General features: G+C 53.7%; 1 pseudogene; it reads right to left on the bottom strand.

Moving 5' to 3' along the window:
* Window positions 1–31,667: 31,667 nt before the first annotated feature.
* Window positions 31,668–47,258, bottom strand: LOC142831179 (up-regulator of cell proliferation-like; annotated as a pseudogene).
* Between the last annotated feature and the right edge of the window lie 23,396 nt (window positions 47,259–70,654).

Genomic DNA, 70,654 nt, shown 5'->3' with positions numbered 1-70,654 from the left:
AGGGCCGGCGGGGGCAGAGGAGGGTCTCCCACTGAGCTCCCATTGCCCAGACTCTACCTTGCGATCAAGCCCACCCCTTGGGAGAAGCGCTGGCGGGAGGCCATCATGTCCCAGCCGTGCTGCAACTGGATACTGGCAAATTCCTTCCAGTATCTGGGCATGGAGAAAAGGGTCTTCACGGCCTCCAGGGAGGTGCTAGAGGCAATAAAAAGTCCGGGTGTCAGAACTCGACTCCAGCCCCACGCAGCGCAAACCGCACAAGGCCTGGGACACCCGGCGTGGTCAGCAGCAGCCGGCCTCCCCCGGGATGGACCCAGCACCGTGTGAGGGCACGGCCCTGCCCAACGGGCCCTGGCCATGCCACAGACTCATCGAGTTTCTAGCCAAGTGGTTCCCTGGTTGTTCCTGTGGAATCAGCATCACGGGCCCCTCCTCGTCCTGCCTGCCTGTGACACGGCCCCCCCGCCGGTCTTGTGCACTCTGTGTGTGCTCTGGCCACGCTGTCCTGGGGTGGGGTCTTGTGGAACAGAGGCCCAGCGGGCTCAACAGGCACGGAGAAAAGCCCTGACCCCTCGGCCGGGAGCACATGGGGACGTGCCGACGTGGCCCCTGGCCTGTGGTCAGAGTCAGAGGAGCAAGTGTGGCTCACACGCACACGGGTGCCCAGCACCGCTCCCTCCACACAGACCTGCCCAGAACTGCCCCTGGGCTGTAGGGACACGCACAGCAGAGGGCCAGGCAGGTCCCACAGGGGCTGAGCAGAACAAATCTGTCCTTCCCCTTCCTTTCCGCCGTTACCTCAAGGGGCTGAGGCGGCTGGATCCCTCCGGGCTGGATGTCTTCTGGGCTCTCCAAGTCCCTGGCAGGCACAGGTCCAGCACGTACTGCACATGCCTGACGCAGACGAGGAGGAGCTGGGGAAACATTTCCAGGATGGCTTCTCGGTATCCCCAGAGGAAAAGGATCTCGTACAGCGTGTCCATTGCCTGGAGACAGGAGACAGAAATGTCACTGAGCTGTCCCCACCTGCCCATCCGTTCCCATGGCTTTGGCTGTCATCCTGCTTCCATTTTCCATTTCCTTGCGGCTTATGAGGAAGGAGGGTGAGATCCTCTGGGGGGAAGGGAGATGTGATGGCCCCTGAACCGTCTCCTGTTCCTAGAATGGACGCTGATGGGAACCTCCTGGAAAGGTCGGAAGAGTCCGGGTGACGTTATTTCCCGTTCTCTGTCTTCATGGCCTAGCCCCGCCCGTCAGCTTGCCAGACGTGACCGGGGGGGCATCACTGCCCCTCTGCCGCCTGAGTAACTCCAGCGCCACAAGCAGCAGGGAGCCGGGGCGATGCTGGGAGGTCGAAGCGGTGTCGGTGCAGACCCCACGTTGCTCCCGGCGACTGGCTTTCCATCACATCCCGGGTTTCAGGTCCTCGTTTTCACTCCCCCGTCGTACTGGGCTGCTTGTGCCTTCTGGGCTAATGCTCATGAGGAAGGTCCTTGCTGATCTGAAACCGGGATCCCTGGGTCCGGCTCTGGGGTTGACCATCTGTCTGGCTCGTGCCTGTCACTTGCTCCCAGGCCTTCCGAAGGTTGGATCGCTCCTTTGCTCTTCCACGAAATCCCCCCAAGATCCCAAACTACTTGACCTGGGTCAATGGGAACTTCTGTCGGGTCAGTTCCGATCCTCGTGACCCAGTTGTAGGGACCCCGGACGTGCTGCTTGTGTCACTCTCTCGGATGCTCCGGCTTCTGGTCTGGCTTCCCTGGCTCCTCTGCCACCATGTAGTCCTCAGTAGGGAGACAGTTTGGCTACGTCTAGACTACATCCCTTTCTCGTAAAAGGGATGTAAATTAGACGTATCGCAATTGCTAATGAAGTGGGGATTTAACTCTCCCCCGTTTCATTAGCATAAAAATGGCTGCCGCTTTTTTTCCACACAGAGCTTTGTCGGAAAAAAGCGCCAGTCTAGACGCTGATCTTGTGGAAAATAAAGCCTTTTCGGAAAGATCCCTTATCACTCTATGACAGAGGACTCCTTGGGGTGCTTCCCAGAGTGCTGGCAAAGCCACTGACACTTTCCTCTTGGCTCTATGGGGTTTCTCACCACCCCGTCCTCTGGGCCAGATCTCCTGGTCTCGCCCAGCCAGGGCACAGGAGCCCTCCCTCCCATCCACCCAAGAGCAATACAGACACTGAATCCCTGCGGATCTGAGGAGAGTGCAGTTTCAGGCAAAGCTTCTGAGACCCCAAACCCCAAATAAATTGTTCCCGGGAGCCCCCTTTAGCAGTGAAAGGAGGATGGACACACTGATTGCTCCCCAGGTCACAATTGTTCACACAACGCTTGCTAGTAAATACAAGTGAGTTTATTAAGTACACGCCGTGGGATTTAAGTGGTTGCAGGTGAGAAAGGGCAGAGCAAAGTGAATTGCAAAAAACGAGAAGCACATCGGTCGTTCTCACACACTCGAGCTTCTTACAAACTCACCCTCCAACTGTTCTTATTTCAGAAAAACTTGGGTATTTTTCTTTATTTTTCGTTTCGGTTTGAATTGCTCTGTGTGAATCTCTGCTTCCCCTCTGAAAACTGTTCCTAGAGATTTTCTCTGTGTTTTCATTTGTTTTCCTTACTTGCTCTGTCACAGCGCGCAACCAAGTCTGTGTTATCCAGTGTAGCTTTTCTTTGGTAAAAAAAAATCACTTTTTTTAGGTCAATATTTGCTTCTTGTGTCCTGGAAGGTCAGCAGCTCTGTCTGTGTCTCTGTCAGTTAGTAAATCTTTGACCCTGGGGAGTTCTGGAAGCAGAGCCTGTAGAGACAACTTTTTCTTTCCGGCCTCCAAATTCTGCACTCCGAGTGGGGATCAGCCCCTGACACGGAGTGTCCCATCTCTGCACTAGAGCTGCAGAGGTGCAGCCTGGCTACCTGGCTGAGACAGTCCTACCCCACAGGCCTGCTGGGCAGGCGCCAGCTGGAAGTGGCTAGAAAGGCCGGTGGCGAGCTCAGTCAGGGCTGACGGACGGGGACGGAGGTGCTGCTGGGGCTCCTGAGGAGCAGCGCAGGGGCACCCAGATGCCATCGCCAGTCAGCAGGGAACCGCAGCAGATGCCCCAGTTTGGAGGAAAGAGACGGCGCAGACAACAAGAGAGGAGCTGGCAGGAAGCAGCTCAGGCGGGGAGTTGAACCCCAGGTGCTCGGCGAGTTTCTACTTGATTCCCCCAGAGCTAGTGGTGCCCCCTCCAATGCTGACAGGGCGCTGGACTGGGACCCGGTGGAGAGGGCGCCCTGGGTCCCCTACCCCTCCGCACCAATCCCACTAGGAGTTATTGCCTCCAGCTGCTAGGCCGCACTGCCCTGTGTGAAGGGAGCTGCAGTGCTGACTTGGAGCATCGTGGTGCATGCGGGGTTGACCACGAAGTGAGGGGCCTCAGAGGCCGGACACCCCCTCCGGAGGGGAGCAGGGGGGCTCTCCCCGTGACACGGCTGTGTGCCCAGTGTGCAGTGGGGCCGTGGCCTGACACTAAGAGGGGTTGAAGCCCCCTTCCCCCCCACAGATGCAGCATCCTCCCTGTAGTGGTGAGTTCCCTGCGGGACAGCTCCAGTGTCACTTACAGCCAGAGACACGCTGCGGCTCCTCTCCTCCCGGTGGCTCTTCCGGAGCGCATCCAGCAGCTGCTGCAGCACCTGCCGGGGGAGCTGTGGTTCTTCCCCCACGGCCTTCCACAGCTCCCTGGCACCTCTGCAAGGTCAGAAACCAAAATCAGAGCCTCCCTGCTTGGCCCCCTCCTGCCTCCCCAGGGAGAGGCTGGGAAGGGGGCGGGAAAGGGGCTCTCAAAAGAGACCCTGGGGGGCAGGGAAGCTGAGGCAGGAGAGTTCCTTCCACAAGCTCTGCATTTATTCCCTTCCCTTAGCAGCCGTCCCCTCGGGAGCTGGGCCTGGGCATCTTCTCTTAGGAGGCCGGGGCAGCCCTGTGCCCAGCAGGGAGCTGGATCCATCCCTGTCTCCGGCCAGGCCCTTCCTGTGCTCTGCCCTGGCAGGAGGGGGGGAAGGGAAATCAGGGACTGAGGTGGTAACAGCCTCTCCCTACCTGTCCCATGGCAGCGCGTGGGCCACGCAGGCGGGAACCACGTCCCGGGGGTGGGCGCGAGCCAGCAGGGCGATGGTCCCCAGCGCGGCTCCTCTGGCTCTGGGATCCCCGACGTCGTGCAGCCAGCTGAAAATCTTTCCCACGACGTATCCAATCTGGAGGGAGCCACACAGCTGAGGGGGGATTGATCGAGAGCGGCCTCCTGCCAGGCCGCCCCCCCCCCCCCGGCAGACGGCGCTCGGGGAAGGGCGGGAGCGTCACCGGCGTGGGGCCAAGGGAGAAAAGGCCCCGTTGAGAGGCCTGTCGGGAACGTGACCCCTGAGTCTTTTCCCCAAGAGACCTGCCTGGCGAAGGGCCCAGGGCTCTGCCTGGCTGAGGATTCCCAGCAGAGCCAACTGCAGCAACGCGGCCGCACGCCCCACGAGGCAGGTTGGTTCTAGGGGCCCTGGACAAGGCCTTCTCCCGGGGTCATTTGCTGACCCTGCTGCTGCCCCCAGCGCAGCCTTGGGAAGTCAACAAGCCGCTCTGGGCTCCAGTTCCCGGGTGTCTCGCGGGTCAAATTCCTGCCTCCCCAGCGGGCGATGGGGCTTAATTGAGCAGGGGAGCGACTGATGCTCAGAGCCTCCTAGAAAGGGGCTGAGCCGACCTGCCCCGCACTCTGACCCTGTGCCCCAGGACCGGTTTCCTCAGAGCCAGTTCTCCCAGCCCCTGTCTCCACACGCCTTGCCCCTCGCCGGGCGTCTCTTACTCGCTCCATGCGGGCGCTGTGCTGGGACACGGTGGCTCTCGGCGCCTCCTCTGCCTCCTGAAAGCTCTCCAGGGCGGGGGCCGTCAGAGCCTTCAAGGCTGCCAGCAGCAGGGCTATGGGCTGGGCTGAGGCAGGCGGCTCCCCGAGGGTCTGCAATGAACAGGGACAGAGCCTGTTGGGACTGAGCATTTCCACTGGGCAGCTGCCCTGGGACACGCGCTCCCTGGGGGCTGGCAGGGCCTAGTGAGCACAGAGGAGCCACCTGAGACCTTTTGTGGAGCAGCCTCACCCGGTGCTGAGGATTCTCCCATCTCTCAGCCCTTCCCTGGTCCCCTCTGCCTGAGGAGAGATGGGAGCCTCTCAGCGGGGCAGGGACCCCAAGGGCCACCCCACTTCCTAGATTCCCTGCATCCCCCTCCATAGAGCCCCTTGTCCTAGGCAGGTTTCTCCCCTAAGTGACCGGGGATTTGTGGCTGGTTCTTTGGGACCGGAAAGACCCGTTCGGGGTAGGTGGGATTGGGTTCTAGATCCCCTCACCTGTGTGTTAGGCCCAGGGCTGATTGAGGCACAGAGGGAACTGTGGTGTCTGAGGGGTTTTGCGCGGTCTGACTGGTTTGTGACCTGTTTGGGAAGGTCTCTGGTCTGGGGCTGTAAAGCGTCCTTGTGTTGAGCAATTCACCCTGAGCCAACACCCTTAGCAGTGCACAGACCTGGCCCGGTCCGTCACAGTGGTATAGTCGGCAGGATCCTCAGATCTTGGTCAATTAAGCTTTGGATCAGACCCTCAAGCGGTTCTAAATTTTTATTTATTTTTATTTTTGGGTGTAGAGAGTTTGATTGGTTAAAGAGCAGCTGCAATGAGTCAGCAACTACATGAGAGTCTTGACCGAAAGGCTCTAGATGATTTGTGATTGGAGACAATCACTGAATTCAGAGAAAAAGCTTTTAAGCCGGAACTGAGGTCTTTGCTAATACGAAATGACCAGCAGGGAAGGGAGCAGTGCCCACCCGGTGCCATGGATGCTGTTGCAGATGAAATTAGAAAGCAGCAGGCACTGAAGGAATCGAGCTGGAACATGGGAAGGCCCTTGCCGACGTGCGTCGAAAGGCGAGGGAGGCAGATGCTGTGCCCAGACACGGCCCGGTCCATCACAGGCCGTACTGGGTCAGACCAAAGGTCCATCTAGCCCAGTGTCCTGTGTGCCAACAGTGGCCAGCACCAGGTGCCCCAGAGAGGGTGGACCAAAGATAATGATCAAGCGATTTGTCTCCTGCCATCCCTCTCCAGCCTCTGACAAATAGAGGCCAGGGACACCAATTCTATCCCCTGGCTAATAGCCTTTTATGGACCTAACCTCCATGAAATTATCTAGCTTCTCTTTAAACTCTGTTATAGTCCTAGCCTTCACAGCCTCCTCTGGCAAGGAGTTCCACAGGTTGACTACGTGCTGTGTGAAGAACTTTCTTTTATTAGTTTTAAACCTGCTACCCATTAATTTCATTTGCTGTCCTCTAGTTCTTCTATTATGGGAACTAATAAATAACTTTTCTTTATCGGCCCTCTCCACACCACTCATGATTTTATAGACCTCTATCATATCCTCCCTCAGGGTATGTCTACACTACCCCCCTAGTTCGAACTAGGGGAGTAATGTATGCATACCGAACTTGCTAATGAAGCCCGTGGTTTGAATTTCATTAGCATAAAGCCGGCTCCGCCATTTTTAAAAGCCGGCTTGTTCGAACCCCGTGCGCTCCTCGTGGAATGAGGTGTACAGATAGATCGGAATGGCTACATAGTTCGAACTATCTAGCCCATGCCGCGTGTAGCCGCGCGGCACGGGGTTCGAACAAGCCGGCTTTTAAAAATGGCGGAGCCGGCTTTATGCTAATGAAGCCCGGGAAATTCAAATCCCGGGCTTCATTAGCAAGTTCGGTATGCATACATTACTCCCCTAGTTCGAACTAGGGGGGTAGTGTAAACATACCCTCAGTCTCTTCTTTTCCAAACTGAAAAGTCCCAGTCGCTTTAACCTCTCCTCATATGGGACCTGTTCCAAACCCCTAATCATTTTAGTTGCCATTTTTTGAACCCTTTCCAAGGCCAAAATATCTTTTTTGAGGTAAGGAGACCACATCTGTACACAGTATTCAAGATGTGGGCGTGCCATAGTTTTAAACAGGGCCAGTAAGATATTCTGTGTCTTATTTTCTATCCCTTTCTTAATAATTCCTAGCATCCTATTTGCCTTTTTGACCGCCGCTGCACACTGTGTGGAAGTTTTCAGAGAACTGTCCACGATAACTCCAAGATCTCTTTCCTGATTTGTCATAGCCAAACTAGCCCCCATCATACTGTACCTATAGTTGGGCGTATTTTTGTAACATCCACAAACTTTACCACCTCACTGCTTACCCCTTTCTCCAGATCATTTATGAATAAGTTGAAAGGGATTGGTCCCAGGATTGACCCTTGGGGGATACCACTAGTTACCCTTCTCCATTCTGAAAATTTACCATTTATTCCTACCCTTTGTTTCCTGTCTTTTAACCAGTTCTCAATCCAAGAAAGGAGCTTCCCTCTTATCCCATGGCCTTGTAATTTATACAAGAGCCTTTGGTGAGGGACCTTGTCAAAGACTTTCTGAAAATCTAAGTAAACTATATCTACTGGATCCCCCTTGTCTGCATGTTTGTTAACCCCTTCAAAGAACTCTAATAGATTAGTAAGACAGGATTTCCCTTTACAGAAAGCCACGTTGACATTTGTCCAACAAATTATGTTCTTCTACATGCCTCACAATTTTATTCTTAACTATTGTTTCGACTAATTTGCTCTTGTTCTGAGCAATTCGCCCTCAGCCGACGCTCTCAGTGGTGACCAGACCCGGCCCGGTCCGTCACAGTGACCCACCCCCCCTCCAGCAGCAGCTCTTAGGCCAGAGGGTTTCCGTGAGCTGCTGCCCACTGGGGTCGCCCCCGCACCTCCCATTGGCCCCAGGGATGCTCAGGTGGTGGCAGCCTGAGGAGACACCCCTCCCACCCAGGCGCCTCAGGGACGTGCTGCCGCCGCACACAGAGTGAGGGTGGGTGGGAAGGTCCTTTAGCCCCCTTGCCCCTGGTGACAGGAGGGGAACCTGGGCTCTTTTAGGAGTTACTATAGAGAACTTTCTGGGTGTCTGGCTGGTGAGTCTTGCCCACATGCTCAGGGTTTAGCTGGTCGCCATATTTGGGGTCGGGAAGGAATTTTCCTCCAGGGTAGATTGGCAGAGGCCCTGGAGGTTTTTCGCCTTCCTCTGTAGCATGGGGCACAGATCACAGCTGGAGGATTCTCTGCATCTTGGGGTCTTCACAGTATTTGAAGGCTTCAATATCTGAGATATAGGTGAGAGGATTATTCTGGGAGGGGTGGGTGAGATTCTGTGGCCTGCACTGTGCAGGGGGTCAGACTAGATGATCATAATGGTCCCTTCTGACCTTAAAGTTTATGAGTCTATGAGTAAAACACCCGGAGGCAGTGGGGAAGGGGCAGGAGAGAGCCCCAGCCTCAAACTTTAGTGGAGCCGGGTCCACGAGCCAGGAATGTTGTTGGATCCTAGGTATCACAGGCCCCTAGAGCTCACGGCCGCTGCACCCAGGGGAGCTTTGGCTGAGAAACCCGCAGAGCCCTGCAGAGCCCTTTCCAGTGCTTGTGGAGTGAGCAGAGGGGCCACTGGAGAACATGCCCCATGTTCCATCCCCCACCCGGGCCTGAGCAGATGGGTCCAGCGGCTCTAGCACCCACGATGTCTGCGCGGAAAGGACTGAGAGCAGGGCCCATCCAGAAACCCCCTCTGCCTTCCCCACCCGGCAGCGTGTGGCGCCACCTCCCCACTGGCAGGAACCATGCGCAGGGCAGGAAGTAGCTGAGACTGAAGGAGTGAGTCTCTCTGCCGACGAGAACCCCAGACCGAGGGCTCCGGGCCAGTCCCCAGTGCCAGGCCCATTCTGCTTCTGCTGCTCACAGGCAGGTGTGATGTTGGTGCTGGAAGTTACCACCCGGGTGCTGCGCTTGTATTTCAAATGTGGGCTACTGGGAGAGCTCAGCTGGAGGCTTGGCCAAGCCCTTTGAAAGGGTCTGTCATAATCAGGACAGGAACATCCGGTGACTAAGACATGAACTAATGTCTCCTGTTCCTAGCCCGGTATAGGGTGGTCAGCCAATAACAACGCAGGTAGGAATTTTCTTTCAAGTTTCTTCCAAGTACCGACCAGTTTCTTCCAAGTATCAAGGGAGACAGGAAACGCTCCGCTGTCCAAAAACCGACTTCTTACAATGTGTAAGCAGGGAAGAGTTTAGCTAGTCTGTCAGGATTTCTTGTTTTCCTTGTTTGGGGATATGGAAATAATGTCTGAGCTTCTTAGTGCTTTTTCCTCCCACTTTTCTAACTAAGTCTTCAGACCAGGGACTTTCCCTGAGTACCTATGTCAAATGGTGGCTCTTTCCAGCTAGCCAAATTACTATGCTTGCAACTGTAGCTTTGTTTTCACAGTAAGAGTTTGTTCTGTTTTCTAATTAACCGGTATTGGTTGATTTTTGTGTCCTGGAAGGTCTGTCTCTGTGGACCTGCAGGCCTCTGACTGAGGGGTCAGCCGCCAGAGACTGCAGCTTGATTTTCTCTTTTCTTTTTTCAAGCTTCTTTGAAGGAAAAGAGCTTGGGGTACCCCTGGTTGGTTTCAAGTGTCCGCCCCTGTTTGTGGGTTCAAAGCACTTGATGTGAGCAGTGGATTCCCCAAAATCTGGGTATTAGGATTGGGGCGGGAAGTTTTTGTACCAGAGCTTGTAGAGGCAAGGTTTTGGAGTGCTATTGCAGGCCCCCAACTTCTGCATTCATCCTGCCGGAGTGGGGAACAGCCTTGACAGGGTTGCTAGTCAAGTGAGTAGCAGCACTTCACTGACCTCAGGTAGTGCCAATCACAGCTGATGAGCTTTGCTGTGAATGTTCAGCATGCAAGCCGTGGCTGCTGCCTAAAAAGAACTGAGTCAGGCCTGGAGCGGTGACTTGCTCATGGGACAGACTCCATCTTGGGACAGACTTTCACAGGAGAACAATGGGATTCCCACCCCATGGGCAGGGGGATAAAGGGGCTCTGAGGGTTCCTCCATTTTCATCTTCATTGCTGTCTTCACTCTGGCAAATTGTCACGTTGCTGAATTGGAGGAAAGCAGCCAGGTCGCTGCTGCACCCCTAGGTGGGGGTGTTGGCCCCAGAAATTGGTGTGGGGGGAGCCATGTGGGGTATTGAATGGGAGCTTGTTGTTTTCTGATCCTGTGTACACTGTTTATGTGAGTACATAATGTCTGTGTGTGTAGATCTGTAATCTGTGTAGAAACTGAAGATTTCCCTGCATGTGGTTAAGCATTGGGCAGGGCTGAGCCTGTGGAGCCTGTGGACATGCTAATTACCTGTGGGACAATGGTTCTCAATGGGCCAAAGACACACCCAAAGAATGGGGGCTGTCCTGAGAGCAGCCAGCAGGGAACACAGAGAGGCTGAGGACCAGGTGACCTGCTACATACTAGAAGAGGCCAGGAAGGAGTATAAAGAGGCCATGTGGTCGATGCCATTTTGTTCTCAGCTCAGCACTTCATCCCAGAGGCAGCACTGCAGGGATTGAAGAGCCCGGAAGACCTGGGAACCCATCCTGATCGTAGGATGTGCAATAAGGACTTTTAACCAGCAGCTGCAACATCTCTGCTAGAGCCTGCATCGAGGACTGGGAGATTCGGTGCATGTAATGTACTGTACTTTAATAACCTTACTCTCATGCTTTTCTTTCCTGTAATAATAAACCTTTAGATATAGATTCTAAAGGATTGGCTCAGCGTGATTTGTGGGTAAGATCCAGAGGGTAAATTGACCAGGGATCTGTGGCTGGTTTCTTGGAACCGGACAGAACTTGTTCGGGGTAGGTGGGATTGGGTGCTAGGACCCCCCACCTGTGTATAGGCCCGGGGCCATCTGGGGCACGGATATTGCTGGGGTGTCGGAGGGGTTTTGCTCGGGAGGCTTCAGGCAGGCTGCTGAAGCGCTCTGTGGGACTGGTTTGTGGCCTGTGTGGAGAGGTCGCCAGTCGGGGGCTGTAAGTAGCCCCGGATTTGAGCAATTCGCCCTGAGTGGACGCCCTTAGCTGTGCCCAGACACGGCCTGGTCCAAATCCACTATGAAGGATCTCGGCCACAAACTGAAGCCTGAAGTGGCCCCAGAGTGGTCGGCAGGGAGACTCGCTCCTTCAGTCTCAACTACTTCCTGTCCTGCCCGTGATTCCTGCCAGTTCGGTGGTAGCGCCACACGCTGCCGGGTGGGGAAGGCAGAGGGCGCTTCAGAAATACATCCAGCCTAGGAGAGGACGTATTCCTGAAACTTGCCCTAAGACAGCCGTTCATTTCATCTCCTACACGCCGGCACAAAGAGCTTTGCAGTCGGTGAATGTAATTTGAGTCCTTTAACAATATTAGGCTCAACCTTTTTTTTCTTTCTTTTATTAATAAACCTTCCTATTTTCAATTCTATGGGATGGGCACTGCAAGCTCTTTTCGGTAAGCTCTGAGGTTTCAATTGACCTGGGCGGGTGACTGGCTCTTAAGGATCAGAAGAACCTGTTTGGATTTGATGGGATTTGTTTTCATAACCTCTCACCTGTATGTAGTAACAAAAGGGCCTGACCGTGGAGGCCTAGCGTGAGGCCTAAGACCTGAACAACCGTCAATGCTTTGCTAACATAAAGCAAAGCTAAGCAGTGAGCAAAAGGCAGGTCCTGCAGACAGAAGCTTGGGAAGGACAGGGCTGCCGATATTGCAGAGGTCCGAGGCACAGGCCATGCACGCAAACATTCCGGGAGGATGGTAACAGAACATTTCCCTGCAGAAACAGCTCGGTCCCAGCACACTCCCCGTAGACAAGGGACTTACCGACCCAGGTTCAGCACAGGGTCGGGATGACAGCACTATGGATAGTGATGTTTGGATCAAACCACGAGGTACAAGGTAATTGGTTGTGTCTAGTAGGTTCGTCTGGAGGTGTCAACCTAATACCTTTAAGGGTGGCAGCCTGGTACATAAAGAAGTGACGTGAGGGCTACTAACTGTGAGGGCGTCGCATTGGACAATAAACCTGCTGGGCTGATTGCAAACCTTGCCTGCATCTGTCGTTTCTGGGGGCTCGTGGAGATCTTCTGTGTTGACCCAAGTGCACGGGGTCTAACGCTCTAGATTAGTGGTTCCCAAACTTTTCAGCATCACGCCCTCTTTTTGATATTTGAGAAACCCTCATGCGTCCCCCCAATAGCAGAAAAACTTATGGGGGCAGATGTTGAGGGGGGCTGGGTCCCCTCGTGCCCCCCCTGGAATTTCTTCACCCCCCCCAGGAGGGCATGCCCCCGCAGTTTGGGAACACACGTCTAGATGACGGGAGAACAGGCACCCACACACGCAGCCGAAAGTTTGACATCACCAACGGAGAAGGGGACCTGTCAGGAGCGCCCCGGGACAACCCTGACCAGACGACACTGAACGCTGGCAGTACGAGCCCTGGCAGATACGACGCTGTAGAAGGGGCGGTGCGGGTGGTGGCCCAGAGGGCAGGAGTGTCTAAGGGGGTTGCTTGCAGGGCTTCTTGCTAGCCAGGGTGGGGAACAGAAGTGCCGTTTGGGGCTGGTTTGGATCCTTGCAGTGGAGAACCCCCCGTTCTGGGCTCTCAGTAGCCCTGTCTCTGAGCAAAGTGCCCTGACTGGCCCCTCGATGTGGTGCCCCCAGAAATCCCCCGTGTTACAAGGCTTTATTCAGGGGAGCTGGTCTCAAGGGTGAATGTTTCCTTTCGGTCCCTGGGCTGGAGGGGGGCAGGTCATTCTCCTCTGAGAGACACCGGCTGGGGAGATAGTCACACGCCCCGCAGGGGACGCTTTCCACTGGCTCAGCCACAAGCCTCATTTGTAAGTGTTTCCTGTTACAGACTGGCTCGGCTATCCCTTTGAGACTTATCTACCCAGTGTCCTCTTCCCCCCAACCCCTCAATTTTTTTCCTCCGCTCCGTCCCTTATTTGTTCTTGGTTCTGGACTTCCCACACGCTGGTCATCTGAACAAGTGGGCTGTGCCCCGAAAGCCCATGATCCCATCTACATGGTTTGTGAGTCTATAACGTGCTACCGGACTCTGTTGTTTTTTAAGTTTTTACCATAGTCGTGTGGGAGCTGCTCCTTTCTAATGGGATGGGCTGGGGGGCTGGTTCCTCCTCTTCGCTCTGGTCTGCCTGGCTCCTCGTCGTCTCGGAGAGCTCCGTCTGCATCCCTGGAGCAGAAGGAAACACTGGTTTGAATGTGGTACCCCTGGGCGACAGGGAAGGGAACTGGGCCCAGAGCCCTGACGTGACTTGCCCAGGGTCACACACAAGGTGCTTGCAGGGCCGAGCAGAGAGCGCCGCTCTCATGACTCTGAGCTGGGTGCTCTCCCCACTGGGCTTCCTCTAACCTAGGGGCAGCGTCTCTCCCATGGCTTGTTCTGCTCTCCCCGGTCTCGCCCCCTTCCTGGCAGTGACGGGAACAGGCCTCATTTCGCCTGAGAGCCCCAGGAAGTGATGGCCCAGCCCAGCCCAGTTCCCAGCTGTGAGCTGCTGAGACTGTGGGATGGGGTGACCCTCTGGCTCCTTTGTAATGGTTTTGTTCATTATCTAAGCTCAGTTGCTGGTGTCCACACTCAATACCCAGCACCCCCAGGCTGAAGCCTCGATCCCCAGCACGGGCTGAAGTCCCAAGGCCTGGGAACCCCTCGGGGCTCAAAGCAGAGCTTGAGGAGCTGAAGCCAAACGGGAGCTGGGATTGGCAGGGCTGGATCCCGAATCCCCAGTGCTCACCGTGCAGCAGAAGCCGCCTGAGCCCCTGGGCAGACCTGGGGATGGTGCCCCCGAACGTCAGTGGAAGTGCAGGGTAGTCGCAGGGACAGACCCACCCTCCTCTCTCCCTGCCCCTGGCAGTTTGGAGCCGGGAAGCCAGAGCCGGGCAGGGCAGGGCGGCTTCTCCTCTGTCTGGTGCCCTGGTGCAGGCAGCCTGGCTGTTCCCTCCTCTCCAGCAGCTGCTGCTGGTGCAGGGGTTGGAGCTGCCCCTCAGCTCCCATGCAAGGTTCCCTGGAAGTCGCGTCCCTGCGCGGGTGCGAATCCCTTTTCTGCTCTCTGAGCCCCTCACGATCCAACCTGCAGCCCCTGACAAGTGCCGCATGGGGTGGCAAGAGAAGCACATGTCCCCCAAGCACCCTGGGCAGGGAGGCCAAGGGCCCGAGCTGGGGATGCCGCTGCCAGTGAGTGTGGGGGGCCATGGCCCTGCTGCCAGCCCCGGACCCTGCCCCACTAGTTCCCCAGGCCCCATCGGATGGAGAAAGCGGTGGGGCAAGGGCAGGGCAAGGTCACGGAGGAGGTGGGGCCTGGGGCAGAGGGCGGTTCTGTCCCTTTTACAGGCTGGGGGAAAGGTCACGTGGCTGGTGGCCCCCGTGTCACCCTCACTGGTCACCCTGATTACGCCTGTACCTGAGGGGACCCCCTTACCCAGGCCCCCATGACCCCCTTTCTCCCGCTGGGCCTGGCAGTTTTTACAGCACACGGGGTGGGGGGGAGGGGGAAGAACCCGCATCATTTTTATTAATTTCCTTCAACTCGCTTGAATTTGAGCGATTTTACCAGGTGTCCCGCTCTCCCCACAGGGCAATTGGTTCTCAAAGGTTTTGACCCTGGACCCATCCCCCTCAACGCACAACTTTCCCTGGATCACCAGCCACCCCTCCCCCCCCCCCCCCCCACAGGGGAACAAAATGCCGTCACTTCGCTCTAAAAACCTTAAATACTCAATTATTCATATTAAACGACTGGAGCTATAATATGGGGGGATGGTTGGGGGGTGTATAACCAGTAAGAAAGGAGACTTTATTAATGAAAATCAAAATAATTAACCAAATCAGGAGCTTTAACTTTATCATGTTAGTTCACCAAACATCAATTTATATAACTAAAATATTAATTTATGTGCAAAACAAGTGGCTTCAATATTCTCTTTATTTATGGCAGGGGTGGGGAAACTTCTCTGGGTTGGGGGCCATTGATCCCCAGAAAAATCAGTCGGGGACCAGAAAAAAGCGAGAGGGAAAAACCCTCCAAACAAAAGCAATAAAACATCCCCCACTGCTGTGGCCACCACTGCAACACTTCACTGCTCTGCCGCTCCAGCCCCAAGGGGAGCAGGGGAGAGAAGAGAGGAGCAAGAGTCAAGGCTTCCCATGGGGCAGATTAACTCTTTTGACCGGGGATAGTAGATTTTGTGCTCCCTAGGCTTTGGGTGAGGCCAAAATGAGGGGTTCAGGGAGTGGGAGGTGGCTGCCAGGGCATGGGATGAGGACAGTGGTGCAGGCGGGCGGGCATGGGAGGTAGAGTGCTGGAGCGGGCTGGGAGTTTGGGTGAGGTCTGACCAGGCAAGAGGGTGCAGGAGACAGCTGGGAGGGAGGTTGTGCAAGGGGGCCAGCCCCTCTCTGCCAGAGCATCAGGCACTCGCTGGATTCCAGCGTCTGAGGAGCCCATGGCTGCCCCATGAGAAGCCCTAACGCTCCAGGCTTGTAGAGTGACTGGTGGGAGTGTCCCTCACATGCTCCCCAGTCACCGGGCGGGTTGTAGACTCACCTGTGAGATCTTCCTGGCTGTTGTCTGGGCTCTCCTGCAGCTTCTCCTCCTCTCGCTCTTCCTGGTCCTCCACTGAGTTCTTCGTCTTCCTGGTCTTCTTCAGGGAGAAGTGTGTCCATCTTGTGGGCGAGGAAGCTGTTGTCTCCTCCTCAGCCTCTGCCAGGGAGCTGCCACACTGGCCACAGACACAGAGTTTTTTCAGGCCAGATAGGAGCTTCCAGGAGCCTCTGGTTTTCTTGGGCTCCTCTGGCAAGGCCTGCTCCTCCTGGCTGAGGCCGGAGCATGCCTCGGCTGCTGCTGGTTGGACCACCACCCTGAGCACCTGGCTGTGTCTGTGCTCCCTTGAGGTGAGTCTTCGCAAGAGGCAACGCAGCCTGGAAGAAAAAGAAGGAGCCAATGGGGCTTTTCTGTCCTTCCGGAAAGGCAGGGAAATAGTCTGCCCAGGAGTCACACATAAGAGCCGTCTCCTGAACCCATCCGCTCCTGTAAGAGCCACAACTCGTCCATAGGACCCAGCCAAAGGTGAAGACACATGGGGCCGGCAGTGACACAGGGATTCTTGTGGGGAATTTCTAGGGCCTGTGTTGTGCAGGAGGTGAAACTCGGGGAGCAGGGCTGTGCCTTCCGGCCTTACAGCCTGGGACTCTAGGAGCTGATGACCCTAAAGTTGTCTTGAAGTGCTGGTGAGAAGGTTGCTGTTCATACGATAGGAGGGGCTTTGTCTGAGGTCTGTCTATCTGTTTGTTTGTTTGCTTGTTTGTTTGTTTGTTTGTTTATAAAAAGGGGATTTTCTACAGAAATGCTGTTATAGAAGTGGCTGAAGTTCATCCTACATTTACTCTTAAGCTTTGTCTAGACTACAGGCTTCTTGCGTAAGAAGCTTTTTGTGGAAGAGATTGTCTGCAAAAACTTCTTGCACAAGAGAGCGTTGCTTTTTCACTACTCTTTTGGAGTAGGTCTACACTAGCCACCCTAGTTCGAACCAGGGTGGCTAATGTAGTCATTTGAACTTGCAAATGAAGCCCGGGATTTAAATATCCCAGGCTTGATTTACATGTTCCCGGGCGCCGCCATATTTAAATGCCCGGTAGTTCGAACTACCTGCCCGGGACCGCAAGAGGCGGGCACCCACCTGGGCTAGTGCGGACATCGTGGACCTCGTCCACGATCTCCGCACTAGGCACAGGAAAGTGGCCGGCTTGGGCAGGAGAGCTGCCAGTCTGGCCACCCAGGAGCAGGTGTGCATGAAAATCAAGGGGGTCCACTGAGACCCCCGACCCTGAGCCCTGAGCTTACAATGGCTGTCCTGGGTCAGACCAAAGGTCCATTTAGCCCAGTAGCCTGTCTGCTGACAGCGGCCAACCCTAGGGACCTTGGAGGGGATGGACCGAAGACAGTGACCAAGCCATTTGTCTCGTGCCATCCCTCTCCAGCCTTCCACAAACCTTGGGCAGGGACACCACTCCTACCCCCTGGCTAATAGCACTCCATGGACCCAACCTCCATGACTTGATCTCACGTCCCTTTAAACTCTGTTCTAGTTGTAGCCTTCACAGCCTCCTGCAGCAAGGAGTTCCACAGGTTGACTCTTTGCTTTGTGAAGAAAAACTTTCTCTTACTAGTTTGAAGCCTGCTACCCATTCCTTTCCTTCGGTGTCCTCTAGTCCTTCTTTATGGGAACTAATGAAGAACTTTTCTGTATGCACCCTCTCCACCCAACTCCTACTTTTAGAGACCTCTATCCTGTCCCCCCTCCGTCTCCTCTTTTCTAAGCTGAAAAGTCCCAGTCTCTTTAGCTTCTCTTCATATGGGACCTGTTCCCAACCCCTGATCATTTTAGTTGCCCTCCCCTCTCCCAGCCTCTCTCTTCCCCTCTCCCACCTCCTTTTCCCAGTCTCCCCCAGTTTTGTTCAATAAAGACAGATTCCATTTTTGAACACAATTGTCCTTTATTTTGTACATCAAGAAGAGGGGCTAGGGAAAGGTAAGTGGAAGGAGGTGAGGGAGGAATGGGGCACGAGCCCCCGATGGGGAGGACTGGGCTGGCTCTGCAGGCTTCTGGGGTGGAAGCTCTCCTGCAGCCCCCTAATTGCCCCCTCTCCCCAGATGGCAGCCTGCGGCAAGTGCAGCCGGTCTGATAGCCGAGTGGTGTGATGTGCCCAGTGTGGGCACTCCGGGCACTCCAAGCCAGGACTGGTTTGCAAGCAGGGTACCCTGAGAACTGTCTGTCTGGGGTGGGAGTCGGGTCCCTTTAAGCGCAGCCCTCGGCTAGCCTGAGACAGCATCTCCACGCTCTAAGTCCTCCTCTGGTGCCCTGCCGGCACTGCTTCCGGCCATCCTTAAGCCCGGTTCAGGGTCCACTTAATGTGGACATGCTAGTTTGAATTAGCAAAATGCTAATTCGAACTAGTTTTTAGTTCTAGACACGTTAGTTCGAATTAGCGCTGTAGTGTAGACGTACCCACAGTGGGTTGACCACGAAGTGCAGCCTCCCAGAACGCCCTGCGCTCGGATCGCCTGGCCAGTGGACCTGTTTGGGAGCCAACTTGGGAATATCAAACAACATGAACTGCCTTCTGCTCGCCTTATCATCCTGCTTTATCATTCCCCTCCCTCCCCACTTTTAACTGAACAAACAAACCCTTTACACTGCTATGTGGTGATCCCCTCTCCTTAGTGTTTCAAGCAGTTGCAATCCACTACCTCTTGCAACACTACCCCATGCTACTCCTCCATGTGGGCACTAATGATCCTGCAAGGTGTGACCCTGAGTGGACCAAGAGTGACTACAGGGCTCTGGGAGCCCGGGTGGAGGAGTTTGGAGAGCCGGTGGTGTTCTCTTCATTCCTTCCTGTCAAAGGTCGGGGCCCAGGCACAGGCAGGTACATCTGGAGGGGTGAAGATGGTGTTGCCAGGAGGACTTTGGCTTCCTTGACCACAGGATGCTGTTCCAAGAAGAAGGACTGCTAAGCAGGGACGGGTTCACCTTTGGAGGAAGGGGAAGAGAGTATTTGGGCACAGACTAGCTAGCCTAGTGAGAAGGGCTTTAAACTAGGTTTGACGGGGGCAGGTGACCAAAGCCCATAGGTAAGTGAAAAACATGGAGACCTGGGAGATGGGTTGGAAATGGGAGGGAGCATGGGCTGCAGTAGCAGAGGTAAAGGAGGCACAAGGGCAGAACTGGGGACAAAATCAAATCTGTATCTTAGATGCCTGTGTACAAATGCAAGGAACAGGGGAATAGGCAGGAAGAACTTGAAGTGCTAGTAAATAAACACAACTATGACACAGTCGGTATCGCAGAGTCTTGGTGGGATAACACACATGATTGGAATAGTGATAGAGATGTAGCCGTGTTAGTCTGGTGTAGCTGAAACAAAATACAGGACTATGCAGCGCTTTAAAGACTAACAAGATGGTTTATTAGGTGATGAGCTTTCGTGGGCCAGACCCACTTCCTCAGATCAAATAGTGGAAGAAAATAGTCACAGCCATATATACCAAAGGATACAATTTTAAAAAATGAACACATATGAAAAGGACAAATCACATTTCAGAACAGAAGCGGGATGTGGGGGGGGGGGGGAAGGAAGGTAAATGTCTGTGAGCTAATGATATTAGAGGTGATAATTGGGAAGCTATCTTTGTAATGGGTAAGGTAGTTGGAGTCTTTGTTCAGCTCCCCAAATCTGCACTTGAAAGGGAATCCTCTGAACTGTCATTCATGCTAAAATTCGACACTCTCCGCGGGGGTGACCATTTTGCTAAGGTCTGCCACAGTAGCCAGTCCAATCAACAGGTGCATGTAGTTACAATACCAGATGTTACTGTGCTGAGTGTGGACAAAGTCACTATTGCACATATTCCAGAGCAGATAAGGTGCACTGTAAATGTTTCTGTCGCACCTTCAGGCAAATCACGTCCTATTCAGCTATGCTGGACACTGGTTCAGCAGTATTTATGTTACCTGATTCCATCTATTTGCATTACTTTAAAGATGTGCCTCTTACTGAACCCAAACTTCACTTGGTGTGCTATTTGAAAAATCAAATTCCAGTGCATGGCTGCCCGTCACAACAGTGACTTTTGGTGATTGCTGTGTAAATGCAGAGCTCTACATTGTCCACCAAGGCACTCCTATCCTTGGCAGTGATTTATTGGCTGCTTTAAACCTCAGGGTAGTTAATGGATCTTTCTCAGCAAAGCACTCTTGCAGTACACACACCAGTTTCAGCTGGGCCCCAAGACCAGGTTGGGGAGAAACTTGGCTGTGCTTTTGGGTTTGTGCATAAAGTTAAAATGCGACAGAGTGTGATGCCTGTACGACAGAAGGTACGGTGCTTACCATTTTCAGTCAGGGAAGCCGTTTCAGAGAAACTTAAAAAGCTTGTTCAGAAAGACATTATTGAAGAGATTGACTCCTCGGAATGGATTTCACCTATAGTACTGACACAGAAGAAGGATGGAGGCATTCGCCTTTGTGTGGACTTCAAGGAGCCAAATAAAGCTATTGTGATTGACATTGAATACTTCACCTTGAAGAAGTATTTGCAGAACTCCCTGGAGCAAAGATGTTTTCTACTTTTGATTTGCAGAGCGCGTATCACCAGGTTATGTTGCATGAAGATAGCAGAGACCTCACAGCATTTATTAAACATGAGGGACTATTTCGTTTTAAACAGGTTCCATACGGTCTTGCATCTGCCCCAAGGGCCTTCCAAAAAATGATGTAATTGATTCTGAAGAATCAACATGGAGTTCAGTGCTATCTGGATGATAGTATCGTGTTTGGCAATACTTCTGAGGAGCAGGACAATAATCTGCAATCTGTACTAAACTGCATCAGCACAGCAGGCCTCAAGCTCAATATGTCTAAATGCAAATTTAGACAAACAGGACTCTCCTTTCTGGAGCATACAATTTCACCGGCTGGACTAAAACCTGATCCAGATCATATCCTAGCAATTTCAAATGCTCCTCCTCCAACTGATTTGCAAACCTTACGTTCCTTCTTGGGTGCAACCTCCTGGTATGTAAAATTCATTCCCAATTATGCTTCTGTCATTGAAACCTTACAAGAATTACTACGGAGAAGTTCAACCTCGGTGTGGACAACTTGATTGTACATAGTCCAGTACTTGCACTATTCAGTCCTGCGTTGCCCACAATTGTGACTACTAATGCTTCTGATTATGGACTTGGGGCTGTCCTCACACAACTTCATGAGGACAACACAGAGGACTGTTGCATTTGCTTCAAGGACACTGAGTGATGCTGAGAGAAAATATTCTACAGTTGAAAAAGAAGCACTTGCCTGTGTCTGGGCTAGTGAAAAATGGAGAACTTACTTGTGGGGCCGCACGTTCAAGTTGTGCACAGACCACAGCCCTTTGACAACATTGCTAACCACAAAAGGACTGGGAAGAGCAGGGTCGGCAAGACTCTTTCAATGATGAACTGGAATATAAGCCTGGAAACCAAAATGTGGGAGCTTATTGCCTTTCTTGCCTGCCTTTGTCTTTACAGATGGTCCACCAGAGGATGAGGATGAAGCAGTTGCGCTTATTACAAGCACTCTTACTGCAGTTACAAGAGAGCAATTCCAAGCTGCTTGTTCAGCATGTCCAATTCAACAAAAGCTACAGGAATTTCTGACAAAGAAATGGCCCAGTAACCCTAAAAGCCTTGACCCAGTTTTGCTGCCTTATCTTAGAATTCGGGATGAACTTTCTTTGCTTGATGGCTGTGTGCTACGAGGTACACACTGGCTACTTGTGCCAGAAGAATTACAGCCAAAACTCATACACCTCTCACATGATACTCATCAAGGTATTGTCAGAACGAAACACCGACTACGAGATCTGTATTGGTGGCCAGGGATGGACTCCCAAACTGAAGCAATCATAAAATCCTCTGTCACTTGCCAAATGCATGATAAGACAGCAGTGACATGTACCCCACCATTACAGCCTGTTCCTCTTCCTGATTCTGCATGGGGAAAAGTTGCGATTGACATCGTATGACCCTTTGAAACTTCTCTCATTGACTGTCATAGGCCATCACTTTAATAGACTATTTCAGTAAATGGCCTGAGGTAGCGTTTACTTTGCAAGTTTCTTCTGCTACAGTAATTAAGTTCCTCTCTACAGTTTTTAGCAGGGAAGGTAACCCCAAAGAACTGGTTTCAGATAACGGTAGTCAATTTATTTCCATGGAATTTGAAACTTTTCTAGCAGAGAGAAACATTTTACATAGAAGAACGTCCCTGTATTGCCCTCAAGCCAATGAGGAAAGCAAAAGGTTTAACAGAAGTTTGAAAGAGAGTTTGCAAACAGCTAAACTGGAAGGGCGCTCACGGGTAACGTTCACTACTGATTTCTTGCAAGCTTACAGGGCCACACGACGTGCCACAACGCAAAGATCACCTGCAGAGTTACTGCATGGAAAACAGATGAATACTAAATTGAACATTGCTGAATTATTAAAGGCAAGGCCTGATGCACCAAATGAGGATGCTATGAGAAAAACAGTTGAACAGAAGCAAGCAAAGTACAGGCAGTCCCCGGGTTACGTACAAGATAGGGACTGTAGGTTTGTTCTTAAGTTGAATCTGTATGTAAGTCGGAACTGGCGTCCAGATTCAGACACTGCTGAAACTGACCGCCAGTTCTGACTTACATACAGAATCAACTTAAGAACCCCAGGCGTCCCCAAGTCAGCTGCTGCTGAAACTGATCAGCAGTTGATTCCAGGAAGCCCGGGGCAGAGCAACTCTGCCTGGGGCTTCCTGTCGTCAGCGCTGGTCAGTTTCAGCAGAAGCTGACTTGGGGACGCCTGGGGCAGAGCAGCTGGGGTGCTACTGGACCAACCCATCAGCACCCCATCTGCTCTGTCCCAGACGTCCTGATTCAGCCGCTGCTGAAACTGACCAGCAGCGGCTGAATCAGGACCTGGGGCAGAGCAGCTGGGGTGCTGCCGGGTTGGTCCAGTAGTGCCCACGGGCGCTGCAGGACCAATCGGCAGCGCCCCAGCTGCTCTGCCCCAGAGTCCAAAACAAAAGCCTGGTCTGCTCGGGGGGGGGGGAGCACACTAGCTGCGCCCCCCCCCAGCAGACCAGGGACACGGGGAGCAGAGCCGCAGCGGCAGCGGGGTGCCGCGCCTCTGAGGCTTTGCTCTGGCAAAGCCTCAGAGGCGAGGGACCCCGCCACGGCTGCGGCTTCAGTCTGGGTGCCTGTGGTCTGCTGGGGACGGTCCCCAGCAGACCACAGGCACCCGGACTGAAGCCGCAGCCGCGGGGGGTCCCGCGCCTCTGAGGCTTTGCCAGAGCAAAGCCTCAGAGGCGCGGGGAACCGCCGCTGCTGCCGCTTCAGTCAAAGCGGCAGCAGCGGCGGTTCCCCGCGCCTCTGAGGCTTTGCTCTGGCAAAGCCTCAGAGGCGCGGGACCCCCCCCCCGCGGCTGCGGCTTCAGTCCGGGTGCCTGTGGTCTGCTGGGGACCGTCCCCAGCAGACCACAGGCACCGGGTCTCAAGGGGCAGCAGCAGCGGTTCCCACGCTTCTGAGGCTTTGCTCTGGCAAAGCCTCAGAAGCGCGGGAACCCGCCCGGTGCCCCTGGTCTGCTGGAGACGGTCTCCAGCAGACCAGGGGCACCGGAGCAGCTTACGAACGGGGCTTTCTCGCTCCGACTTCCGGGGTGAGAAAGCTCCATTCGTAAGTGCGGATCCGACGTAAGTCGGATCCGCGTAAGTCGGGGACTGCCTGTATAAGGCTTTCACAGACAAATGACGGGGTGCTAAGTAACCGAAGTTTGAGCGGAACCAGATAGAAAGATCACCTGGGTATGCTAACGAGGATCAATTTTCTCTCTGCCAGTGAGGATATGTCTACACTACAAAGTTAATTCGAACTAATGGCCGTTAGTTCGAATTAACTTTCATAGCATCTATACATACAAACTGCTTAATTCGAACTTGGTAAACCTCATACTATGGGGAATAATGCCTAATTCGAAATAGCTCAGGGTATGTCTACACTACAAAGTTAGTTCGAACTAACTTTAATAAGTGCTACACTAGCGCTCCGCTAGTTCGAATTTGAATCCCCACCTCCATGACTTGATCTCACTTCCCTTTCAACTCTGTTCTAGTTCTAGCCTTCACAGCCTCCTGCAGGAAGGAGTTCTGCAGGTTAACTATTTGCTTTGTGAAGAACAACTTTCTCTTACTAGTTTCAAGCCTGCTACCCATTCCTTTCCTTTGGTGTCCTCTAGTCCTTCTTTATGGGAACTCAGGAAGAACTTTTCGGAATGCACCCTCTCCACCCAACCCCTGCTTTTAGAGGCCTCTATCCTGTCCCCCCTCCGCCTCCTCTTTTCTAAGCTGAACAGTCCCAGTCTCTGTAGCCTTTCTTCATCTGGGACCTGTTCCCAACCCCTGATCGTGTTAGTTGCCCTCCCTTCTCCCAGCCTTTCTCTTCCCCTCTCCCACCTCCTTTTCCCAGTCTCCCCCAGTTTTGTTCAATAAAGACAGAGTCAATGTTGGAAGAAACGTTATCTTTATTTTGTACATCAATAAGAAGGGGGGCTAGGGAAGGGTAAGTGGAAGGAGGTGAGGGAGGAATGGGGTACGAGCCCCCGATGGGGAGGACTGGGCTGGCTCTGCGGGCTTCTGGGGGTGGAAGCTCTCCTGCAGCCCCCCGATTACCCCCTCTCCCCAGATGGCAGCCTGCGGCAAGTGCAGCCGGTCAGATAGCCGAGTGGTGTGATGTGCCCAGTGTGGGTACTCCGGGCACTCCAAGCCAGAACTTCTTTGCAAGCAGGGCACCCCTTAGAACTGTCTGTCCGGGGTGTGGGTCGGGACCCTTTAAGCGCAGCCCTCGGCTAGCCTGAGACAGCATCTCCATGCTCTAAGTTCTCCTCTGATGCCCTGCCGGCACTGCTTCCGGCCATCCTTAAGCCCTGTTCAGAGTCCACTCAATGTGGACTTGCTAGTTCGAATTAGCAAAACGCTAATTCGAACTAGTTTTTAGTTCTAGACACGTCAGTTCGAATTAGCTTAGTTCGAATTAACTAATTCGAACTAAGTTAGTTCGAACTAGCGCTGTAGTGTAGACGTACCCTAACTCAAAATAAGTGCTGTGTAGACACTTATTTTGAATTACAGGGCCTCCAGCCCTTCCCTCTTCCCCCTGGTGGCCACTCTGGGCCAAACCAGGAAAACTCCTCTCCTCTCCCCTGGCCCCGGGGCCCTTAAAGAGGTAGACTCCTGCCAGATGGCACTTACCAGAGCCAGGCCTGCCAGCAGTCTCTGCCCCTGACCCAGTGGCCCCAGGATGAGCCAGGCAGCCAGTGCCAGCCAGCTCTCCCAGGCCCAGTCCCCCAGCACCCAGGGGCCAGCCAGGGGCCGTAGACGGTGAGCGCCCTCCTGGCCTAGTGCAGAGGTCATGGACCTCATTGAGGTTTGGGGCAGGCCCCCAACGTCCATGATCTCTGCACTAGGCAGAGGAACGCGGCCATCTATGGCCACATAGCGGCCACCCTAGCCCGAAAGGGACACAGGCGCACCCAGGGGCAGGTGCGCCTGAAAGTCAAAGAGCTGCAGCAGGGTACGCTAGGGCCACCAGGGGCGGCGCCGCAGCAGGGGCTGCCACCTGCCCCTATTTCCCTACCCTCGACCAACTCGTGGGGGGCGGGGCAGTCCACGCCAGCCCAGGAGGCAGCGAGCCGGGGCTGGAGGGCCCTGACCCGGGCACACCGGAGGGGCCACCACCAGCTGTTCCGGCACCGCAGTCGGCAGGGTCGTCCAGGGAGGCCATACCACGTAAGTGCTAGCACTGTCCCCTGCCCGGGGGGGGACGGCAGGCGGGGGGGAGACCAGGGACGGCGCATGTGGGCCATGCCTCCCACGGATCACACAGACACCTGTGCAGGTGCAAGCACGCGCCATGCCACCCTTGGGCAGGTGGCTCCAGCTGCATGACACCCAGGGGCCATGGCCCAATAGGCACATGCGTGTGTGAAGAGACCTGACACGCTCCCAACCCCGGGGTGGGACCCAGCAGGACGCTCTCCCTTCACACGCCCCCTCTACACAGAAGCAGGGGACATCTCCCCCCCACCCCGGCCACACTATACACGGCACAGGGGCCTGGGTGCCGTCTTGGGGCAGCTCCCAGTCCCGGGGAGAGCCAGACATCCTGACCATGGCCTCTGTGCAAGCACAGCGGCTCTGACGGTGCAGGGCACGGTCACATCATCCACTGTGTCCCCAGGGAGAACTGACCACTTCTTTTCTTTCTCTACAGCTGCACCAGCTGCTCATACCACTCCGCCCGGGACATGCTCACACACCTGCAGCCTGCTCTGGACCACCACCACACGGCAGGAGTACTGGGACCAGCACCTGGGGGCCCTGCGAGCCCTGCACCGCACCGTCCAGGCCTGGATGCTGAAGGACCTGAAGCTCCACCGGGAGCAGCTTGCAGAGGACTGAGCCAGAAATGCTAACCTGCAGGTCCTGCTGCAGAGCATGGTGCCCCGTGCCGGTCCTGCTCCTGCTGCCCCCCAACTACTGTCCCTCCTCCCACTCCTGCCCCCCTCCCACCTCTTCCTCCTCAACCTCTACACCCTCCTCCTCAATATCCACACCCCCCACCTCAACCTCTGCACCCTCCTTCCCATCGCCCCAGGGATGCCGAGGCCCCCTCCCTCACCATGCTGGGAGGCGGTTGGCCCAGTGAGACCCCCACCCCTGATCCCTGAGCTTCCCCTCCCCCTTCTTCCCCTTGCTTCCCCCTTCCAGTTCCCTCCTCCCAGTTTTCTCCCTCCCCTCTCCTACCCTCTCTCCTGTCCTCTTTGCTGTCCCTCAGCGAGGTAGACCAGCAAGCAGAGAAACCTGAGAACTGTCTGTCCAAGATGGGGGGTCGGGTCCCTTTAAGCACAGCCCTCAGCTAACCTGAGGCAGTTGTCCCATGACCTCAAGTGCCCATGACCTCAATATTAACCTCAAACCCCACAGCCAGCGAGGGGCCAAGGTCAAAGTGAGTAACTCTTTGTTCCCATCAAACCCAGTAAGAGAAATAAAAGCTTGTTAAGTAGCAGGTTTGAAGCACCGGAAGGACGGATTATCAGATGAAAATCCATGTAATTCCTGTCAAGCATTTCAAAATCTGGACCTCATTAGCATGGGGAAAAGAACCAGTGACCATTCAATGAGAAGTTTGACACGCTATCATTGAATCAGAAGTTAGGTTACCAAAAAATTGTGACCTAGGGCAGGGGACTGGAGTGCAGGGCTTTGGGATGTGACCTGGGTAGGAGGGGATTGTGATCTGGGGCAGGAGATTGGGAGGGGGGATGGATGCAAAGGGGGACAGGGAGTTTGGGTATGTTGAGAGGAAGGGGCAGAGAGTTGGGGCAGGAAAGGGCTGTGGTGCCAGAAGCAGGCTGTGGCCAAGAGACTAGCGTGCCTACCTGGCCACTGTTCCATGAATAACTGAGCCAGGAGGGAGGAAGGGGGGGTGGTTATTATTAGCTGCATAATATTCCAACAAGCAGTTTGCATTGGCTAGTTTCTGCCAGAAACTGGCAAATGGGAATATGCTGAGGGCGGGGAGGCTCCTAAAACATCCCCCCTCCCCTCCGTGTTTCTGCCTGGTTCGCGTGGCTAACTGGGGAGCCTGGCTGGGGCTCCGTGCTGCCTCCGTGGGCCAGATCCAGTGCACAGGCCGTATTTTGCCCAGGACTGTCTTAGCAGAAACACTGGTCACCATCTATTTTCTATGCTTCTTAGCGGGGCCTGCTCTTAAACCCCACAGCTTTGTGCTCAGAACGTTGGGACTCTGGCTACAGACAGGGGCCCAGTTGAGAATGAGTAACCCTCTGCTCCCATCAAAGCCAGGAAGAGAAATAAAAGCTTGTTAAGTAGCAGCTTTGAAGCACCGGAAGGACGGATTATCAGCTGAAAAGACATTTCACATATTTCAAAATCTGGAACCTCTTAGCATGGGGGAAGGAACCAGAGAACATTCAATGAAGAGCTTTACACGCTACTTAGAACATCAAATCAGAACGTAGGTCACCAAAAAAATGATAAAGAAATCACACCCAAGACTCATGACAAAATGAGGTAGCAGTTTATTTAAATCCGTTTCCTAGAATGGAACCTCACTGGATATTTACAGAGATATTTTATAGTCTGGAGGGGGTAGAGAGGAATTTGTATGGAGTTTTGCATTTCTGAGAGAACTACCCACATGAGAGCCTGGCCCTGGCAGTAGAGCGGTATCATTTTCACTATAATTCAAATGGCACTTTGTTTTTTCAAGTCTGCACATTCTGAGCTGGATGTTGTCCGAACACACGGATATTGGACAATCATTACTTGAGACCAAACATTTCTCTGCCCACCCTGAAGGCCGGGCATGCGTTAGGGGCACCTCCAAGAGGAATAAGCGTCATGGAGACATAAACCCAAATTCTACTCAAGTTTTGTGATGTTCCCTTTAGGTAAGAAACATGGAAATTCGCCCCCACGAGTCAGCAGTGAGAGAAAATCATCCCCATCTGCCTCAGGAGCGCGGGAAAGGCTGAAGCAGGAGGAGAGGGGAAGATGCTCTGAGTCAAATCAAAACGGAGTGTTGGGAAGCGCCTGTTGCAGCCCCAGCCCCCACCCGTCCCTAGGCCGAGGAGGCACCAATCTCTGCGGTGGGCTGGGAAAGGCTCTGGGAATTACCTTCTGTACAGACTCATCCTCTCTCTAGTGCCCGCGGGGACAGCGGCTGCCTGAGGTTCTTGACAGAGGCTCAGTTCTCGTCTCTCGGATCCTTGGGCGCCGGCCGTTGCCAGCCAGTTGGACTGGAGGCAGGACAAGAACGCTGCAGCCACAGTCTTTGTTGCTGTCACACATGACATCACAATACACTCAGGCCTCCATCCAGAGACCAGCCCCCCCGCCCAGGTAACTCTTCTCCCATCCCACAGCCAGGCCCGGGGCAGCGCGGACACCCACAGCTGGCTTGTACTGGAAAGCTACTGGGAAGGAAGGCAGGAGGCAGAACCTTCCCTTGGCCTAGCCCTGCCCCCTCCCCTCCATGCACGGTGGGTCCCACTGAGGGACAACAGAAATTCCCAGGGGTGGGGGCTGTGACTGTTGAGGAGATGGCTGCGGTGGGCTCAGGGCGCTCTGCTTTTCGGGGAGCAGCCTCACGCAGACAAAAGCTGCCTTTCTTCTCTCGCTCTGCCTGAGCAGGGGAGGAAAAAGACACTCTCCTTCGAGCAGGAGTTGAACCAGACACCCAGGGGTGACTTGCTGAGCCGCTCCTACAGTCCACCACTCTGCAGCTGAGCTACTGTTATTGTGTTTACTGCTTTGCCCTTAATAATGGTGGAGGGAGTTAGGACGAGGCAGCAAAATCTGATAGCCCTGGGGTGGGACCCAGAATGGTGGGTTCTGGGTCTTGCAGTATTGTGAGATATGTGCCCCTCCCCTCGAAAGGGGGCACCCAGTGTGTGGCATGGCTGAGTCATAAAGAAGACCCTGCAGCACCTGTAGAGTGGGGGCGGGGATCTCCTGACAGACAAGGCACCCTCAGAAGAGGGCATGTGAGCTCTGCAAACTAATTCGGCGGCAATGCAGTACAAAGGTGACTGGGGCACTTTGCAGCTCCCACCACACCCTGGAATGAGGAGCAGCAATCAGGCAGTGCCAAGCACCCGGGGCTCAACTGGAAACAGGGGAACAGATCTCAGCTGGGTCAATGGGCCCCGGGTCCATGGGTGGCCATGGGGTGGGGCCAAATCCCCACAAGCAGAAAGGCTGCTGGACCCGCCGGCCATGGGGCGGAGAGGGGAGGTTGGGAGGATGCTGATCCTGCGCAGTTTACAGCCTGCGTGAATGTGGGGGGGCATTTAGCAGAGACCGACGCGCCCCGTCCAGCCCAACACACGGTGCTCGGCTGGGTCCCAGTGGCTCACCCACCCGCTGTCTCACCCCTAGCGCCAGCCAGCGCCGGGTTCCAAGCGCACCGCCCAGCGCACGCCCCCCCAGAGAGCGGCTGTCGCTCTCGGGCGCCGCCCGGCCCCCAGGCTCTGTCTGGCCAGAAGGTTCCATTCAGGCTCCGGGGTGGAGCCAGCGAAGCCCAACCTGAAACTTTCCCCTGCTGGGAGGGACGGAGTCACCCGAGTCGCCTCTGGAGCTTGGTTTGCACCTGTCAGGCCCTAGCCCAGGCAGAGCCCAGCTGCAGCTCCGTCAGCTAAAGCAGGAACAGGATGTTACTCTGGAAGGCAGCTGCCAACAGGCCACATGGAGCCGGGCCTGGCCACCACAAGGATGCTGAGCCTGATCTAAGATCCACCGCTCCACAGCCGGACAGAGCCACCGGGACCAGGACGGGTGCTGGGTGCAGTGTGATGCGAAGGGGCTCTCCAGCATAGCGCTGGTCGGCACCCCACAGCTCAACAAGACGTGAGGCCAGCGTGGGGCCCCCAGTGCCAGGGCTGTGGCTGAGGTTACGTTCCTGTCTGCAGCACAGCTACCAACTGGATGAGAGGGCAAACTGCATGACAAGTGTGTCCTCATTTTCCTCTTCCTGCTGGCTCCCAAATGCTGTCCACCCCTCGGACGTGTTTTTGGCCCCCAGAGTGTGTGATGCCTGGCACAGGGCGGTGGGTGTCCAGCAGGCACTGAAGCTACTTCTAGACTGCAGGAATTTGTTGGATAAGGGAGAGTGGTGGACATGGTATATCTAGAATTTTGTAAGGCATTTGATGTGGTCTTGCATGATCTTTTTATCAGTAAACTAGGCAAACATAACTTAGATGGGGCTTCTATAAGGTGGGTGCCTAACTGGCTGGATAATGTTCCCAGAGAATAGTTATTAATGGTTCACAATCATGCCCGAAGGGCAGAACAAGTGGGACTTTGGCTGCGGAACTGTAGTGGCTGCATATTTCATTCCCTATTTATTCAAGTGCAATCTCCACACCCAAGAATGCCCACGTGAAGCACTGTGGGCCCCTCTTCTATAGGTTAAAAGGGGCAAAGAGTAGATGAAAATGGTTCATTTTTGCCCATCCAGTGACTTCATCCCATCATATCGGTATCTCATTTAGGAGTATATCTGTGTGTTTATTTCATAGCAAATGTTTCCTGTATCCTCTCCAAAGCATGTGCTTTGACTTCTTCCTCAGGATCTTCCAAATCTGATTGCTGAAGTCCTTGGCTCTATGTTGTTGGGCATCTTTTTTCAAATAATGGCTCTTAAATATAGAGAAATATTGAAGTATCAGTTGTTCCAGCCATTGCTGAGGATCATTTTCTTTGGGGAAAATCATCATGCATCTTCGGAAATGTGTGAGCGGCTTCCCCCAAAATGTGAAGCTTCAGATCAACTTCAGAGCAAACTGGAGTCTGAAGTGTTTTCAATTCCTCCTATTGAAGTTTCTCATTGAACATATGTAACAATTTCCTGCAAAATGTTCATCAGTCTACCTTGAAATAGACCCTCTTCAATGTAACTATTACATTTGGCCATCAGCGTTTCAGCAGTTTTTTCTGTTTTCTGTAACCGTTTTTGTTTTTTTGTAAACCAATGTTTCACTGGTTGGTCAATCAAAAGTCTAAATGTTTGGTTCTCATGTTGACAGAGTTAATTCTAGAATTCCTCAGGCTTTTCCCTGCTCGTATCTTCTGACTGAACTCCCTTTGTTATCCAAGTCTTTTTGCAGATAGAACTCAATTTTTTCATGAATTTCATGGTTCTATAAAAAAAAAGGGGCACCAATTCAGAAATTTTCTTTCCAAATTATTTCAAATTGCATATCCAATTCATGGTTTTCCAGTTTACTTTCTTTTCTCCAGTCTTCTTCGAAAAACATGTCCACTGTCCTTCCAATTACTTTCATGTTGTCATCTTGAATATTGGCTATATTGCGGTGGCGATCCTCTTTAATGTGAGTGGCTTCCTTACATTTCTTAAATGAGTGAGCAACTTTCCAGTTTTTTCTTCAGGCTCTTTGCACTTCTGATACAACAATATTTGGAAAGTGGGGCAGCAAATCTGAATCTGGTAGAATAGTACAGGGAAAATTGTAAGAGCTCCAGAATTTTCTGTTGTCCACACAGTAGTCTCTGTTGCATTTCACATTGTTAGCTTCTATTCATCAGGAGAGAGAGATTCTTAATTGCAGTCTGGCAACACTTGTACCAACTGTGTTTTTTCCAGATCATCCTCCATGATATCAGAAAAGTTTATTTTCTCATTTAGATTTTTCATCTTTGCTGCAGTTTTGATCACTTAATCCAGTAGCTCCTGGAGGCGTTTCCTGTGTCTCGTGTTTTGTTCACATGCGGAAACATCACTGACGTTCTGATGCGCAAATTAGCAGTGGGATTTATGCCCCGCTCTTTGCTTTCTGAGAAATCCATGGAGCACAGCTTTCAAAATCTTTCATTTCAGTGGCATTCTCCATGACCATGTTAACAATGGTTCTGTTGTTCAGTCCAGTCACCAGGATAGCCAACTCGTTGTCATGTTGATAACTCTCTTCCACCTTGGCCTGTTCAGGGGCTTTCATACTTTGTGTCCATCACCAGGATGAAATCACAGCCCTGTTCCTTTTCTAAGATTGCTCTAGCTTGAAGGAGCAACATGAAGGCTCCCTGCGTACCTCAGCCGCTACTCACTGCAAACTGCCACTGGAATGTGGCATTCAGGAAGGTGGATTTCCCAGTGCTCTGCACTCCCAGCATCATCACAACCAGCATTTTGGTCCTTCCCCTCAGCTTGGCCCAGAGTTCAGAATGTCGGTCACCCATTGCAGTGGGAGGTTGCAGACATGTCCGTTCATCAGGTGAACAGGAAGCTCTTTTAGCATGAGGTCAATTGCGATGCCTGAGAGGTGGGTGAGTTGCCTTCCACTTTTTAGGGTATTGCAGCCTTTAACCATGGGGTGCACAGCCTCCTGGGACTTCCCCAACTTTCACATGGAATGCTCAACCTGTAAAGAAGTGGCAGAACTAATCTGAGAGACTTGCATTTCTCTTTGTATTCAGCCTGTAGGTTCAGAACAATTCCTTCTATCAGTGTGAGCCAGCTGAAATTTGATCCATTTCAGGAAATAGTGTTTCTCTAATGGAAGTAGATGTTGTACAACCTTTGAGTCTAGTCAAATCATTAATAAGATCACATTTATTCTGTCTGTGTAATTGCAAAATCTTATCTTTCAGCTGAGATTTATATTTCTCAGCAGGGATATCTTCCCTGACCTCTCATTCGACACAGTTCTTTTTCCACATTAGCCAGGATTTTCCATAAATCCCTGAAGAGCTTTAGCATTTCTTTCTCTGAGGCAATTTCTTTAATGCAGTTGCTTGCAATCTGACATTCCATGCTGTCATCATCTATTTGGATGCCTTGTTCACGCACTGGAATTAAAACTTCCTGTATCAGAATCAACAGTGTTTCCTCTTGGGGGGGGTCCTCTGTTTTATCCAAGAAATCGTATTCCTCTTCTATGAAAATGGATTGGGAGACTGATTCATCCAAGATAATTTCTAAGTCTTTTGGAAGAATGTCTATTCATTTCTTTTGCAGAAACCCTTAATCTCTGAGGGTTTTTCACCAGCTGATTTTTTTTTTCTAATTCATGAGTCCTAGGACAAAAAAAGATTACACTAATGTAAGGAACAAGAAACAGGGTATATGAAGCAGCCACACTTAGCGCTAATGTTTTTAGTTGTGTAGCATAATTAGAAATTTAGTAATTTGCACAGTAATCTGCAAATTAAACAATCTGAGATAGAGAATAAATATATTGTATTTATTCTCAGCTGATTGAAAAATGCCATTTTCATTGAAGTTTTCCTCCTCTTGAAGTTTGAAAACAAATGTTAATTTTTGAAATTTGTTACTTTGAAATCATGGGGAAATACAATTTACTTTACTTTTCTCCCTCTTTTGTTGAGTGCTAATTTAACAATAGTAAAGTAGAATAAAGCAAAACTAACAGATTCGTGGAAAAACTTAAAATGCTAAAAATCTTTTGCTGTTCTCTTTCCACCACAGTGCAACATGTTCATTTCAACCTGCTATTTTGAACAGAATATTTCTCTGCTAGCTGCTCTACCTAGTGTTTGGGGCTTGCATTACAGCATCAAAACTGTTTTAAATTTAAAAGCCAATGATCCACAGGATATCTATTTTGTAAAGAATCCCCAAGTTAAAGAGCTATCAGTTTATTTTTGGATATTATACAGCACTGAGCATATACTCTGTTGGAAACAAGTAACTTTGTTTTATATCATGAAATGATTCTGTATGCATTAGACTAACATTCTGTAATAAACTACAGAGATTACAAAAAGAAAGAGAAGATAGCGAGAGAGGCTCTTGCAGAACTGTGTTGCGATTATGGTTACTGCTAGAGGTACAAAGGGATGCAGAGGAAGTCAGAGGTTTGAAACACACAGGTGATGACTCTGAAATAGCTCTCCTGGCACCTGGCCTTTTCAGGTTCTGTCTGGGGATGGGTATACATTGGATGTAGATCTGTGTACAATTGAGAAGTCAGCTGGAGCCTTGAGCGTACTATATGCTGGAGTCTGGAAAGGGGAGATTAGTGGAGAGCCCTGTAATTGTCCATCTTCTTCAGCCTCTACATCTAGATGGGAATCTCAATGATGGGGTCTCAAGGAGGCCATAGAGGGGGCATCAGTATCCTGAGGGACAGGAGATTGTGGCCAGCATGGGACTCAGACCAGCCGTTGTTGAGGAAGCTGCAAAAGTGTAGACAAGAGGCAGACGGCAATAGAGGCTTGTTCCTATGCCTGGCTGAACCCGGGATGTTTCATACAACTTGTAAGCAAGTGAAAAACAGGGTTTGCATGGAGAGGTTTGCCCAGCTGTAATATTGATTCTGATGAGAGCCTAGTAAATATTTGACATAGGGTTACTGGAGCCAAACAAAGTGTGACTGACTTGTACAGGAAGCGAAATGGAATCAAAGTCACTTTTGAACCACTATGGGTCAATTCTTTTCCCTAAGGCACAGGTCTAGCAAATGCACTGTGGTAGCATGGTAAAACAAAAGGAAAAATATATAATACTTTAAAGACTAACAAGATAGTTATTAGGTGGTGAGCTTTCGTGGGCCAGACCCACTTCTCCAAATCCTATTCTGAAAGAGAATTGGCGTGACCATATATAACAAAGGAATACAATGAAGAGGGTGAGCACATTATAAACTAATAAATCAGATTGTAGAACAAAAGGTGGGGCGGGGGAGAGGGAAGGTTCTGAAGTTTCTCTCTGTAATCTAGTGTTAAAGTCTTTCTGAAGTAAGATGCATGTTTTCAGGTCTCTAAGGGAATGCCCAGGTAGACTGAAATGTAGACGAATAGGATTTTCTCTTGGAAGATGTCAGATTTGTGGGCATTGATTCTTTGGCAAAGTGACTGAGCAGTCTGTCAATATACATTGCAGAGGGACACTGCTGACACATGATGGCATAAGTCACATTGCTGGATGAACAGGAATATGAGTCCTTGATCGTATAACTGACATAGTTAGGTCCAGTGATGGTGTCACCAGAGTAGATATGTGGACAAAGTTGGCAATGGGGTTTGTCACAAGGGAAAGTTCCAGAGTTAGTATTGATGTGCTGTGCCTTGTGGTTGTTAGTAAGTATCTTCCTAAGGTTAGGGGGTTTTCTATTAGAGAGTATAGGTCTGTCACCCAGGGCCTCTCGGAGTGTAGTATCCTGTTCCAGTGTAGGTTGTAGGTGGTTGATGTGTTGGAGTTTAACTAGCTTTTCTTGGGCCTATCTTGAAGTAGATGGTTTCTGAAAGTATGTCTGGCCCTTTCAATTTTTCTATTCCACCGGTGGGTAATTGAGTTTTACGAATGCTTGGTAGAGATCTTAAAGTTTTTGGTCTGTCAGTGGGGTTGGAGCAGATGTGATTGTATCTAAGGGCTTGACTATAGACAATGGATGGAATGGTGTGTGCTGGATGGAAGGTGGAGGCATGTAGGTAAGTGTAGCAGTCAGTGGGTTTTCTGGAGAGTGGTATTGATTTTGCTATCAGTTATTTGTACCCAGAGACCCCAGAGTAGCTGCATCCCCCTGTCCAATGTGGCAGATCTCTGGTGCTCAGCATCCACCACCTCTATCCTTGCCCATGGAGCACCAATACATAGCAAGTGGGGACAAACGCCGCCATTGGAATGATTTTACCACATCTTCTCCCCATCCAGCACAATGGCACTACACCTGCTCAGAGTGGCGGACCTTCTCTGGCGCTCTCAGATCAGAGGACTTGGCTATATAAGAACTTATGCATGGATGGGGCTATATAATTGGTGCTGACAGAGCATGTGGATTTTTAGGTTCAAAGCCTGCTCATTGACACCCTTGTGAATCCAGGGTCACGTCTCCTGTATAACCAGGGATTTACTGTGGTGTGACTGATCAGAATCTGATCTTAAAAACACTGACGTGAGGAGTATCCGTGTGGCGGGGGAGGCGGATTTACACAGGGGTGACTGAAACCAGAATTCCAGCCTACTACTGAGATCTTGTCAGTTTCTAATCTCAGCTCCTTATAACTTTTCATAGACATTACGCTTTGATATTCTTGGTGGAGTGGATCCCTCCGCTTCCTTCTCATTTGCCCTTGCTGCCAATAGGTCACTGGCTGGTGCTGACTGCAGCATGTTTCTCAGGCTCCCTGGTCTGATTTTTTCATTTTGGGCTTGTGGGAATAATCGCTCTGGTTCTGGAAAGCAAAGGGTTACATTCCAGACTGACAGTTTATGAATCTTAAAGATCCTTAATATATCCTCAAACACCTACCCAATGCCTATAGTCCATGACCTCTTTAAGCTCCCACACTGGAAACTATCTTGTCCAATGGCCTGGAAGGAGGGAACACTAGCAGGATGAGAACAGGGCATGAGACGTGTTAGTCACAATAGGTTTATTGAGACCAGAAAAGAAGAGATTCCCAAGCATGTCCCAGTCAGACACTCCACTGTTCAGCGTAGGTGTTTGCTAGCCCACAGTGTGCGTAGATGTGTTCTGTTGGGCTTCTGGGCTCTCCACTCCATTTCCTTTCTCTCTGCATGCAGCAGTGTCTGGGCTCTTGGCTCTGTTCCCTTTCTCTGAAGATGTGTTGTGCTCTGGCGTATCTAATACTGCAGCTTCTTTCCCTTTCTAATTTGTAAGCTCCTAGCTAGTAAAACTAGCTTGTGGGTGAGGAAGCTGTTGTCTCCTCATCAGCCTCTGCCATGGAGCTGCCACACTGGCTACAGACAGAGTCTTCTAATGCCCGATAGGAGCTTTCAAGAGCCTCTGGTTTTCTTGGGCTCCTCTGGCAAGGCCTGCTCCTGCTGGCTGAGGCCGGAGCATGCCTCGGCTGCTGCAGGTTGGACCACCACCCTGAGCACCTGGCTGTGTCTGTGCTCCCTTGAGGTGAGTCTTCGCAAGAAGAAATGCAGCCTAGAATAAAAAGAAGGAGCCAATGGGTTTTTCTGTCCTTCCGGAAAGGCAGGGGAATAGTCTGCCCAGGATTCACACACAAGAGCGGTCTCTTGAAACCATCCGCTCCTGTAAGAGCCAGAGCTTGTCCATAGAACCCAGGCAAAGGTGAAGACACATGGGGCCGGGAGTGACACAGGAACTGTTGTGAGGAATATCTCAGGCCTGTGTTGTGAAGGAGGTGAAACTCGGGGAGCAGGGCTGTCCCTTCTGGCTTTACAGCCTGGGACTGAGGGAGCCGATGACCCTAAAGTTGGCTTAAAGTGCTAATGAGAAGGTTGCTGTTCATATGATAGGAGAGGCTTTGTCTGAGGTCTGATTGTTTGTTTATAAAAAGGGGATTTTCTACAGAAATGCTGTTATAGAAGTGGCTGAAGTTCATCCTACATTTTCTCTTAAAGCTAAGTGTAGACTACAGCCTTCTTGCACAAGAAGCTTTTCATCTGCAAAAACTTCTTAAACAAGAGAGCATCCACACTGCAAAAGTGCATCAAAAAAGGGATGCACTTTTGCGAAAGAGAGCGTCCAGACTGCCTGGATGCTTTCTTGAAGTGAGCAGTGATTACTATGGCTAGAATGGCCACCAGGGCACCTGTGCTTTTTCCTCTTCTCTTTTCTTGTGCAAAAAACCCCTTTTGCCTGTCCACATACACCTTTTTGTGAAAAAGTGTTTTTCAAAAAGGAATTATTCCTCGTAGACTGAGGAATACCTTCACCGGGAAAACCCCTCTGTTCTTTGGTTTTACTTGCGCAAAAAAGCACTTGAGATGTGGACGGCCGTTTTTGAGCAAAAACTCTGTAGTGTAGACCTAGCCTGCACTCGCCATCCTACCGGTGGCAAGGAAGCTGTTGGTGGTGCTGGGTTTGGTGGGGGAGTGGGTGCTGATCTGGGCAGCTCTCTGCTGTCCCCAGGGCTGGTGTTGGGGCCAGGATCACATGGTGGCTGCCAAGCTGCTCCTGAGTCAGGGCCACATGGGTTAACTGGGTTAACATTACTACTCTGTAAACTGTGTATGACAAAGAGCCAGAAGAAACTTGCCTATCTAACTGGAATTAGTTTGGATTCTAGCTGTGATGGACTAGGCTACAGTGGATGAAATCCAGGTAGTTCACCATCTTTTAGAAGCTACGACAGCAGACAGCAATTATTCAGTGAAACCAGATGTATTGTAGCTTTTTCTTGAGGAGTTCTGACTCTCACTGGGCCTCAGAGACTGATCATTTTGGAATCAGTTTTGCTTTGTGAAATCTTCCTCAGTGGTTGGAGACTCCTTTCTGAGGGGGATGGAGGCACCCATCTGTCACCCTGCCAAGTCATCTCGGGAGGTGCGGCCTGCCAGGGGCCCGTATCTGAGACATTACAGAGGCATTGTCAAGGAATATCCACCCCTCTGACTACTACCCCATGCTACTCATCCATGTGGGCACTAATGATACTGCAAGGTGTGACCTTGAGCAGACCAAGAGTGACTACCGGGCTCTGGGAGTATGGGTGAAGGAGTTTGTAGAGCCGGTGGTGTTCTGTTCAGTCCTTCCTGTTAAAGGTCGGGGCCCAGGCAGAGAGAGGTGCATCATGGAGGGGAATGCCTGCTGCGAAGATGGTGTTGCCAGGAGGGCTTTGGCTTCCTTGACCACAGGATGCTGTTCCAAGAAGGAGGACTGCTAAGCAGGGACGGGTTCACCTTTGGAGGAAGGGGAAAAGAGTATTTGGGCACAGACTGGCTAAACTAGTGAAAAGGGCCTTAAACTAGGTTTGACGGTGGCAGGTGACCAAAGCTCATAGGCAAGTGAAGAACATGGAGACCTGGAAGATGGGTCGGAAATGGGAGGGGCCATGGGTTGCGATAGCAGAGGTAAAGGAGGGACAAAGCAGAACTGGGGGGCAAAATCAAATCTGTATCTTTGGGTATGTCTACACTACAAAGTTAATTCAAACTAATGGACGTTAGTTCGAATTAACTTTGATAGGCGCTACACAAGCACTCCGCTAGATCAAACTTAATTCGAATTAGCAAAGCGCTTAGTTCGAACTAGGTAAACCACATTTTACGAGGATTAAGCCTAGTTCGAACTAGCTAGTTCGAATTAAGGGGTGTGTAGACCCTTAATTCGAACTAGTGGGAGGCTAGCCCTCCCCAGGTTTCCCTGGTGGCCACTCTGGCCAACACCAGGGAAACTCTACTGCCCCCCTCCTGGCCCCGGACCCCTTAAAGGGGCACGGGCTGGCTACGGTGCCCGTGCCAGGTGCAAGCCTGCCAGCACCCAGCCAGCAGACCCTGCACCTGGCACGGCTCGAGCCAGCCACCCGATGCCCCCCAGCCCTCCCCCTCTTCCCGGGACCGGACTGGCGGCTCCTGGGAGCTTGCCCAGGACTGCAAGAGGTGGGCACCCGCCTGGTCCAGTGCAGACATCGTGGACCTCTTCCACGACCTCCGCACTAGGCACAGGAAAGTGTCCGTCTAGGACAGGAGAGCTGCCAGCCTGGCCACCCAGGAGCAGGTGTGCATGAAAATCAAGGTGGTCCACTGAGACCCCTGACCCTGAGCCCTGAGTTTACAATGGCCATCCTGGGTCAGACCAAAGGTCCATCTAGCCCAGTAGCCTGTCTGCCGACAGCGGCCAACCCTAGGGACCCTGGAGGGGATGGACCAAAGACAATGACCAAGCCATTTGTCTCGTGCCATCCCTCTCCAGCCTTCCACAAACTTTGGGCAGGGACACCACTCCTACCCCCTGGCTAATACCACTCCATGGACCCAACCTCCATGAATTGATCTCTCTTCTCTTTAAACTCTGTTCTAGTTCTAACCTTCACAGCCTCCTCCTGCAGCAAGGAGTTCCACAGGTTGACTATTTGCTTTGTGAAGAAGAACTTTCTGTTATTAGTTTGAAGTCTGCTACCCATTCATTTCCTTTGGTGTCCTCTAGTCCTTCTATTATGGGAACTAATGAAGAACTTTTCTGTATGCACCCTCTCCACCCCACTCATGCTTTTATAGACCTCTATCATATCCCCCCTCCATCTCCTCTTTTCTAAGCTGAAAAGTCCCAGTTTCTTTAGCCTCTCTTCATGTGGGACCTGTTCCAAAGCCCTCATCATTGTAGTTGCCCTCCCCTCTCCCACGCTCTCTCTTCCCCTCTCCCACCTCCATTTCCCAGTCTCTCCCAGTTTTGTTCAATAAAGAGAGATTCCCTTTTTGAACAATCGTGTCCTTTATTTTGTACATCAGGAAGGGGGGCTAGGGAGGGATAAGCGGAAGGAGGTGAGGGAGGAATGGGGTATGAGCCCCCGAGGGGGAGGACTGGGCTGGCTCTGCGGGCTTCTGGGGGTGGAACCTCTCCTGCAGCCCCCAATTGCCCCCCTCCCCAGATGGCAGCCTGCGGCAAGTGCAGCCAGGCTGATGGCCGAGTGCTGTGATGTGCCCAGTGTGGGTACTCCAGGGATCCAAGCCAGGACTGCTTTGCAAGCAGGGAACCATGAGAATTGTATGTCCGGGGTGGGGGTCGGGTCCCTTTAAGCACAGCCCTCGGCTAGCCTGAGACAGCAGCTCCACGCTCTAAGTCCTCATCTGATGCCCTGCCGGCACTGCTTCCGGCCATCCTTAACCTCAGTTCAAGGTCCACTCTGTGTGGACATGCTAGTTCGAATTAGCAAAACACTAATTCGAACTAGTTTTTTAGTCTGGATGCATTAGTTCGAATTAGCTTAGTTCGAATTAACTAATTAACTAAGTTAGTTCGAATTAGTGCTGTAGTGTAGACATACCCTTAGATGCCTGTGTACAAATGCAAGGACGGCGGGGAATAGGCAGGAAGAACTTGAAGTGCTAGTAAATAAACACAACTATGACACAGTCTGTATCACAGAGACTTGGTGGGATAATACACGTGATTGGAATATTGATAGAGAAGGGTAGAGCTTGCTCTGGAATGATAGGATCAGGAATGCAGGGGAGCAGTCAGGAATTCAAAAGCACAACTGGTTTGCAGCTAGCAAGGGATGTGATGGGTAAGAAAGGTTCCTCCAGGCATATTAGCATTAAGAGGGTTATCAGAGAGGGTGTGGGGCCCTTACTGAATGAGGGAGGTAAACTAGTGACAGATGATGTGGAGAAAGCTGAAGTACTCAATGCTTATTTTGCCTCTGTGTTCACAAACAAATTAAGCTCGCAGACTACTGCACTAGGCAATGCAGTATGGGAAGGAGGTGGGCATTTGATACGGTATCGCATGACCTGCTTATCAATAAACTAGGGAAATACAACCTAGATGGGGCAACTACCAAAAAGAAGAAATACAACGTAAGTGGGTGCAAAACTGGCTGGATAACTGTTCTCAGAAAGTAATTACTAATGGTTCACTTGTCATACTGGAAGGGTATAACAAGTGAGGTTCTTCAGGGGTCTGTTTTGGGACCAATTCTGTTCAATATCTTCATCATCAATTTAGATAATGGCATAGAGAGTACGCGTATTATGTTTGCACATTATACCAAGCTGGGAGGGGTTGCAAGTGCTTTGGATGACAGAATCAGAATTCAGAATGATCTGGATAACCTAGAGAACTGGTCTGAGGTAAACAGGATGAAGTTTGATAAGGACAAATGCAAAGTGCTCCACTTTGAAAGGAACACTCAGTTTCATACATACAGAATGGGAAGCGACTGTCTAGGAAGGAGCACTGCAGAAAGGGATCTAGGGGGTCATACTGGATCAGAAGCTAAACAGTGTGATGCTGTTGGGGAAGAAAAGCAAACATGCTTCTGGAATGCATTAACAGGAGTGTTGTGAGCAGGAGACATATTCCAGTACAGTGCTGATGTGGGCTTGACCTGCTAAATTTGGACTCAGACTAGAATATGCAGCCACGTCTCCGCAGGCCACAAGTGGGAAGGGGGAAGCCCTTGGACAACGTGAAGAGGATTCATCAAGCAAAAGCACCAGTATGTACAAGCTGGCATAGAAAAACTCTGCTTTTGCGGTTTTGGAGTCAATCATCAGTGTTGTCTGTGCAGAAATCAAGTCAGCTATTAGCCTGTCTTCCTACCATACACTTATTACTGATGAGAGCACAGGTATTTCTGTCACCAACTTGCTTGTCATTGACTTCAAGTTGAGAGCTGCAGCATGTGCAAGGCAGAAGACTGTGTTTGGTGGAACGATTCAGTTATCTGCTTGGAATGCACAAGCTGTTACAGCTGCTCTCAAAGCCTTTGACACCCTGAATAAGCGGGATCTGATGAAAACAGTGATGTTCACTTCAGATGGTGCTTCAGTCGTGCTGGGGAAAAACAATGGTGTTGCCAGACAACTCAAGCAGAGCATCCCACATTTAACAGCACAACACTGCCTGGCCCATGGAGAAGACCTGGGTTTAGCTGATGTGTGGAACCAAGTGCCAGTGCTGAAGACAGGAGAGACCCTTTTGAAGACGGTTTATAGAATCTTTTGCAGATCCTCAGTCCGAAGAGGACAATTTGAGGAAATAGCAAATGTCACAGAAAATGAGACTGTATCATTGAAACCTCCAACTGAAGTGACGTGGCAACCTAGACATTTTGCTGGAAGTGCTTTGCTGTGTAATTAGGAGCCCCTTCTTAACTATTTTGAACAGGAAATCTCAAAAAATAATGACCCAATAGCAAAGTGCTGCCTGACTAAGTTCCATGACACTAATTGCCACGTCACTGCAGCTGTATTAAATGAGGTCTCACATGAATTAGCAGAACTGACTAAATGCTCCCAGAAAGGGTCTTTGACAACGCGTGAGGCTGTGCAGTTAGCAAGGGCCCAGAGCCGTAGGATGAGAGGGCAGGATCTTGGAGAAACAGCGTGAAAAATCAAATCAAATCAACCACAACCGATGACCAGTTCAGCAGTGAACCTATTCTACGTTTCATCTCCCTGTTGTGTGAGCCTCTGAGTAAGAGGTTTCCAGAGAATGAACTAAATGAATGGGCAGCTTTTTTCTTTGCCTCACTTCCCCCACATGAAATCAGGGATGATTTTGGCACTGAAAACATTAGCAAGCTACTTGACAAACAGAGAAACATTTCAGTACGCAGTCAAGTTGTTGCATAAATTGCTAGTTTCGTCCCCTTGGAGGCTAGTCTGATTTACCCCAAGAAGAGAGTCACACTTTCAGGCTGGGTCCAACTCAAGTTTATTGGTTGCAACCAAGGTACGGCTAAGGAACTCAATGTTCAAAGCAGAGCCGACCCCCAACATCTCATATGCAGGGGTTCTTATAGGGTTAACATCCTTCCTGGTTTAGGTGCCTTAACATGATAGGTTACTTCATTTTTGATGTTTAGCATTCCTATAGGTCAGGTTAATTTTCCAAATGAGGTTAAATACAGTGCCTACTTGCTGACTTTGCGGTTACAGCTGTATTACATTCATTCACTTTTGCTGAACAATGGGCGAGCCATACTTCCCTTTTTCCTTTCCTGCTTGAGCCGGTCACAAGTTTAAAGGATGTGGAATCTATCCATATCTCCACTTAACAGAAGACTGGTTTCACTTCCCCTCGTCTCCTTATTATAAGTTATTACCTGTGACAGGCCTTCACCTTTGTCATGTCTTACTCCTATACAAATAGCAAATATATCTAAGCATTAGCAATGTATGTATATTGTACGTGCCCCTCATAGGGGAATCAATGGCTCCGGGGGATTTGACTTCCCTTTTACACATCAAAGTGAAGTCCTGTTCAGCTTGCGAACAGGAACAGCTAACAGGGAGTTTGGAGAGGGAGTTCTCCAGGTAAAAGAGGAGTAAAAGTGGGTCCCTTGTGGTAAGTGGCTGTCTGGAGTGTGTGTCTGTGTGGGGGGGAGTTATTTGCTGTGTGCTGAGCTTGTGTTTGTCTGTTTGGTTTGTTTGTTTGTTTGTTTGTTTGAAGGAGCTTCTAAAAGGTTTGAAATCTAGAAGCCTCTGTTAATTGGCTGAGCCTCAGTCAGGGGGAGGGGCTACCAGAGCTATATAAGCCTGTGACTCAGCGCCCAGGGAGCTTGTGAACAGGAACAGCTAACAGGGAGTTTAGAGGGGGAGGTTAGAGGGCACTAGTGACTTCTGACCTTCTTTAAAACGTAACTTGTATAATAATCTATATTCCAGAGGTTTAAAAAGAATCCCAGTTTATACTTAAACTTATTCATTAGAAAAATGGAGACAGAAGCCCAGCAGCAGAGTGGGGGCGATCCTGTTTATTGCATCAAGTGTAACATGTATGATTACCTGCCCTGTGGGTGGGTGGCGTATGTGTGCACCCGTTGCAAGGAGCTCCTGACCCTCAGAGACCGAGTTCGTGCTTTGGAGGCCAGGGTGTCTGAACTGGAGGAGCTAAGGGAGGCAGAGAGCTATGTTGATGAGACTTTCTAAGACCCAGTAATACTGTCCCACCTCCAGTCTGAGAGCCCCAGTGCTCTTAAGGAGGATGAAAGTCCCAAGGGAACAGAGCATTCAATGGGAGCAGAGGGAAACCATCCCGTAGTTGGGACCCTCCTCCCAGAGGATGTTGGGGTTTCCTCTCGCACTGGAACAGGCAGAGGAGGCAGAGGGAAGGCAAATGTGCCTGTCGATAGCAGGGCAGGTACTGAGGAGGCTGCGTGGGCCGGAAGTGTCCCACACTTTGCTGTGGATGCCAATGGAGTGTTAAATGGGAGGGAGGGAGATGCTCTGTTACCACCTCAGCCCCCGAGTTCCCTTCCCCTCCTCCTGACAGGGCAGAGCAGGGTAAGGGCCCAGCCGGCTACAGTGATGGAGCCAGCTCCCTACCGGGCACAAGGCTTCCCCTGCTTCCTGAGAGAAGACGCCCAGGCCCAGCCCCTGAGGAGCCAGCCCCTCCCCCTTCCCTTCCCAGGTGCAGAGGTGACAGCTCTCTGGAGACTTCCAGCAGGCTCCTAATTTCTGTGGGTCACCCCTCCCCCCCACTTCCCGCCTGCTCCACTAGAGGGGCAGAATAAGGCCTTGGGGATCATCCCTGCGTCATGATCTCTGGCTGCTCCTTATTGAGTGGGGGTGTGTCTACACTTGTCCCCTAGTTCGGACGAGGGAGGCAAATGATGCATACCCAAGTTGCTAATGAAGCGCGAGATTTAACTGTTACTCCTCGTGCAATGAGGAGTAACAGTTAAATCGAGGGAAGGGTTTTAAATCGGACTACTGTGTCTACACAGGGTGAGTTAAATCGGGCGACTGGCATTTTAAAATGGCGATCGGCCACAAATGTGCTAATCAAGCACGGGATATTTAAATCCCACACTTCATTTGCCTCCCTACTCCGAACTAGGGGGCAAATGTAGACATCCCCTGAGAGAAGTAGAAACAGCAGCAGCAGAAGAAAGAAAGAAAACAGCAGCAGCCACAGAAGAAGCAGAAGCACAAACAGAAGAAGGAGAAGCAGAAAAACAAATAGGAGCAGCCACAGAAGGAACCATAGAAGCAGATGAAGCAGCAGAAACAGCAGCACTGCAGAAGAAGCAACAGCAGCAGCAGAAGGAGCAGCAGAAGAAGGAACAGAAAAAGAAGTAGCAGCAGCAGACAGAGTAGCAACAGGAAACAAACACCAGATGGAGAAGAAGAAGTAGCACAATAGCAGCAACAGCAGAAGTATCCACAGAAAAAGAAGGAGCAGCAGCAGCCAGAGAAGAAGCAGCAGCTGCAGAAGCAGTAGAAGAAACAGAGAAGAAAAGAGGCAGCAGCAGCAGAAGAAGAAAAGAGCAGCAGGAACAGCAGAAGCAGAGGCAGGAATAGGAGAAGCTGAAGAAGCAGCAGCAGGGCTGTGTCTACACTGCACCCCTTTTCCGGAAAAGGGATGCAGTTGAGACAAGTCAGAATTGCAAATGCAGCGGGGATTTAAATTTTCCTCGCTCCATTTGCATGAACATGGCTGCCACTTTTTTCTGGCTCGGGGCTTTGCCGGAAAAAAGCGCCAGTCTAGACAGGGATCTTTCGGAAAATAAAGCCTTTTCCGAAAGGTCCCTTATTCCTGATTTTAAGAGGACTAAGGGACCTTTCAGAAAAGGGTTTATTTTCCAAAAGATCCCTGTTTAGACTGGAGCTTTTTTCCGGCAGAGCCCCGAGCCGGAAAAAAGCAGCAGCCATTTTCATGCAAATGGAGCGAGGAAAATTTAAATCCCTGCTGCATTTGCAATTCCGACTTGTCTCATCTGCATCCCTTTCCGGAAAAGGGGTGCAGTGTAGACAGCCCAGAAGAAGAAGAAAAGCAGCAGCAGAAGAAAAGCAGCAGCAGAAGAGGCAACAGCAGAGTAAGTAGCAGCCACAGAGGAAAAAGGAGCAAAAGCAGAAGAAGAATCAGCAAAAGAAACAACAGAAGAAAAAGTAGCCAAAGAAGCAGCAGCACAAACAGAAGAAGAAACATGAAAACAAGCAGGGGCAGGAGAAGGAGCAGCAACAGAAGAAGCGGCAGCAGCAGAAATAGTCGAGCAGTGGTCACCGAGCAGTGGATCGGGATCTAATGACAGATCTCAGAGCCTCTGGCCGATGATCCTGGCTGGTTTGTCCAGGAAGCTCTCAAGGGCTAACGCTTCAGTTGCTCCTCTCCCCATTTTCATGCTGCTCCTGCCTTCTGCATTGAAGCTGCCCCCTTGGTATCCTCCTGCTTGCTGTGCAGGGTGTGGGAAGGAGAAGGGGGGGGCTCTGATGTCAGGGTGTTCCTCCCTCCCTCTACTCTTATGCCCTATCTCCACACAGAGAGCAGGGGATGGAGGGAGCTCGGCAATGCACAAATCTCTGTCACTCTCAGTGTGTGTCTCTCTGTCATTCTCACAAACACACACTGTCCAGTCTGACCTGGCTTTACCTCAGAAGTTCACACACGGGGTCTCCCTAGCAGGGGCAGACTCTGAGGGGTTTCCCTCGCAGGGATTTCCCGCCTGAGACGGGATAAAAGGCCGATAGCTGGACAGTTTGGGGATGTCCGTCCCAGAGGCAGGGTGCGCGGGGTTTTCCTCACAGGACATCAGACTCCTGATCAAGACAACTGCAGCCTTACGGGAGACTCCACTGAAGACCATCGCCAGCCACCCTGAGAACTACTTACCATCGGCAGGGAAGAGGACTCCGAGGGCTCTTCTCAGGCCTCCTCTCAAAGCTCTCGGTGAGCTGCGAGATTTGAGCTCCTGAGCGACAGTCTGGGAACTTTCAAGAAGGCTGCTATAAACTTTGGTTATTACACGGACCATGCCAATTGGACTCAGCCGAAATTTTCCTTTTCCTTGTGATTTTTGGGAATTGATTACTGTACTGTTTGCATCTGACGAAGTGAGTCTTTGACCACGAAAGCTTATGCTCCTACACTTCAGTTAGTCTATAAGGTGCCACGGGACTCCTCGTCGCTTGTACTGTTTATTGGTTGTCGTTAACCATTTTTTAATATCCGCTGAATCCCCTATTTTGTAAATTTACCCTTCATAAATTGGTCATATGTTCGATTCACCTTAATTGGCCCTTTGATGAATGAAAACACGCCACCAGATGATAGTATCATAGAATACAAGGACTGGGAGGGACTTCGAGAGGTCATTGAGTCCAGTCCCCTGCCCTCATGGCAGGACCAAATACTGTCTAAACCATCCCTGATAGACATTTATCTAACCTACTCTTAAATATTCCCAGAGATGGGGATTCCACAACCTCCCTGGGCAATTTATTCCAGTGTTTAACCACTCTGATAGCTAGGAACTTTTTCCTAATGTCCAACTAAAAGCTGCCTTGCTGCAGTTTAAGCCCATTGCTTCTTGTTCTATCCTCAGAGGCAAAGATGAACAAGTTTTCTCTCTCCTCCTTATGACACCCTTTTAGATACCTGAAAACGGCTATCCTGTCCCCCCCCCCCCCCCCCACAATCTTCTCTTTTCTAAACTAAACAAACCCAATTCTTTCAGCCTTCCCTCATAGGTCATGTTCTCTAGACCTTTAATTATTCTTGTTGCTCTTCTCAAGACCCTCTCCAATTTCTCCACATCTTTCTTGAAATGTGATGCCCAGAACTGGACACAATACTCCAACCCTTAGATAGCTATTTGGGCGGCTCTGACAGTGTAACCGACCACTCTCCCCTCACCTGGCTGCACCAGAGGAAAGGGGCCAATGCCAAACTGCTGAGCTCTACGACATGGAGGTGGGCCCATGGGAAGGTGTCATGAACAGGAGGAGTGCTGACCAGCACCCGCTGATTAAAGGGTTAATTCAGGTACCTAGCAAAGGTGTCAGCCAGGGGGCCAGGAGAACCAATCGAGACAGAGGGTTGAAATGTGAATTTGATTTGGGTTCCCTGCCTGCTCTCTTTGGCTACGTCCATACCGCAACCTTTCTCCGCAAAAGCTTGTGCAAATGAAGCACAGAGTAGACTATCGCCACGCTTCATTTGCATAATTAATTAGCAACAGTTGTTGCACGAGAGGCTTTTACACAAAAAGGAGCTGTGTAGATGTGAAACGCCCCCCCCCCCCCCCCCCCCCCGCGCAAGAGCCATTCTTCCCGAAAAAATGAGCATTGTGCCAGAGGGTTTTTTCTGTTTTAATTTGGTTTCCTCAGTTGCTCTGTAACATCAAGGAAACAAGTACTCTTTATCATGTTTCTCTCCTGTTTTGTAACAAAAATCACTTCTTGTAAGGTGAGGATTTGATTCCTGTGTCCTGGAAGGTCTGTCTGTGGATCTGCGAGAGGCAGCCGTGGTGGGCGGGGCTGTGAGAGGCAGATGTAGTAAGCTGAGGGTCAGTAATATGGAGTCAGCAGGCCTAAGGCCTGCAACATGGAAACAGCAACAGGCCTGCAATCTAGTGAGCAAGACTTTGGTTCAGTAACACAGGAGCCAAGAAAGAAGCCCTATTGATAACTGTGGGATTGTGTAAGTTAGGTCGAGCATGGAAGGACACAGGGAGACACTGGGTACAGACTGTGAGCCAAAGGGGAGTAATGGAACATCTGAATAAGAAATGTCTTGGTACAAAAACTCCCTAAAAACTAATGCACAGACCGACCTAGGTTCAGGACCGGGTCAAAATTGACAGCATGAAGGATAGTAAGTGAGCCCCCCTTCCATACAGTGAGGGGTGGTAACTAGGCAACAGAGGGTGGTAACCTGGTACGTAAAGAAATGATGTAAGTTGTTTGTACCTGTCTATAAAAGGACACCGCAGAGGGTGCTCTCCGGCCGACCTTGGGGGGGGCGCACTAGGCGCCTGAACGGCAGGTGTCGTTGCCTAAACTTACAGAGTGCGCAGTAACTTAACTTTGACTAAGTGCTGTTAATATCTGATATATGGCAATAGGCCTGCCCGGTGTTGGTACCGTGTCAACGCGGGCCATAGTGCCCAGTGGTGTCACATTGTACTGATCTGTGTTACCAACTGGTAGAGCTTCGCATCTGACAATAAACCTGCTCGACTGATTTCAAACCTTGCCTGCATCTGTCGTTTCCGGGGCCTCTCAGAGATCTCCAGTGTTGACCCAAGTGCACGGGGTCTAACACTCTAGATAAAGGGAGTACCGACTGTTACGCATGCAGCCGAGAGTTTATCACCACCAATGGAGTAGAGGTCCTGTCAGGAGCGCGCCAGGACGACCCTGACCAGACGACGCTGACACTGACAGTCCAGACCACCGAAGGTACCGAGGTACAAAGCACCGAGATACGACAGCAGACCTGGCAGGCTAGGAGGGCTTGGGCCGGGGAAGCCCCAGGCCGTAAGGCCTGAAGGCAGGGTTGCAGAGGTAGCAGGTCCGCACCCTTTGCCAGGGAGGAGTGGCCAGGAGGGACTGCAGTCTGCCCAGAAACGGGCTAGAGAGAGAGACTGGCAGCGGCCAGCTGAGGTCTGGAGAGTGCAAGGGAACTGGGTGTTCCTTGGGGGAGCTGGGTGCTCTCCAGTCCCCACGGCCCAGGGTGGGAGGCCTCAGAAATGTCTGTGAAGTGCTGGGGGATCATGAGCTGGGAGATGTCACCACCCACCCATCCCCCACACGCATGGTCAGCTGTCTGGCCCAGGACGCCTGGGTTCTTGTGTGGCTCAGGCCGGGAGGGAGTTGGCCAGGGGCTGCAGGAGGGAGCTGCCTGTCCTATGGCCAGAGGCTGCGTTGCCCACGCTCACGGCTGCTCACGGCTTGTGGCAGGATACAGCTGCTGAGAGGTTCCTAAGGAGACAGGCCGGGCGGGTCCCCAGGCAGAGAGCTGCCCCCCCCCCCACCTCCCTGGGGCAGAAGCGTCCCCACGTCGCGCAGGAGCTGCTGTGCCTGGCATTGCTGGGCCTCTGCCCTGCTGAGACGATAGCTTCTGCAGATACAGTCAGCAATGCCTATTAATCCGTTTGTGCCTAACGCGGGATTTGTGTTTTAACACAATACAGCACAAGGCAGCAATAAGACAAACCCCACAAGACAAACAAACATCAAACACAATCTTTGTCGTGACAGAGGAATTCACAGCAACGCAGGGTCTACAGCAGAGATACATTTATTAGTCCAGGAGTTCAGATAATTCCCCCGCGCCGCATATCCTCCATTCCCGGCCGCGCCCCCGACGCTGCCCCCAGCCAGAACAAGTACCGCTGCCCCTGCCCTGTGCCCCCTGCCGCACCTAACAAAGGTCATTCCGCACCTGAGAGGGAACGTGGCCCCGTAGCGCCGCCCCGAGAGTGGGTTTGACCGATGGGCTGGATCCTAACTGGCTCCCACCCTAACCCCTTTGCGGCGTCATGCGTGGGAGTCAGCCCTGTCTAAGCGGAGCGCGCCGTGACTGCGGGTCTGTCCCCAGCGACTGGTGTAACGCAGCCAGGCTGGGAGTTGTCCCTCTGACGGGGGGCAGAGTGTCCCATTGGGAAGTGGGTCAGGGGACCCCTCTGAGGACTCCTCTCCCCCCCTCCACCAGTCACTGTGGCCCCTGCCCGTAGGACCAGCGAGGGAGGGGACTGCACCACATGGGGGAAGTGCCACGGTCTGGGGCCCTCCCCGCAAGAGGGTCCTGTGACCCCTCCAAGGAGTCTCTCCACCGTCCCCTCCCTACCAGTGAGGGTCACCCCCTCCCCCACACCAGCTCGGAAGGGAAACGTGCACCAGTCAGAGGGGCAGCCCGAAGGGCCAGGCGCTGAGTTCTGGAAAGACGTCCAGGGAGCGAGACGGGCTCTTCCTCGCACTTTTGCGCTGGGGCGTCCAGGGCGATGGTGCCGGCCGGCTGCTCAGCTCCAGAGATGGAGGCTTCTGGCCTAGGCTGTTGGGCACTGGCTGCTCTGACTGGTGCACGTTTCCCTTCTGAGCTGGCCTGAGGCGGGGGGGAGGGGGTGACCCTCACTGGTAGGGAGGGGACGGTGGAGAGACTCCTTGGAGGGGTTACAGTACCCTCTTGCGGGCAGGGCCCCAGACCGCGGCACTTCCCCCATGTGGTGCAGTCCCCTCCCTCGCTGGTCCTACGGGCAGGGGCCACAGTGACTGGTGGAGGGCGGGAGAGGAGTCCTCAGAGGGGTCCCCTGACCCACTTCCAGATGGGTCCCTGCCCCGCACCCGTCACCAATCGGTGAAATCCATTCCCGAGGCAGATCCACGGGGATAAAACCACAAGAGGGTCCAAGACCCCTCCAAGAATTCCCCACGTGGCCTTCTGAGATGGGGGAGGGGTGAAACCCGCCCCAGTTGGCAGAGGGCTCTGTGCGGTTTCTTGGAGGGTCAGAGGAGTCTCTTGTGGCCGGGGCACCTGACCACAGCACTTCTGTGCCTGGGCACGTCCCCTCTCTCCAGGGCCTCTACCCGACTGGCAGAGAGCAGTGGGAGGCATGGGCAGCGGGCGAACGGCTGACGAGGGAAGGCAAACCTCAGCCCCGCCCCTTCTTCCTAAGGCTCCGCCCCCCCAAGCCCACCAGGCTGCTGCCCCTGCCCTGCCCTGCCCTGCCCTGCCCTGCCCTGCCCTCTCCTCCCCACACTGGTGGCTGCCCAGCCCCAGATTTCTACCCTCCCACACCAGCCCTCAGGCCGCCCGGTGCCCTGGCATCCCCGCAAGCCCCAGAGCAGCCGGGCAGCCTCAGCTTCCCACCCCAGTCCCAGAATGCTGGGCAGCCCCAACCCCTCCCCCACGGCGGACCCCAGAACACGCAACCCCAACCCCTCCCCCACCACGGACCCCAGAACGCGCGCAACCCCAACCCCTCCCCCACTGCGGTCCCCAGAACGCGCGCAACCCCAACCCCTCCCCACCGCGCACCCCAGAACACGCGCAGTCCCAGTGCCCCCCAGGAGAGTGGTCCCACGCTGGTCTTTGTGGGAAGGCAGATGGACGACGAGAGAGACCCACCCAGATGGGCAGAGGCCGGTGGGAAGGGCCCGGAGATGGGTGGGTCTGATGGTGACTCACAAGCCATGTCCTGGGGTGTCGGGCAGGACAAATGTTGGGGAACAAGCAAAAGTCCACGACAGCTGCAAGTCTCTGGGCCAGGAGCGGATCCTCAGTTCTTGTGGACGTGCTGCAGGGCCGGGGAGGGGCTTGGCGTCCTCTGGCCTGTGGGTTGAACGGCTCCTGGTCCCGGTCGCGGCTGATTCCCCGTCACGTGCAGCTCTGCCCCTTCCGGATCCTTGTGGTGTCCCAGCTGCTTGGTCTCCCGGCCAGGCCGGGGAGCGGTGGGCTCAGCCGGTGTCTGTCAGAGGAGACAGGGCAGGAGCACAGATGAGAAGGACACAATTTTCAAGGGGGAGAATCTGGACCAGGGCAGGTTCCCCTTCCTCCCCCTTTGCCATTTCCCTGAGAGCCGGCATCCCTGAGAGAGCCCAGCCCCTCCCCCGGCCGCTGCTCCCCTGGGGCTGGCGATGGCCGAAGGGAGTCCTGGAGAATCCCCCTCTCTCCATGCGCTGCTGACGGAGGGGATACCATGGAGAAGCTGTGGCTGGGGGGCTGGGCCATCGCGCATGGAACCCAAAGACGGGGGAGGGGGTCGTTTGGGGCAGGGCCGTGGTAGGAACAATTTCCCTCAGCTCCAGCCCCCACGCGAGTGGCCCCCGGTGACTCCGGGACGCCGCGTCGCTCCTGCCACCCCTCACGGCCCCTCTCGCCCCATGGAACCTGCCTCCCTGCTCCAAAGAGCTGCTCCCGTCTGTGGTACCTACCGTGGCAGGAGGAAGAGTCCTTCTGTGTTGGTGCCGCTCCCAAGTCGTAAGAAGCACCCAACACGCGGTTCGCAAGCTTCTGCAGCCATTGCCGATGTTCCTTCAGGATGAGCCACGTGTCCCTGTCCGATTTTAAAGGCTGTTGCTGAAAAGCTGAAACAAAGAGGAAACAGGTTGGAAACCCCACAGAGCTGCTGTAACTGATGCCTGGAAAACCTCTGCTTCCCAATGGCCTTTGCCTCGGGAACACGACAACAACCGTGACTCTGCCATTCAGGTGCCGATCCGCAGAAAGGGTTTAGGCTCCTCACTTCTACTGAACCCTTTGTGCATTTGTGCCGCCTTCAGTGCTCCAGAGGTGGCAGGGAAAGGAGTTCCCAGGGGGCCTTGCAGGATACCGTAGGAGCTAAGAATCAATCTCTGGGTGAAGGTCCTTGGGGAGGAGACAATGCAAACTTTTCTGACACAGGGTAAGAATCCTTCTCCTCCTACTAATGCCTCGTCATAGGGAGGGTCCTTTTCCATTCTGGCCAGCTGTCCTTGAGTGCCTTTCTGTTCTTACCCCCATTTCACGGATGGGGAAGGTGAGGCACAGAGTAGCTCCTGGTGGCTCAAAGCTCCCGACTCCCATTCTTATGTCCTACCAGCAAGACCACTCTTCTCCCTTCAGCACTGTCCTCAGACCCAGAGGGACACTGTGACATCTGTGTTCAGGCCTCATACTGCCCACAGATGCCCAAACGCCCAGAGGTATTTCCTTACCTTCACACAGGCGGGTGACACCAGCTGCAGTCACTCTTTTTGACAACAGGTCACAGTAATGGTGGATGGTTTCTCCTACACAGACAAGGAATAGAATGGAGCTCACACTGTTTCAGTGTCATCCCTGCAAATTACTAAAGAGTCAGCCATTCCCGTAAGACAGCCCTTGGGAAATTCAAGATAGTCCTTCAGTGTGATGCAAAACACAATGGAGAAAGCATCCGACCCCAGGAATCACTGAAAGGCCGATTGGGGAAGGAGATTGAACTCAAAGGGGAGGTGCACACGGTTAAGCCTGCGATTAATCGCCATTGAATTTTTTAATCGTTCCCATATTTCTTCAAACAAGAGTGCAAATCTGAGCAGTAAAACAGAGAACTTTGGAATTCAAAGGGACCTTGAGACGCCATCAGGTTCGGCCCCCTGCCCTCGCAGCAGGACCAAGCACCATCCCTGACAGATTTGCCCCAGATTCCTAAACGGTCCCCTCAAAGACTGACTCATAACCCTGGGTTCAGTAAGACAATGCTCGAAGCACTGAGCTCTCCCTCCCCCGTAATGTTCATTGAGAGCTCGGAGCAGCATTTCACGCCGTCTCAGAGGGCACACCGGGTGCAATTCTTTTAGACAACTTGACTTCTAGTCATTTAGGAAAGAGCACGTGATACTCCTTACCTGGGCAAGCTGCAGACCGAGCAGCAGTACGCCAGGGACGGGAGGAACGAAATCACACACCCAAACACAATAGCACTGATGTTTTATTCAACTATTTCGTCTATGTTCCATCCATGTTTCACAGCTGCAGTTGCAGCAGGCGCCTGAGGTGCTGGCTGATGCTTGTCCTGAAACCCCTTTTTGTTCGTGTGCAGATTTTATTAACTCTAACAGCCCTGGAACAGCTCCCGGGGGCTGCTTTGCTTACCGATGAACAGGGCTGCAGAATGTCTGATGGACGCCTGGGAGCTTTCCAGATACTCTAAGGCCTGGAACAGGAACCTGGGGAAGTTCTTCTTGTAATTCTTCATCTAGGAGCAGAGCAGGAGACATGCTCAGACCAGACAAAGTGATCGACCTACAGCTGACAGGCCAGGGTCGCTGAAGCGCAGAGGGAAGCCAGGGCAAGAGCCATTAGGAGCCCAGATGTCCGGAGTCGGGCCCTTGGGGAAGAGCATTTCCAAGCTGGGCACAGGCAGAGGGGCAGGAGTCCACGGGCAGGAGGCAGGGGCAGCGCTAAGTTCGGGAGATAGGGGCAGTGGAAAGGGTGGGATTGGATAACAACTGAGGAAAGGCCGAGCCCCTCTGGGGGGGCTGCCTCTGCTCCCTGCGTGACGAGCGGGGGAGAATCCCCCTGGGCACTCGGGGTGGGGGTAGAAAGGTCTCCCTGAGCTCCCCGGTCACCGCTCCCCGGGCCCACAGAATTCACCTACCAGGCACTTCCCGACGCCGGGCAAGAGGCGCGAGGAGCCATCCCAGGCCAGGCTGCAGAAGAGACACTTGAGATGGGCCCAGCCGAGGAACACGGCGCAGCGGAAGAGCGTCACTTTGCAGCTCTGCAGCACGAGGGGAGAGCAAGAGGGGCCTCGCTGAGAGAGGGAGCGTCTGGGGCGCGTCCCCTCCTCCCTGCCCCTTGGGCTCCTGCTCTCCCTGCCTGGGGAGCCTCCTGCCCCTTCTTCTGCAGGGGACGCTGCTCGGGTGGGAGCGGAGCATTGGCTGGCGAGAGCTAGATGGGATCTCCACAGCTTGGCCCTTCTGCGCAGAGACGGCAGCGCCGGGGCTCCGGGATCCCAGAGAGTCAGAGCCAAGGGACCCCCTCAGGCCTCCCTGCACGTCCCCAATGGCCCTGGCTGGGCAGGGGCTCTGGAGAGGGGTGGGGCCCGGGGGACTCTGGCACTTTGCTCTCCGGGACATACCGAGGGGGCACTTACCAGGATCACTCTCTGCTCCTCGTCTGCCAGGTGGAGCAGCAGCGGGAGCAGGCAGCGGGTGAGTTCCTGCCGCACGCGGGGTCTGTCCGGGCCCTTCACCCCGCCCAGCATGGTGCCCAGCAGTGAGATGGCGGCTGAGCGGACATTGCCCCTCTCCTGGTAAGGACACGCGGGGCGGGGAAGCCCGTGAGAGCCAGGCCGTGTCCCAGGGTCAGGGGCCTGACGGCCGCAAATCGCACACGGCTCCAGCACCCCGACCGGGACCCGCCCTGGCCCGCGGAAGCTGCAACCACCAGGCAGCCCCACAGACACTGTGCGCTGGCCAGGGCTGAGACCCAGAGGTCCATGGTGCAATGTGTGTGGAGAGCTTCCTGCACCCAGCCCCCCAGCCGCCTGGAGTCCAGAGAGGGGCCAATCTCTCCATGTTCTTCTCCCCCGTCCGCCCGGCCTGGAGAGACCCAGCCCACCCCTGTGCAGTGCCAGGCAGGGGAGCCACTGAGCATGGGGGGGCTGAAGGGTGGAAAGGGGCAAGTTACGAGGAATCTCCATCCTCACCTCATTCCTGCTGCACTTCCCGGGTCCCTCCGTCCCCGTCCCTCTTCCCCATCCCTCCCCTCCCCTCCCATCGCCCCTTCCCTGCTTCCTTCCCCAGCAAGGCCTGAGGGGGCTGAGGGAAGGCCCAGGTCCCTGGCCACAGAGGCTGCTCTGGCCTCCCCTCCCGGGGCCCTGGGACCTGAGGCTCCCGCCTGCCTCCTTGGGGCTCGGGGAGGGGCTGGGCACAGGAGGGGGGCAGGGGAGGCTGCAGCAGGGCTGGGAGCTTGGCGCCCCCATTTCCCGGAAGGGCTCTGCCAGGGAGGGGGCTGAGTAGGAGACTCCCCACCCTTGGCAGGGGCCCCCTTGGGTGCTGTGTGGCTGGCCTGGGGGGCGGGGAGGGGCGGGGCAGGGTCATAGCAGGACATCAGGGGAGGGGGAATGTGCTTCTCCGGGGTCCCGGCCTTACGTGGTCAATGAGCGGGCGCAGGCCGACTGCCATGTCCTGGGAGATGGAGCCAAGCCCCTCCCCGGCGAGCAGGTAGCTGGCGTCTGCCGCGTCCTTCAGGGCCTCCAGGACAGTCCATGCGTTCCTGGCGCAGAACATGGCGATGGTCCCTGGCAGCTGGGCCCGTAACAACTGCCCCTGCAGGAAGGCAGAAGGCAGCTCACGCCTGGCCTGGGACAGAGCCTGGGCAGGGGCTGGACCATCCCGCCATCGGCCAGCCCCCAGCGGGGGAGAAAGTCGTTCTCCTGCCGCTCTGGCAGGTGCTTTGCACCCCTGGCCCTTGAGCAGAGTCGCCCTGTCGTCTGCCTGGAGCCGCTCCAGGCCCCGCCCCCCGAGCTCTGACCCCACCCCCCGACTCGTCTGTCCTTGCCGAGCTTGGGCTTGTTGTCAGCCGACACTCTCCCCCCATTGCCCTGAGCGACGCCCTGAGTCTCCTTCCCCTGCCTCACTGCCTCCACCGACCATGCTCTGCCCGCACCAGGGAGCAGGGACACCTCACGCCTGGCTTGCTCAGTAACGGCACAGAACAGGGGTTGCAACAGTGATGTGTCTGTTATCTCCCAGTGCAGCAACGTCTCACCTGGGCAAGCCTGCCCCTCACCTTCTCTGGCTGGAAGATGATACTGCCCAGGCCCTGCAGACAGAGCCTCCGTATCTCCGGATTGGGATCTTTGGTCCATTCCATCAGCTGTTCCTGGAGCTCCGATCTGGTGACTGTGGTGAGGATGGAAGGACTCCGGAGAAACTGGAAAGAGAAAATCAACATCAGCTGCAGGAGCAGAAATCTGCCTCTCGGTCTGTTCGTGCGCCAGCATCTTTGCCAGCTGGTCACTTCCTGCCACACAAAATCTCTGGGGGTAAGGAGCCAGCGGCTGGTGCTTGAGATGGTCCATTCCCAGAAGGGCGACTAATGCACAAGCCCCTAATGAAGCCCAGGGAAAGGGGAATCTCTGGGCATCGCAGCGTGTCCTGGAGCGAGCAGTGGCAGAAGAAAATGAAACCCCAGGCAAAGGCGAGGAGAGAGGCCCGGCCTCAGGGCGCTGGAGAAACATCTTCTCTTGTCACATGGTCCCACGGAGGAACATCCAGCCAGGAGCAATCTCACCCTGCCCCCCACCACTCTGCCCGGCCCCACTAGGATCCACGTGGGCAGAGGAGCCGGCTGGCTGTGGCGTTGCCGAGCTGCTGGCGATGGGCCCCGGTGCCTGCCTGCCTGCCTGGGACGGGACTGAGCTGCTCTGCATAAGCCCACATGTGCCTGGCAGCTCCGGAATCTCACCTCGGTGCAGAAAGTCAGGGCGATATTTCTCTGGGGCTGCTCCTCCTGACTCTGCATGACGGCGATGACCTCTCTGAGCACCGCAGGGAGCTGTGGGGTCTGGTGCTCCACCATGGCCCTGGAACAGGACAGAGAAAATGCCCGGAGTTACCAAGGGGAGAGAGCGTCGCTCTCCCATGGCGGGGCTGAGAGGGCCGGCGGGGGCAGGGGAGGGTCTCCCACTGAGCTCCCATTGCCCAGACTCTACCTTGCGATCAAGCCCACCCCTTGGGAGAAGCGCTGGCGGGAGGCCATCATGTCCCAGCCCTGCTGCAACTGGATACTGGCAAATTCCTTCCAGTATCTGGGCATGGAGAAAAGGGTCTTCACGGCCTCCAGGGAGGTGCTAGAGGCAATAAAAAGTCCAGGTGTCAGAACTCGACCCCAGCCCCAAGCAGAGCAAACCGCACAAGGCCTGGGACACCCGGCGTGGTCAGCAGCAGCCGGCCTCCCCCGGGATGGACCCAGCACCATGTGAGGGCACGGCCCTGCCCAACGGGCCCTGGCCATGCCAAAGACTCATCGAGTTTCTAGCCAGGTGGTTCCCTGGTTGTCCCCGTGGAATCAGCGTCACGGGCCCCTCCTCGTCCTGCCTGCCTGTGACACGGCCCCCCCGCCGGTCTTGTGCACTCTGTGTGTGCTCTGGCCACGCTGTCCTGGGGTGGGGTCTTGTGGGACAGAGGCCCAGCGGGCTCAACAGGCACGGAGAAAAGCCCTGACCCCTCGGCCGGGAGCACATGGGGACGTGCCGACGTGGCCCCTGGCCTGTGGTCGGAGTCAGAGGAGCAAGTGTGGCTCACACGCACACGGGCGCCCAGCACCGCTCCCTCCACACAGACCTGCCCAGAACTGCCCCTGGGCTGTAGGGACACGCACAGCAGAGGGCCAGGCAGGTCCCACAGGGGCTGAGCAGAACAAATCTGTTCTTCCCCTTCCTTTCCGCCGTTACCTCAAGGGGCTGAGGCGGCTGGATCCCTCCGGGCTGGATGTCTTCTGGGCCCTCCAAGTCCCTGGCAGGCACAGGTCCAGCACGTACTGCACCTGCCTGACGCAGACGAGGAGGAGCTGGGGAAACATTTCCAGGATGGCTTCTCGGTATCCCCAGAGGAAAAGGATCTCGTACAGCGTGTCCATTGCCTGGAGACAGGAGACAGAAATGTCACTGAGCTGTCCCCACCTGCCCATCCGCTCCCATGGCTTTGGCTGTCATCCTGCTTCCATTTTCCATTTCCTTGCGGCTTATGAGGAAGGAGGGTGAGATCCTCTGGGGGGAAGGGAGATGTGATGGCCCCTGAACCATTTCCTGTTCCTAGAATGGACGCAGATGGGAACCTCCTGGAAAGGGCGGAAGAGTCCGGGTGACGTTATTTCCCGTTCTCTGTCGTCATGGCCTAGCCCCGCCCGTCAGCTTGCCAGACGTGACCGGGGGGGCATCACTGCCCCTCTGCCGCCTGCGTAACTCCAGCGCCACAAGCAGCAGGGAGCCGGGGCGATGCCGGGAGGTCGAAGCGGTGTCGGTGCAGACCGCACGTTGCGCCCGGCGACTGGCTTTCCATCACATCCCGGGTTTCAGGTCCTCGTTTTCGCTCCCCCGTCGTACTGGGCTGCTTGTGCGTTCTGGGCTAATGCTCATGAGGAAGGTCCTTGCTGATCTCAAACCGGGATCCCTGGGTCCGGCTCGGGGGTTGACCATCTGTCTGGCTCGTGCCTGTCACTTGCTCCCAGGCCTTCTGAAGGTTGGATCGCTCCTTTGCTCTTCCACGAAATCCCCCCAAGATCCCAAACTACTTGACCTGGGTCAATGGGAACTTCTGTCGGGTCAGTTCCGATCCTCGTGACCCAGTTGTAGGGACCCCGGCCGTGCTGCTTGTGTCACTCTCTCGGATGCTCCGGCTTCGGGTCTGGCTTCCCTGGCTCCTCTGCCACCATGTAGTCCTCAGTTAGGGAGACAGTTTGGCTACGTCTAGACTACATCCCTTTCTCGTAAAAGGGATGTAAATTAGACGTTTCGCAATTGCTAATGAAGTGGGGATTTAACTCTCCCCCGTTTCATTAGCATAAAAATGGCTGCCGCTTTGTTTGCCGCAAGGAGCTTTGTCGGAAAAAAGCGCCAGTCTAGACGCTGATCTTGTGGAAAATAAAGCCTTTTCCGAAAGATCCCTTATCACTCTATGACAGAGGACTCCTTGGGTGCTTCCCAGAGTGCTGACAAAGCCACTGACACTTTCCTCTTGGCTCTATGGGGTTTCTCACCACCCCGTCCTCTGGGCCAAATCTCCTGGTCTCACCCAGCCAGGGCACAGGAGCCCTCCCTCCCATCCACCCAACAGCAATACAGACACTGAATCCCTGCGGGTCTGAGGAGAGTGCAGTTTCAGGCAAAGCTTCTGGGAACCCAACCCCCAAATAAATTGTTCCCGCGAGCCCCCTTTAGCAGTGAAAGGAGGATGGACACACTGATTGCTCCCCAGGTCACAATTGTTCACACAACGCTTGCTAGTAAATAAAAGTGAGTTTATTAAGTACACGCCGTGGGATTTAAGTGGTTGCAGGTGAGAAAGGGCAGAGCAAAGTGAATTGCAAATAACGAGAAACACATCGGTCGTTCTCACACACTCGAGCTTCTTACAAACTCACCCTCCAACTGTTCTTATTTCAGAAAAACTTGGGTATTTTTCTTTATTTTTCGTTTCGGTTTGAATTGCTCTGTTTGAATCTCTGCTTCCCCTCTGAAAACTGTTCCTAGAGATTTTCTCTGTGTTTTCATTTGTTTTCCTTACTTGCTTTGTCACAGCGCACAACCAAGTCTGTGTTATCCAGTGTAGCTTTTCTTTGGTAAAAAAAATCACTTTTTTTAGGTCAATATTTGCTTCTTGTGTCCTGGAAGGTCAGCAGCTCTGTCTGTGTCTCTGTCACTTAGTAAATCTTTGACCCTGGGGAGTTCTGGAAGCAGAGCCTGTAGAGACAACTTTTTCTTTCCGGCCTCCAAATTCTGCACTCCGAGTGGGGATCAGCCCCTGACACGGAGTGTCCCATCTCTGCACTAGAGCTGCAGCGGTGCAGCCTGGCTACCTGGCTGAGACAGTCCTACCCCACAGGCCTGCTGGGCAGGCGCCAGCTGGAGTTGGCTAGAAAGGCCGGTGGCGAGCTCAGTCAGGGCTGACGGACGGGGACGGAGGTGCTGCTGGGGCTCCTGAGGAGCAGCGCAGGGGCACCCAGACGCCATTGCCAGTCAGCAGGGAACCGCAGCAGATGCCCCAGTTTGGAGGAAAGAGACGGCGCAGACAACAAGAGAGGAGCTGGCAGGAAGCAGCTCAGGCGGGGAGTTGAACCCCAGGTGCTCGACGAGTTTCTACTTGATACCCCCAGAGCTAGTGGTGCCCCCTCCAATGCTGACAGGGCGCTGGACTGGGACCCGGTGGAGAGGGCGCCCTGGGTCCCCTACCCCTCCGCACCAATCCCACTAGGAGTTATTGCCTCCGGCTGCTAGGCCGCACTGCCCTGTGTGAAGGGAGCTGCAGTGCTGACTTGGAGCATCGTGGAGCATGCGGGGTTGACCACGAAGTGAGGGGCCTCAGAGGCCGGATACCCCCTCCGGAGGGGAGCAGGGGGGCTCTCCCCGTGACACGGCTGTGTGCCCAGTGTGCAGTGGGGCCGTGGCCTGACACTAAGAGGGGTTGAAGCCCCCTTCCCCCCCACAGATGCAGCATCCTCCCTGTAGTGGTGAGTTCCCTGCGGGACAGCTCCAGTGTCACTTACAGCCAGAGACACGCTGCGGCTCCTCTCCTCCCGGTGGCTCTTCCGGAGCGCGTCCAGCAGCTGCTGCAGCACCTGCCGGGGGAGCTGTGGTTCTTCCCCCACGGCCTTCCACAGCTCCCTGGCACCTCTGCAAGGTCAGAAACCAAAATCAGAGCCTCCCTGCTTGGCCCCCTCCTGCCTCCCCAGGGAGAGGCTGGGAAGGGGGAGGGAAAGGGGCTCTCAAAAGAGACCCTGGGGGGCAGGGAAGCTGAGGCAGGAGAGTTCCTTCCACAAGCTCTGCATTTATTCCCTTCCCTTAGCAGCCGTCCCCTCGGGAGCTGGGCCTGGGCATCTTCTCTTAGGAGGCCGGGGCAGCCCTGTGCCCAGCAGGAAGCTGGATCCATCCCTGTCTCCGGCCAGGCCCTTCCTGCGCTCTGCCCTGGCAGGAGGGGGGAAGGGAAATCAGGGACTGAGGTGGTAACAGCCTCTCCCTACCTGTCCCATGGCAGCGCGTGGGCCACGCAGGCGGGAACCACGTCCCGGGGGTGGGCGCGAGCCAGCAGGGCGATGGTCCCCAGCGCGGCTCCTCTGGCTCTGGGATCCCCGACGTCGCGCAGCCAGCTGAAAATCTTTCCCACGACGTATCCAATCTGGAGGGAACCACACAGCTGAGGGGGGATTGATCGAGAGCGGCCTCCTGCCAGGCCGCCCCCCAGGTAGATGGCGCTGGGGGAAGGGCAGGAGCGTCACCGGCGTGGGGCCAAGGGAGAAAAGGCCCCGTTGAGAGGCCTGTCGGGAACGTGACCCCCGAGTCTTTTCCCCAAAAGACCTGCCTGGCGAAGGGCCCAGGGCTCTGCCTGGCTGAGAATTCCCAGCAGAGCCAACTGCAGCAACGCGGCCGCACGCCCCACGAGGCAGGTTGGTTCTAGGGGCCCTGGACAAGGCCTTCTCCTGGGGTCATTTGCTGACCCTGCCGCTGCCCCCAGCGCAGCCTTGGGAAGTCAACAAGCCGCTCTGGGCTCCAGTTCCTGGGTGTCTCGCTGGTCGAATTCCTGCCTCCCCGGCGGGCGATGGGGTTTAATTGAGCAGGGGAGCGACTGATGCTCAGAGCCTATTAGAAAGGGGCTGAGCCGACCTGCCCCTCACCCTGACCCTGTGCCCCAGGGCCGGTTTCCTCAGAGCCAGTTCTCCCAGCCCCTGTCTCCACACGCCCTGCCCCTCGCCGGGTGTCTCTTACTCGCTCCATGCGGGCGCTGTGCTGGGACACGGTGGCTCTCGGCGCCTCCTCTGCCGCCTGAAAGCTCTCCAGGGTGGGGACCGTCAGAGCCTTCAAGGCTTCCAGCAGCAGGGCTATGGGCTGGGCTGAGGCAGGCGGCTCCCCGAGGGTCTGCAATGAACAGGGACAGAGCCTGTTGGGACTGAGCATTTCCACTGGGCAGCTGCCCTGGTACACTCACTCCCTGGGGGCTGGCAGGGCCTAGTGAGCACGGAGGAGCCACCTGAGACCTTTTGTGGAGCCGAGGGTTCTCCCATCTCTCAGCCCTTCCCTGGTCCCCTCTGCCTGAGGAGAGATGGGAGCCTCTCAGCGGGGCAGGGACCCCAAGGGCCACCCCACTTCCTCCATTCCCTGCATCCCCCTCCATAGAGCCCCTTGTCCTAGGCAGGTTTCTCCCCTAAGTGACCGGGGATTTGTGACTGGTTCTTTGGGACCGGAAAGACCCGTTTGGGGTAGGTAGGATTGGGTTCTAGATCCCCTCACCTGTGTGTTAGGCCCAGGGCTGATTGGGGCACAGAGGGAACTGTGGTGTCTGAGGGGTTTTGCGCGGTCTGACTGGTTTGTGACCTGTTTGGGAAGGTCTTTGGTCTGGGGCTGTAAAGCGTCCTTGTGTTGAGCAATTCACCCTGACCCAACACCTTTAGCAGTGCCCAGACCTGGCCTGGTCCGTCACAGTGGTATAGTCGGCAGGATCCTCAGATCTTGGTCAATTAAGCTTTGGATCAGACCCTCAAGCGGTTCTAAATTTTTATTTATTTTTATTTTTGGGTGTAGAGAGTTTGATTGGTTAAAGAGCAGCTGCAATGAGTCAGCAACTACATGAGAGTCTTGACCGAAAGGCTCTAGATGATTTGTGATTGGAGACAATCACTGAATTCAGAGAAAAAGCTTTTAAGCCAGAACTGAGGTCTTTGCTAATACGAAATGACCAGCAGGGAAGGGAGCAGTGCCCACCCGGTGCCAGGGATGCTGTTGCAGATGAAATTAGAAAGCAGCAGGCACTGAAGGAATCGAGCTGGAACATGGGAAGGCCCTTGCCGACGTGCGTCGAAAGGCGAGGGAGGCAGATGCTGTGCCCAGACACGGCCCGGTCCATCACAGGCAGTACTGGGTCAGACCAAAGGTCCATCTAGCCCAGTGTCCTGTCTGCCAACAGTGGCCAGCACCAGGTGCCCCAGAGAGGGTGGACCAAAGAGAATGATCAAGCGATTTGTCTCCTGCCATCCATCTCCAGCCTCTGACAAATAGAGGCCAGGGACACCAATTCTATCCCCTGGCTAATAGCCTTTTATGGACCTAACCTCCATGAAATTATCTAGCTTCTCTTTAAACTCTGTTATAGTCCTAGCCTTCACAGCCTCCTCTGGCAAGGAGTTCCACAGGTTGACTACGTGCTGTGTGAAGAACTTTCTTTTATTAGTTTTAAACCTGCTACCCATTAATTTCATTTGCTGTCCTCTAGTTCTTCTATTATGGGAACTAATAAATAACTTTTCTTTATCGGCCCTCTCCACACCACTCATGATTTTATAGACCTCTATCATATCCTCCCTCAGGGTATGTCTACACTACCTCCCTAGTTCGAACTAGGGGGGTAATGTATGCATACCGAACTTGCTAATGAAGCTGGCTCGGGGTTCGAACAAGCCGGCTTTTAAAAATGGCGGAGCCGGCTTTATGCTAATGAAGCCCGGGAAATTCAAATCCCGGGCTTCATTAGCAAGATTGGTATGCATACATTACCCCCTAGTTCGAACTAGGGGGGTAGTGTAGACATACCCTCAGTCTCTTCTTTTCCAAACTGAAAAGTCCCAGTCGCTTTAACCTCTCCTCATATGGGACCTGTTCCAAACCCCTAATCATTTTAGTTGCCATTTTTTGAACCCTTTCCAAGGCCAAAATATCTTTTTTGAGGTGAGGAGACCACATCTGTACACAGTATTCAAGATGTGGGCGTGCCATAGTTTTAAACAGGGCCAGTAAGATATTCTGTGTCTTATTTTCTATCCCTTTCTTAATAATTCCTAGCATCCTATTTGCCTTTTTGACCGCCGCTGCACACTGTGTGGAAGTTTTCAGAGAACTGTCCACGATAACTCCAAGATCTCTTTCCTGATTTGTCATAGCCAAACTAGCCCCCATCATACTGTACCTATAGTTGGGCGTATTTTTGTAACATCCACAAACTTTACCACCTCACTGCTTACCCCTTTCTCCAGATCATTTATGAATAAGTTGAAAGGGATTGGTCCCAGGATTGACCCTTGGGGGACACCACTAGTTACCCTTCTCCATTCTGAAAATTTACCATTTATTCCTACCCTTTGTTTCCTGTCTTTTAACCAGTTCTCAATCCAAGAAAGGAGCTTCCCTCTTATCCCATGGCCTTGTAATTTACACAAGAGCCTTTGGTGAGGGACCTTGTCAAAGACTTTCTGAAAATCTAAGTATACTATATCTACTGGATCCCCCTTGTCTGCATGTTTGTTAACCCCTTCAAAGAACTCTAATAGATTAGTAAGACAGGATTTCCCTTTACAGAAAGCCACGTTGACTTTTGTCCAACAAATTATGTTCTTCTACATGCCTCACAATTTTATTCTTAACTATTGTTTCGACTAATTTGCTCTTGTTCTGAGCAATTCGCCCTCAGCCGACGCTCTCAGTGGTGACCAGACCCGGCCCGGTCCGTCACAGTGACCCACACCCCCCTCCAGCAGCAGCTCTTAGGCCAGAGGGTTTCCGTGAGCTGCTGCCCACTGGGGTCGCCCCCGCACCTCCCATTGGCCCCAGGGGTGCTCAGGTGGTGGCAGCCTGAGGAGACACCCCTCCCACCCAGGCGCCTCAGGGACGTGCTGCCGCCGCACACAGAGTGAGGGTGGGTGGGAAGGTCCTTTAGCCCCCTTGCCCCTGGTGACAGGAGGGGAACCTGGGCTCTTTTAGGAGTTACTATAGAGAACTTTCTGGGTGTCTGGCTGGTGAGTCTTGCCCACATGCTCAGGGTTTAGCTGGTCGCCATATTTGGGGTCGGGAAGGAATTTTCCTCCAGGATAGATTGGCAGAGGCCCTGGAGGTTTTTCGCCTTCCTCTGTAGCATGGGGCACAGATCACAGCTGGAGGATTCTCTGCATCTTGGGGCCTTCAAAGTATTTGAAGGCTTCAATATCTGAGATATAGGTGAGAGGATTATTCTGGGAGGGGTGGGTGAGATTCTGTGGCCTGCACTGTGCAGGGGGTCAGACTAGATGATCATAATGGTCCCTTCTGACCTTAAAGTCTATGAGTCTATGAGTAAAACACCCGGAGGCAGTGGGGAAGGGGCGGGAGAGAGCCCCAGCCTCAAACTTTAGTGGAGCCGGGTCCACGAGCCAGGAATGTTGTTGGATCCTAGGTATCACAGGCCCCTAGAGCTCACGGCCGCTGCACCCAGGGGAGCTTTGGCTGAGAAACCCGCAGAGCCCTGCAGAGCCCATTCCAGCGCTTGTGGAGTGAGCAGAGGGGCCACTGGAGAACATGACCCATGTTCCATCCCCCACCCGGGCCTGAGCAGATGGGTCCAGCGGCTCTATCACCCACGATGTCTGCGCGGAAAGGACTGAGAGTGGGGCCCACCCGGAAACCCCCTCTGCCTTCCCCACCCGGCAGCGTGTGGCGCCACCTCCCCACCAGGTACAAGGTAATTGGTTGTGTCTAGTAGGTTCGTCTGGAGGTGTCAACCTAATACCTTTAAGGGTGGCAGCCTGGTACATAAAGAAGTGACGTGAGGGCTACTAACTGTGAGGGCGTCGCATTTGACAATAAACCTGCTGGTCTGATTGCAAACCTTGCCTGCATCTGTCGTTTCTGGGGGCTCGTGGAGATCTCCTGTGTTGACCCAAGTGCACGGGGTCTACCGCTCTAGATTAGTGGTTCCCAAAGTTTTCAGCATCACGCCCTCTTTTTGATTTTTGAGAAACCCTCATGCGTCCCCCCAATAGCAGAAAAACTTATGGGGGCAGAGGTTGATGGGGGGCTGGGTCGCCTTGTACCCCCCCTGGAATTTCTTCACCCCCCCCTAGGAGGGCATGCCCCCGCAGTTTGGGAACTCACGTCTAGATGATGGGAGCACAGGCACCCACACACGCAGCCGAAAGTTTGTCATCACCAACAGAGAAGGAGACCTGTCAGGAGCGCCCCGGGACAACCCTGACCAGACGACACTGAACGCTGGCAGTACGAGCCCTGGCAGATACGACGCTATAGAAGGGGCGGTGCGGCTGGTGGCCCAGAGGGCAGGAGTGTCTAAGGGGGTTGCTTGCAGGGCTTCTTGCTAGCCAGGGTGGGGAACAGAAGTGCCGTTTGGGGCTGGTTTGGATCCTTGCAGTGGAGAACCCCCCGTTCTGGGCTCTCAGTAGCCCTGTCTCTGAGCAAAGTGCCCTGACTGGCCCCTCGGTGCGGTGCCCCCAGAAATCCCCCGTGTTACAAGGCTTTATTCAGGGGAGCTGGTCACAAGGGTGAGTGTTTCCTTTCGGTCCCTGGGCCGGAGGGGGGCAGGTCATTCTCCTCTGAGAGACACCGGCTCCGGGAGATAGTCACACGCCCCGCAGGGGACGCTTTCCACTGGCTCAGCCACGAGCCTCATTTGTAAGTGTTTCCTGTTACAGATTGGCTCGGCTATCCCTTTGAGACTTATCTACCCAATGTCCTCTTCCCCCTACCCCTCAATTTTTTTCCTCCGCTCCGTCCCTTATTTGTTCTTGGTTCTGGACTTCCCACACGCTGGTCATCTGAACAAGTGGGCTGTGCCCCGAAAGGCCATGATCCCATCTACATGGTTTGTGAGTCTATAACGTGCTACCGGACTCTGTTGTTTTTTAAGTTTTTACCATAGTCGTGTGGGAGCTGCTCCTTTCTAATGGAATGGGCTGGGGGGCTGGTTCCTCCTCTTCGCTCTGGTCTGCCTGGCTCCTCGTCGTCTCGGAGAGCTCCGTCTGCATCCCTGGAGCAGAAGGCAACACTGGTTTGAATGTGGTATCCCTGGGCGACAGGGAAGGGAACTGGGCCCAGAGCCCTGACGTGACTTGCCCAGGGTCACACACAAGGTGCTTGCAGGGCCGAGCAGAGAGCGCCGCTCTCATGACTCTGAGCTGGGTGCTCTCCCCACTGGGCTTCCTCTAACCTAGGGGCAGCGTATCTCCCATGGCGTGTTCTGCTCTCCCCGGTCTCGCCCCCTTCCTGGCAGTGATGGGAACAGGCCTCATTTCGCCTGAGAGCCCCAGGAAGTGATGGCCCAGCCCAGCCCAGTTCCCAGCTGTGAGCTGCTGAGACTGTGGGATGGGGTGACCCTCTGGCTCCTTTGTAATGGTTTTGTTCATTATCTAAGCTCAGTTGCTGGTGTCCACACTCAATACCCAGCACCCCCAGGCTGAAGCCTCGATCCCCAGCACGGGCTGAAGTCCCAAGGCCTGGGAACCCCTCGGGGCTCAAAGCAGAGCTTGAGGGGCTGAAGCCAAACGGGAGCTGGGATTGGCAGGGCTGAATCCTGAATCCCCAGTGCTCACCGTGCAGCAGAAGCCGCCTCAGCCCCTGGGCAGACCTGGGGATAGTGCCCCCGAACGTCAGTGGAAGTGCAGGGCAGTCGCAGGGACAGACCCACCCTCCTCTCTCCCTGCCCCTGGCAGTTTGGAGCCGGGAAGCCAGAGCCGGGCAGGGCAGGGCGGCTTCTCCTCTGTCTGGTGCCATGGTGCAGGCAGCCTGGCTGTTCCCTCCTCTCCAGCAGCTGCTGCTGGTGCAGGGGTTGGAGCTGCCCCTCAGCTCCCATGCAAGGTTCCCTGGAAGTCGCGTCCCTGCGCGGGCGCGAATCCCTTTTCTGCTCTCTGAGCCCCTCACGATCCAACCTGCAGCCCCTGACAAGTGCCGCATGGGGTGGCAAGAGAAGCACATGTCCCCCAAGCACCCTGGGCAGGGAGGCCAAGGGCCCGAGCTGGGGATGCTGCTGCCAGTGAGTGTGGGGGGCCATGGCCCTGCTGCCAGCCCCGGACCCTGCCCCACTAGTTCCCAGGCCCCATCGGATGGAGAAAGCGGTGGGGCAAGGGCAGGGCAAGGTCACGGAGGAGGTGGGGCCTGGGGCAGAGGGCGGTTCTGTCCCTTTTACAGGCTGGGGGAAAGGTCACGTGGCTGGTGGCCCCCGTGTCACCCTCACTGGTCACCCTGATTACGCCTGTACCTGAGGGGACCCCCTTAGCCAGGCCCCCACGACCCCCTTTCTCCCGCTGGGCCTGGCAGTTTTTACAGCACACGGGGTAGGGGGAGGGGGAAGGACCCGCATCATTTTTATTAATTTCCTTCAACTCGCTTGAATTTGAGCGATTTTACCAGGTGTCCCGCATTCCCCACAGGGCAGTTGGTTCTCAAAGGTTTTGACCCTGGACCCATCCCCCTCAACGCACAACTTTCCCTGGATCACCAGCCCCCCCTTTAGGGGAACAAAATGCCTTCGCTTCGCTCTAAAAACCTTAAATACTCAATTATGAAAATCAAAAGAAGTAACCAAATCAGGAGCTTTAACTTTATCATGTTAGTTCACCAAACATCAATTTATATAACTAAAATATTAATTTATGTCCAAAACAAGTGGCTTCAATATTCTCTTTATTTATGGCAGGGGTGGGGAAACTTCTCTGGGTTGGGGGCCATTGATCCCCAGAAAAATCAGTCGGGGACCAGAAAAAAGCGAGAGGGAAAAACCCTCCAAACAACAAAAGCAATAAAACATCCCCCACTGCTGTGGCCACCACTGCAACACTTCACTCCTCTGCCGCTCCAGCCCCAAGGGGAGCAGGGGAGAGAAGAGAGGAGCAAGCGTCAAGGCTTCCCATGGAGCAGATTAACTCTTTTGACCGGGGATAGTAGATTTTGTGCTCCCTAGGCTTTGGGTGAGGCCAAAATGAGGGGTTCAGGGAGTGGGAGGTGGCTGCCAGGGCATGGGATAAGGACAGTGGTGCAGGCGGGCAGGCGTGGGAGGTAGAGTGCTGGAGCGGGCTGGGAGATTGGGTGAGGTCTGAGCAGGCGAGAGGGTGCAGGAGACAGCTGGGAGGGAGGGTGTGCAAGGGGGCCAGCCCCTCTCTGCCAGAGCATCAGGCACTCGCTGGATTCCAGCGTCTGAGGAGCCCATAGCTGCCCCATGAGAAGCCCTAACGCTCCAGGCTTGTAGAGTGACTGGTGGGAGTGTCCCTCACATGCTCCCCAGTCACCGGGCGGGTTGTAGACTCACCTGTGAGATCTTCCTGGCCGTTGTCTGGGCTCTCCTGCAGCTTCTCCTCCTCTCGCTCTTCCTGGTCCTCCACTGAGTTCTTCGTCTTCCTGGTCTTCTTCAGGGAGAAGTGTGTCCATCTTGTGGGTGAGGAAGCTGTTGTCTCCTCCTCAGCCTCTGCCAGGGAGCTGCCACACTGGCCACA

This window comes from Pelodiscus sinensis, chromosome 12 (assembly GCF_049634645.1).
Source record: "Pelodiscus sinensis isolate JC-2024 chromosome 12, ASM4963464v1, whole genome shotgun sequence".
NCBI classification, from domain to species: Eukaryota; Metazoa; Chordata; order Testudines; family Trionychidae; genus Pelodiscus; species Pelodiscus sinensis.
Note: the sequence above shows the minus strand (reverse complement) of the source record. Positions and strands in the feature narration are given on the sequence as shown.